We start from the raw sequence: 71,541 nt of genomic DNA, 5'->3' as shown, positions 1-71,541 counted from the left end.
CACATCATAACATCATGTCAAGTATGGATACTTCTGTTGAATGTGCAGTCCACAAAAGAAGACTACATATCCCAGAGAACAACAGGAGTAACAATAAGTCACGGGACCAGGACTCTATATAATCTCGTTCCCAGGCTGGAGTGCCCTCCTTCTTCTCTCGAACTTCTCGGAGAGTGGGAAGCGTTCCAGCCGTGTCGCCTAGAGTTCACAGTAGCCTCTCGGTTTTTCGGAGACTCTCTCTCTCTGTTTCGTTCGATTTTGTTAGCCTTAATTATATTATATTGTGTTATCTTGTATTTCGATATCATATTTAGTAAAATAAGTTTTTTCCTCCTTAGATTGTCACTGTTTTATCCCACTCCCCTTTTCCCCCTCCTTTCCGGGCCCCGGGGGGGGGCGTGGGGTGGCTTCCCCTGTCACGGCATAGGTAAATTCTAAGTTAACCGCGCTCCCCCCAGTGACAAGATTATTTTGGTGGAGATATGCGGCATAGAGCTTTTTAGCTTTTAGAACCACTCTCTCTTTGCCTCTTAAAGAGCTTTCGTTATCGGGAGTGTTTTCGGCGGCAGTGTTATCTTTCCGTTAGCGCTCACGCGAGAAATTCGCTGACCTTGAATGTACTTCAGACAAATTGTCAACATTAAGGGGCTGGCTGCAACATTCTACAGCATTGCTATCATAACTTTTGTTGTAGAAAACAAAGGGATTTTCTTTTCTTCCCTTAAGAGCTAAAGCTAGCTAGCTCTGACTTTTACAGAAGCCTGCCAGTATGAGATCCACTCTTCATCCCAGTTGCTCTGTTTAAGGGATTGAAAACACATTTATTGAGTCTTCTTAAATGTATTGGTCAACTATTAACACCATAATTTGTTGTTGTCGGAATTGGTGCAGATATTATAGCCTAATAAAGGTGGATACTGATCGGAGAACAGCCTGCCTTGGATGACTATTTACGAGTGTGGTTAGGTCAGAATTGTTGGCAAGGCTTCCCCTGTCACGGGCATAGGTAAATCTAAGTAACCCGTGACATAGAGAGAAACCCAAAACTGAGCTCAAGATTTGTGAACCAAATCCAGAACCACGCACAAGGAGAAGATCTCTTTCTTGATCATTCTCTCCATGCTATTTCTGATATAGGCCGGGATGCCATGAGCCTTTTTGGTCACCCGGGTACACTGCTGACTCATATTAGGATGAATGTCAACCAACACTTCCAGGTTCTTTTCTGTTGAACAGCTTTCCAGCCACTCTTCCCCAAGCCTATGGAGCTCCATGGGGTAGTTCAGACCCATGTGCAGCATGTAACACAGATCTCTGCCCTCAAGAGTGAATACACCATCCAAATGTTCTCCTATGACTCTTGTGGTGAGGTGGATGCCCTCGTGCTCTCTTGAATGTGAAGCTCTCACTTGGCATTGGCAGTAAATGAGGAAGTGACAACTTGCATTACATCAGCTCTAACTTAGAAGACATTTACAGTACTTTATTTCAAACATACAATACACACTTTGGGTGTATTTAATCATCAGCAACAGGCCTGACCCAAAATCTCTCTCTCTTTTTTTTTTAAGGAAGTAAATATCTTCTCAGCTGCTCATCAATAACATGGTTTTCTTATTAGGGTATCTTACAGCATGGTAGTGGCAGATGCTTCCACCTCCTTGCTATGTTGTATGCAAGAAGTCTCCCACTCTGTACCTGCTTCACCTCACTCCCTGAAGTCTCCTCACCTCTCTCAAGCTCTGAATTTTTAGGATTTTATTTTGTTTTAAATCAGCATATTTTTTTAAGGAGGAGAATTAAGAAAAGAGCCTTCTGTTAGATGCACTTGGCCAGGTTTGAAGAAGCTGTCAACCATAACTATCTTTTCCTACAGTCTCTGGAATTTCAGATATAAGAGATGCTTTTAATAGTTCCAAACAGAGTTTCAGTTGTTATTTATCCAAGCTAACATGTTTCATTTCCACTTTTATTTTACAGGAAAATAGGTTTGCCTTGCATTCCAGAACACAAAGTAATTTCCATACCACTCGTGTCTTAAGCACTTGCTTTTTGATCCCATCAGAATCACTCTTCACACAGCCATTTATATGGGGCAACACATGCATTTCTCTGACAAGCGTTCAGCAGATTACAGTAACCAGTTGTGAGCTTTCCTGAATGAGCTGTATGGGGAAGTGCAATCTGCAGACACCCCCATCTCATCAGCTCCCAGCCCCAGCAGTTCCTCTTGTGCACAAGCAGCCTGCTGAGCTGGCTGGGTACAATAAACAGCCTTGTAACTGCTCAGCAAGCCCAATTAAGAGGATGATAATGCATAATAAGGAACCTTTGAAACCATTTGACCTCCTAAGAAAAGTGCTGAGGTAATCCAAACTAAACACAGATGTTGAAATCTTGCCCCCCTTTTATTTTTATTTATTGTTTTTTAACCTTTTGTAAAGTTGGTATACCTTCAAGAGCGTGTACCAGGCCCAGGTGTCCAGAAATTCAACACATGGCACATGGAGATATTGCAATGCACAAAAAGTGACATAGTTCACAGCTACAGTTTCACTTTTACACTCTGTCCCCGTGGATTTGAATTTTCTCTGCATTGCAACCACCTCAACAACAGACTCCCATGGCTGTCAGCAGCCCATGTGCCTCTACCTTTCCCTGGTTGTCCCGCTGCAGAGAACCACCTCTCCCCACCCCCACCTCCAACCCTCCCCACCTCCTTGGCCCCCCAGGATCCAACTCTCCACTACAGGACTTTCCTGCTCTCTTCTGAGCCAAGGAACACTGCCTGAAATCACTTCCCCAAGCCAGAGAGTGTAGATAATGTTGGAAAATGCAAGTAATATTTGCCTTAATTTGTCACTCAGGAATTACTATGTTAATTGCTGGAACTCCTCTAATTACATGATTACTGTGAAGTATGAGATTTAAGTGAATATAAAACTAAGAAACAGGAAAATCCATTATCCATTTGTCAGCCATATCTGCTTTGCTGATATTCCTTGCTGAACATTCATGGTATTCTTCTATTCTGGTCTAAGGGAGTTTTTGTTGGAGAGAGGCTGGAGGATGAGTTCATTAAGAATAAGTTTCAGAAAAAAACTGTCATATAGTTGCAGGAAACATCAACTTCAGGCACTTTTGCGAACAGATATGTGATAGAGAGAACACAGACTGCTGGGTATCACCACTGGTTCATAAATCACTACAAGACACGATGGTCACCTGCAAACACATCATCCATCTCTCAAAGCCCAGCTTTGACACTTAACCTTGATGTTGACAGGAAGGAGAAGCTGAGCCTGGCCTGTGGAGGGGATGCTCCCAGCCGTGGTGGGTGGACATGAGCCTTCCTTTACATTTCTCTCCTTTCTCCTGGACTCTTTTCCATGGAGAAGGATGAAGAGTGTACCCCACTGAGCAGCTGAGGTCCCATCTGGTTGACAAGTGAGACTCCACTCACAGTAAGAGCTGCCTGCACCCAAGAGGCTTAGGTTAGATAATAAGAGGAAGTTTTTCACTCAGAGGGTGGTGACACAGTGGAACAGGTTGTCCAGAAAGGTCATGGATACCCCGCTGGAGGCATTCAAGGCCAGGCTGGATGTAGCTCTGGGCAGCCTGGTCTGGTGATTGGTGACCCTGCACATAGCAGGGGGGTTGAAACCAGATGATCACTGTGGTCCTTTTCAACCCAGGCCATTCTATGATTCTATGATCATGTGGATAAATATTAAAGGTAATTGAATACCTTCTTTTTAGACAATGGTAGACATGACTTTGCCAGGCATCTTGGGGAGCTCTTGCTGTGAGGTTAACAACAGCATGCATGCTGGAAACACATTTCCATAAAACTGTCTCAGGCAAGAAAAATTTGACAAATATAAAAAATCAGGGCATAGTCCGTTCTTTCTTTTACGCTTGGTTATTATTAATATTCTTCAGTCATCGGGATATCGCAATCTTTGGCAGTGATGGATGCAATTTAGCTACTCCCTAGAGATGGCTTTAGAGAATGCGTAATCAATTTTATAAATGAGCAGCTGGCCTGCACAGCAAGGTGCACTCTGCAATTCACCAAAATGAATAATGAATTGCATATACCCTGCATTAAGAAGATTGGCATTCCTCTTAGAAACTGTTTGGAGTAAGTCTTATTTCTTCCACGAGCTGCAAGACAAACTAGTGCCCAGCTTTGTGTACTGCAGATGCGCGTGGTGTTGGGGCAGTGTGGTGGCCATGCAGGCCTAGGGCAGCTCCTGGGCCACAGCCATGGCAAGGCACAGGGATAAGAAACAGAAGAGTATTTCAGTCTGCCTGGTTCCTGTGGAACAGTGGCAGATGTGAGGAACTCAGAGGCTAGTGTTATGTCCTTTGTGAGCCCAACAAATGGGTATTCTCAGCAAAGTGACAGTATTTATTTTAATATTGAACAGAAGTATTTCTTTTTAGGAGCAGGAAAAAAATCCCATGCCATGTCCATTTATCTCAAACTTAGTGGTCTCTGTGATCCAGGACAAAAGTCTTCAGAGGTCCAAGAGCATTTGGTTGACTTTCTGCTGGCCTTTCAGTCTATAACACAATTTCTCAGGTCTCTGATAGGAAATGATTTGTAATTCTCGTATTCCCATGGAGAATAACCCATCTGTTACATCATCTCCAGCAAAAGCTGCACCGTGACGGGCTTTCTGAGGTCAGGTAGCCTATGCTTCAGATGGGTAGGCATGCACTGTCCACACTTCTCATGATTTCTCATAAGGAAAAATAGGGCAGACAGAAAGGCATGGAGGAAAATGTGGACAGTGATAAGCAGAGCAATCACCCTCTGCACAGAAGCACATCTACACTCAGACATGTTTCCTCCCTGTGGCACATTCTCTGATAGGGAAGAATATCTCAGTGCCTCTTCCTCTTGGAAGTGGTGTCCATCCCACAAAGACTTTTCTACAGCCCCCAGCTGCCTCTGGGCAGTTTCTATCAGAGTTTGCATTTGGATCTCATAGTAAGATGCGGATGACAAGAAGGGAACAAAGATGGTAGCATTGCTCAGAGCTGTCTTGGTTAGGTTATTTGTGACAGTGTTGGCTTCATTCGTGACAGAATTATAGCAGTAGCTGCAGAGACTGTGGGCTACATTCAGCAGCAGCGTGAACTGCAGGAGAGCAAGTGTACCTGTGGGAGCAAATCCTAATACTTCTGTCCCTTGGACTCTGGGTGTGCTGCAGAAATTCAGCACACAGCCCTGAGCCTGCTGACTTTGCTGTAGGCCTGCTGAGTCCCTGCACTTTATAATGAGTTCAGCAAAATACCGATAATCCTCTCTGCACAGATTTAACTCACAGACACCTTTGTTTTGGCATTTCAAACACCTGACATTAATGAAATGCAAAATTAAATGCAGAACCCAACAGTTCTGTTGCATTGCAATTACTTTCATGGCTTCTGCCTTTTTACTACATGAGGATAAATGAAGCCAATGAAGAAGACACCAGGAGAACTGCATCTATTTGTAAATGGAGAAAAGCCACACAGAGATCTTGGCACTTCACACTGGTTTGGCACCAAGTCCACGAACAGGAACACCATGTGGGGTTGCACTGTCTTTTTTGGGTCTCACCACACTTGGGCAGCCACACAGAGGCGCAGTAAAGGATCCCCATTCTTGCCAAAATGTAGAATAACCTTAATGGGAAGAAGAGCCTTGTGCTAGCAACACACTGCAGCTTCAGCCTGAAGCCCACACAGCAGCTGCTGCAGTGGTGGTTCCTGAAGTGGTGGTGGCTGTCTCTGCAGTGTTGACCACCAGCTGGCAGCCATCCTCACTGACATGGACAAACATGGGCAAAAGTGACCACTTTTTTTTTAGCTCTGGACACCAGTTCTCCTCCTCTTGTTGCCCTAGATCTAAAGCCAAAGAATTCAGGAGCTGAGCAGCGTGCTGAACATTTACTCCCCCTACAAGACATTAGTTCTGCACAGAACTGGATCTCAGCTGCTTTGCTCTGGCTGCAGGAGAGACGCTCATCACAGGGGATGCCCCCTTTGCATCCGCATCCTGCTTCTTGACTGTTCATCCGTGCTTAATTTCCATTCACTTAACATTCTTATAAAAATTCGATGTCACAAAAACATCACTAAGTACTTTATTTTTAACTTTTTAAACAAGTTTATTCTGTGCCTACAGAGTAATTGGTCTTAAAATACATTTTTAAACAGAGCTGTAGACAAGAACCTCTCTGTTGCTAAAGCTTAAAGATTTTTCTATGCGTGGGAAGCTTTCTTTCCCTCAAAAATAATATCACAATCTCATTAGGAATGATTCTGTTCTTGCTGTGTTTTCTGCTGAGCCCCCAGAGAAATGCTCCATAATCTAGGATTGAAAAGAGCATTATGGCACTTACATGGCAGTGACACTCCATATGCAGCAAGCAGTTATTCGCATCCCCCCTTCTGAAAGCAAAGTTATTTTCCCAGGGGAGACCAATCTGTATTTCAGAAAACACATTTCCGTGTCTTATTCTTTCACTGTTGTCTCAAAGAACAGACAACACACTGCAGCATATCAAGTGGAAAAAGTGGAGGGCAACATGCTGTGCCACTCAGATCAGGTCGCATGGCAGAACTTGGCTGCAGCAGCACTACCAAGGGCACAGATCCCTAACAAAACCAGGACCTTGCCAAGTGAGAGAGGAGCCTGAGTCCTCGGAATAAAGGACAGGGTCATTCACCAGCTAGGGATGCCTGAGGACTCCTTTCCAGCTGGCTGGATGAGAAAAAGTGATTCTTGTGTGGCTTTTATATCATGTTAACAAGAAGGCTAGATTGCCAGTACAAGTCCTTAGCACTTAAGGACCACAGGGGTGCGAGTGAGTAAGAGGCATCAGGCAGGACCTGAACTGTGACGCCAGCCTCACTTCTGTAAATCTGGCAATATCTGTTTTTCCATTGTTCTACCTATTTGATCACAGTGTCAAAAATATAAGCGCTTGTTGAACTTACAGATTGTTGAAGAATCCTCTGGTTTTACTTGCCTTGAAGGATGACCCATGGCATACCCATGCCCATGGTAGCTTATTTCCATATTTGTACAAATTCTAAGATGCAAAAGAATAACCAGTCACTTCCAAATGCATGCATATCTTCTAAGTGCCTTTCTTTTATTTGAGTGAATCTTACAGCCTATGGATAGACAGCTTGTACGTGAACACAGCTCTAGTGAAAGGAGCAGGCTTGTGAGCCATGGGGTGTTTGAAGAGAGATGTACCCCAACCCATGACAGCTCATCCTGATGCAGGGACAGCAGGGCAGAGTAGGCTCTGTGCTTTTAGAGCCTGATGCTTTTGTTAATGCCTAGGTCTTATCCTCAGAAATTTCCCTGTATCCACAACAAAATCTTTTCCTCCTTAATCAGCAAGATGTCTCACCACTTGTAAGCAGCAATTACCTTCTTCTGTATGACAGAGCTTTTTGTTGGATAGCACGCGTACACTTTTTTTCCCCTAAGAATGCAGTCACCAATCCACATGGTGAGAGGAAATAAAACAGCAATTATTATTATTATTATTTCTTTCTGTCAGAAATAGGGCCAACCATCAAGCATGTATTAATTATGTGTTAGAAAAGATTATTCCACAATTCAGTGCAATTCTCACAGTCAGTCATCAAATAGAGGGTGAATACAAGACAGCGTAGATTTTTCTAGACCTAATAGCAAAAAAACAAAAAACAAAAAAAGGAGTTCAGCAGAGTTCTTGTTAGAACTACAATCACAGGACGCACACTTGACAAACTGCTTCCTAACTGTGCTGCCCAGGGGATTTACAGTTGGTTTCTGTCCAGACATTATTCAGTCAGACATCTTTCTTCTGTGGGCATGCTGTAGGCAAGCAGCGCTGGAGGGATGTGGAGGCCAGGGCTGCTTACAGCCATTACCTTCCTTATGACTCCTTCTTTCCTCCCTCCCAACCCCTCTCAACACAGGTTAAATTATCTAGTTATTCATTACATAGCAGGCAATACATCCAAGGCTTTTCAGTGTTGTCTTAAGAGCTTGGTGACTATTGCAGCTGAAAAGGAAGGCTGTTAAGTTTCATGGGGGTAAGTGGGTGATGTCATCATTATCAGAGTGCTGCCCCTGGAGTTCAGCCTTACAGGACCCTGCAAGAAGAGATCAGGGCATCATCACAGGAGGGGCAGGCAGTTCCTAGGATGCCAGTAGAGAAGAAATCTTATGCTCATACATACCCTCATACAGACCCTCTTTCCTGACCTTACTCCTCTGCTTAAAAAGTTCAACATATTTTGTAAATTAATGGTTGTTTATTTATTTAACAGAGAGCAAGTCTAGATGTGTCCATGTGGCATCAGATTGGTGTGTCACCCCTATCCCATGAATCCTCACTATCTCAACTGCCTCTGTGTTTGCCCTAGCACTGCAAAATGTATGTGAACACTCAGTAGGAAATCATCAGATGCAACACACTGTCTGTTCTTCTTTCCCAAAACGTAGATTCTTATTTTCTCAGAAAGGGATTTCACTTCTATCTAAAATGTTTGTTTATTTCTGCAGCATTTTTTCCTGAAGCTCCCCTTTCAGTCTCTGCTGCGGCACTTGAGCTCAGTGACAGCTTATTATTTCTGTTTGAGAGAAATCCCACTCACACAGAGCACTGCTGTCATCTTGCTCCATATTCAGTTTTTTTAAAAAAGCACGAAGCAAATTATTAATGGAGGTGAATAAGAGGAGACAGAGCTTCTCTAATACCCTCCTGTCCAAAATCCAACATTTAAATCAAACTTGGATGATTGGACTGTGCTTCAGTGACACTGAACATGGATGGGAAAGAAATGCTTTAAGAAACAACTTACAAATGATGTGACTGGAAATTGGAAAAAATGCAACTCAATGCAATGGTACAAATAGCACAAGAGTAAATAGTACAAGCAGAGAAGAAAAGGATTGTCTTTCCTGTAAACTCATACTTTCTGCCTTAATGAAGATGATAGGTATGAACAGTTCTGTTCCTAGCATTATTCAACAACAGTTCAATGCAACTGAACAAGCAGCACACACCAAAGTCAGGCAACCAATGGCAGAGCCACAGTCTCTTTTCTGCAGGTGATGCCAAACTGAGAGGTGCACTTGATGCACCAGAAGGCCATCCAGATGGACCTGGACAGACTGGGTAAAGGAGCTGACAAGAATCTCAAGAAGTTCACCACGGGGAACTGCCAAGACCTGCAGCTGGGGAGGAACAGCCCCAGGCAGCAGGGTATGCTGGGTTGCTAGGGTTTACCAGCTGGAGCTCTGTAGAAGAAGCCTGGGGTGTCTTGGTGGGCACTGAGTTGAACATGAGTTAGCAGTGTGCCTCTTTTGCTAAGAAGGCTAACCATTTCCTGAATTACATTAGGCAAAGTAGGTGAAGGGAGTTGATCCCTCCTCTCTCCTCAGCACTGGTGATTGAGGCTGTAGTATGGGGTCCAGTTTTGGGATTCCCAATACAAGAGAAAGTTAAGTGAAGTCTGAGAGAGATGGGGCTGCTCAGTTTGGATAAGGGAAGACTGAAGGGTATCCCATTAATATCCACTAATTGTTGAAGGGAGGAGACAGAGATGATGGGGCCAGCCTCTTTTCAGTGGTGTCCAAAACCAGGAAAAGAGGCTTTGAGCACAAACTTGAGCAGAGAAAGTTTCCTCTGAATACCAGGAAGCTCTGCTGGTGTTGGAGCACAGGCTTCACACAGATGTCTCCTTGGAGATCTCCAAAAGCTGCCTGGACATGGTCCTGGGCACCCTGCTCTGGGTGTCTCTGCTGGAGCAGGGGCTGGGCCAGATGGACCCAGAGGTCCTCACCAACCTCAGCCATTCTGTGATTCTGCAAGTCTTTAACTGAGATTGCCCCGGACAAGATGGCTCAGTCCTCTGCTAATGAAACACCTTTCCTGAGGGTGTGCAAAAGGCCTTGGGGGGGACAGCATGCAGAGCAGGTGACTTAGTCTGCAGTTAGCTCATGCCCAGCATTACCAAATGCAAGGCTATGCCAGCTCAAGGCAATGAGGCTGCTGCTTGTTCTCCAGAAGGCCACAGTTGGCTCACTGCCTTTAGTCTCCCACCCATCACCCGTTTGTCATTTGTAGGTACAGAGTTTACAGATGCAGTAAAGAGGCACTTCGAAGTGTAGTGAAACAGATGCAGAAAAGAATCCTTAGCCAGAATGAAGTATTACGGAAGATGTTCTCTGTGTCATTTCTTTTTTTTTTTTTTTTTTTTTTTTTTTTTTTATTTTTTTTTTTGTGAAGATCAAAGTTTTGTCTAAGAAAAGCACTTCATTTGAATTTCTTAGCTGAAGTTCAGAGATGTGTTAAAGAGGTGCAGGGGGAGGGAAGGAGCTTTTATCACTTTTGTGTCACCATTAAATCCCTACGGAGTAGTTCAAATGTGGACTGGTTCCCACCCTGGAACAAAGTTCACTCTCCAGCATTGCAGGCTAAAGGTGCAGCTCTTCCACAAAAAAATACCATCACAGTTTGAATAGCTTTGAATTTAGGACAGGGCAGTTTTTATAACAACTTAATGTAATGAGACATACAGGCAAGAAGGGGGCTTCAGAGTACAGCCCAGTGAGAATGTTGCTTTCTAATGGTGAGGAGAGGTGACTCACATCTATCATCATGTTTATTCCTCATCAACTGGTCATTCTCCTTGTGTTTGCACCTCTTATTATATGAACACATTATATAAAGCAGGGACAATTCTTCCTTCGTTTTTGTCTTTAGACCGATGTTGGAGCACTGTTGTTCCAATTGTGTGGTATTTGCATAAGCATATAATCACAAAAAGCATAAGCAAGGACTGAAAACAAAGCAAACAAAAATGCATAGACCTTTAAGTCTCACCATACAGAATTCACAGCCAGACTGAATGGTAGTTTAAAGTGCTGCATTACTGCAGTATGTGTGTTTGGTAAGTTCTACCACCTGGGTATTAAAAGAACATCTACTTTTTACAGAAAAGATTATGAATCATGCAAGAGTCTCATGAAAGTATGCTATAAATGTATGTAGCACTTCAAAAGTGCTGAGACAAATGAAATCCCCTCTGATCCACGTAACGCTGCACAGTTGCCCTTCCTGGCTACACCTAGAGGCCCTTCTGAAACACTCTGAGTAACAGCAGCACCTATGGCCAATACGCTGCCACAGATTGGATGACAAACATGAAATACTGTTTTTTCTTGGACTAATGTAGTAGCATGGTAGGGAAAACGTAATGGCCAAAATAAGCAAGGAAGACAGGGAAGAGAATGTGAGAAATTCCAGTTTTTTGCACTGTAAAACACAGGCTGCCCATAAAGTATTATATGATCCTGTTCATTCTGCTTCTGCCCAGTCCTTGTTTATGGTGACAACTGGCAGGCAGCTTAGAACACAGAAAAAAATATTCACGTGCATTGTCACATAATGCCACATCTGAAGGTACAAATTATCACACAGCAGCACTGATTTATCTGAAATGCCAATGTGCGTAACTTGAACCCTAGAAAGGCACACTGTCAGCTTCAAAACACAAAGTGACAATGAGTTTCTTCTACCTTAATCATATAATCCCAGTTTCTGCCAGGTTGGTTTTGTCTCCTGTTGCAATTCACACTAATTCAAGACAATAATTAGATCCACACCTCTTAATTGCTTTTTTTTTTTTCCCCTCCCCTATTTGGTGTTGCAAGGGCTAGTGTGTCTGATGGGAGGAAGGAGAAAGCAGAGAGACCAGAGAAAGCCTAACCTAAGAAATCTGTCACTCAGCTCTCCAGATCAAGCCACACTCCTGCCCATGTGGCCCTGTTCTGGACACGGTACCCATGTGCTCTGGGAGCCACAGAAGCTATTACAACTCCAGACTTTCTGCCCACTGTTAGAAAAAAAAAAAAAGAGGAGGGTTTATGTACAGAACCAGACAGCAAAGCAATACATATAATGTGATTTCCACTGTAACAAGTCCCTTTGTCTGCTTTCTCAGGGAGGAAAAGGGAGCATAACCCTGGAGATTATATCTGATTGTGAAGAAAGCAAGGAGCGGGTAGGAGGCAGAGGAGAGAAAAGAGAGAGGCAGAATAAAAACGGCAGCTCTAAGAGCCAAGGGAAAGAAAAGGAGAAGAAAATAAGCCCAGAAAGTCACATGGAGAAAAGAGAGAGAAAAAATGTTGTACAGTCACTGTTATACAGGCATAACTGAGCTACGGCCATGTTAACTGATTCACACAAGTACAACTCACAGTCCAGCTGCAATAGCACAGAACTCACCATCCTTGCAGGATCTTTTCTCCCCACCATCCTGAAAGAAGGTTTGTGTGAGATTTAGAGAGACAAGATAAAATTACTGCTGGGTTTGCACAATGAGCAATCAAGTAAGCAAGGATCTCGCATACACATGAAAAGAGGAGAGGGAGAAAAGGAGAAGCAATATGATGGAGCTTCCTATAATTGTCTCCTTCACTTTGGAGAGTGTACTTGGAATTTAATCAATAGAATGAATACTCCACTGGAGTTCAGATGGGAGCATGTGTGTACACAGCGGCATGTTTCAATGTGATCAACATGCTGATCTCTCCAAAGTCAGGAAACTCCAGGTACTCCAGGTAGAAAGCATTAAACTTACAGATGTCCTAACTGTAACAGGACATACAGCTGTATATTTGCAGTGTGGTATCAGTCACTGCTGAAGTGAATGTCTCCACTGATAAAGGCAGTTATCAGCTTGTGACACAGGGGCCCTCTGTCCCCTGCAGGTGCAGAGGCAGTGAGTGGCTTTGTTAGGGGAGGTTTCCAGTAAAGATGGTGGGATTCTTTGAGACGGGTGGAGACCACAGAGCATTTCAGCCTTGTGGGTCTTAGAGAAAATCTGATTAACCCAGGAAAAATGCCAAAAATCCCACAGAGTGGTAGCTGAAATTCCATAGGAAAAATTAATGAATCACGATGCAGCTTTGTGGGCAGCAGACAAGCTCTCAAAGTAACAGTGCTGTCAGATGTTCTCCACCACTGTTAAATAGCAGCAATGCGTTTACAAATGAATGCTGGTTTTGTCCTCGCTACAGAAGATAACTTTCAGTGCGCATGTTGCTACACTGCTTTTACACTAACTCCTCCCAGCTCAGCATTCTGCCTGGGGCCTTCTCCAGCCTCTTTTTCTTTATCGCTGCCCGTGTCCTTGCAGGGGAGGCTATGACTTCACAGCGTCTAGAGAAGGGGGACATCAGCCGTAGGTATTCCAGAAGGAAAAAAAGTATATTCCACATGTGAACAGAAGCAAGGACAGGCACATATATTAAAAACTGTCTAACACATAATACAATTGGGATGAAATAAATTGTATGCACTCTTGTTCAGTTCTTTAGGATGATTCTTAGAACATGAGAAAATGCTTCCAGAAAGCAAAGGCTTGAAATTAATTTTACAGTCAAGTACAATCTGATTGATCTAATAAAGGTCTACTTTATGTGAAGAAAGAACAAAGCAGCTGAATATTATTATTATTTTTCTTTTTCTGTGTATTTGACTGGAGGGAAAACATCCCTTGCTATTGTTAAATCATCCCCAGCGTTTATCCACAGAGCACAATGTGTTTTTTGGAGCGTACTTTGTTTCTCCTCATGACTGCAGGAGAAGGTAACTCTGCCTACCTTGAACACCTCTGTGCTCTCCTTTTGTTGCAAATAGCAACAAAACCATTGTGCTCAGCTAGTTATCTGCATTCTGTTTGACAAGGCTGCTTGTCAGCTACTCTCCGTGTTCTTTCCGGCCACATTCTCACATTCACGTGTTTCAACAGGAACGGAGCAGGTGAGCAGAGAAAAGAAAAATCTGTTAAGACGCCGGCTGCTTGAAAACAGGATAAACCAAAGCAAAGCAATCAGAGAACAATCTCTTGTTACCAACAAAGCATTCCAAAAAGTATGTTCCTCCTGCCCTGAAAGCTAAAGCAGTGCTCAGGATGGGCACAGGTTGCATCATAGCTGTGAGTGTGCAGTTTAATTTCAGTCAATGAACTTTGTTAAAGTTTTGGTGCTGACTGAGGAACACAGAACTTCCTCTGTGTGAGATTACTGTATCACTGCTGTGGAAAGTAATCTGAATGCCAGGGCTTAAACCTACACAGTAAGTGTAAATACATAATAAAAAAGCCTCTGCTATAGTATGAGCAGTATATAACAAAGTGAAACAACCTTTGTCACCAAGGGCAAGTAATGGTCCATTCTGCTATTGGCTTTGTTTTGGGCTGGGATAGAGGAGAAGAGATTAGGCAGAAATAGCAGTATCTCTCCTTGCAAGTTAGGACCTTACATGTTATGTATAACAGAACCAGCTTCTGTTTTCATTCCCCACACAAAGAAGTAATAATAATTATGAAACTGCACAAGTTCCCTTGTGAAACAGCTGCACAAGTGCCATTGCAACTACTCAAAAAAGGGCAGCATGGGCTGCTCTGGGTATGGATATCACAGGGCTTAGAAAAGGTCTGTGCTCCCATCAGGGTCTCAAATATACCCTCAAAATGAAATGCAAGACAGATTTGCTGCATTTCTCTTTTGGCAAAGCATAGCCCTCCCTTCTGAAGCATAAGTGTTATTTTTAGGCCGAAATACAACTTTCTAGAATGCGTTAGAAAAAAACAAATATATAATGTTTACACACATTTTATCTCATTCATTCCTAGTTAGCTGACCAACTGCTAAGGTGCATTTTACCTTACAGCCTTTTCAATGGCTGGTCAAGGGAACCAGGCTAACGTTTACAACTGTTTGGTTTTTTTTTATCAGTTTTATCACTGACTTTTTATCTCTTGTAAAAATAGTAATGAACAAAAATCTACAAAGCAGAGCAGAAGCTTTTGACTGAGAGTAACTCCAGCCTGGAAATTTAAATAGAGAATATAATTCAGGAAGACCCCATGTTTGACAGTTCGGATAGGATGAAATGGAGATCTGTTTAACAGTTAAACATACTTCTCTTGTTTGTTGAGTACTTTTGTTTCCCCTGTCAGTTCAGATGACACTACTAAGTGCCTACAATTTAGTCACAGTTCAAGTCCAAAACACACAGTCTTGTGGTAGTACTTGCTTTGGATTGTGCTAAGCTCTGAAATGAGTCAGTGCACCCAAGGTGGGAAAGAAGATAATAAGTGAAGGGAGAAATGGCAGTTTTTCAGTGTTGAGAAAACACCACAAAGACAAAGCCAAGGAAATCTGCGGCACTGCAGAAAGAGTAAAAGACACAGATAAAAAGCAGCAGCTGCACTTGAGAGGATGAAAACCAGGATATTTTAATTCTGATTCTGTCACAACTCGATGTAAGGGTTGGGGAAATGGCTTCTCCCATGATTCAGTTCTCTGCTTTTCAAAACCAGGATAGCAGCACCTCAGAAGTGCGCTGTGCTGCTGGATTGTGCATCCCACTGCTCTTCCTGATAGAAGCAAGCTAACGACTGATAAAAGCGCATGAGCTTTACACTGCAGCTTGCAGCTGACAAGTGGGATGCAATGACTGCAGTCTTCAAGTTCCCAGCAAGAAACAAACACCTCCCATGCAGCAGTGGACCTGATGTACATGAAGCAGTGATCTCCTCTGCTCCTTGTCCTGCACAGAGCACGCTTTTCTACCCAATGGAGTGGTGAAAGGTGCCAGACACCCTGGGCCAGGCAAGATGTTGGCAAGTGCAGTGAAGCTGCAGACAAGAAATGAGCTGTGACCACACTTTGGATTCACAATGCTGGTGACACAGACACTGCCTGAGGGCCCAGGCTTGGCTGCCTGCACATGGCACCATGTGGAGCGGGCACTTATGGGGACAAAATGAACTGCAGTAGCTGCTGGGGAGTTTGATTGATGAGGCAAATTTGCTGCTGACCCCAGCAGTCCCCAGCAGGCCAGAGTGCCACCTCTGCAGCTCCCTGCAGCCATGATCCTGACCGAGCTGTTCCCAGGCCAAGCGCCATGGCCAGACTTCATGAATAGTAAACAGTGTCCCAAACCTCTGGTGCTGTGCTGGGTATTTTGCTGAGCTTCTCCTTGAAAGCAAAAAACCAAAAGGCTTGTGTCCACAGCAAGCTGAGGCTGGGAAAAAATAAAAATCCCCATCCAGTGGTGACAGGAGGTTAAGGGGAAGCTTTGTTGTAGAACTGTGTGTCTCTCAGCCACATGCTGAAAACCACAGCAAATGTTACGGGAAAGGAGGCACCTTTCAGTCAAGTCTTAGAAAAAACAAAAAGAATTCTCTGCTCTTTTGGGTATTCACGTTGGAAAGATGGGGGATTTTTGAGGAGTTTTACTGGATAAACTGATTTCATATTTAATTCAAACTGTTCAACTACTTTAATTAAATTAGGACTTTTAATTTTTATTTTATTTTATTTTTTTATTTTTTTATTTTTTCCCCCAATAGTAATCAGTTTTTGTCCTTGGAGATTAAATTAACATGTTAGAGCCTCTGGAATTACTTTCTTTCTTTCTTTTTTTTTTTTTTTTTTTTTTTTTTCTTTGCTTTGTTTTGTGTTATTTTTCCTCAGGTAAAATTACTGCAAGGCAGCAGCATTAAGCAGCAACTTCAGTGTTACAAGGGGAATGAATTTATTTTCAAGCACCTTTTATGAAGCCATAATGGAGAAGAAAAAAAGTGGGGGGAGGGGAGGGAAGAAGGGAAAAGGGGGAAGTCAAGGTTCCTATATTTGTTTTGCTTTTAAAAACAGAACTCTGTAATCATTTCACTACACAGAGCTGCCTGAACTCAGGAAGTCACTTGAACTGCATGTCGTCTTAGAGAAGGGAAAACACAGTGTTGTGTCATTCTACTGCATAATCCAGGTGTGCCTGGATGTGCTTATGTGCCTATGTATGTGCATGCTGAGAAAGGGACAAGTAGGGAGGATATATTTGCAGCTCTCTGACATTTGTCAAAGTGTACACTATGATTCCATGTGGTTTATGCTGTAACTTGCTTTATAAGGTCTTCTCTCCTAATGAGTTTCTGTTATTAGTCTGGCGAAATGCAGTTGTCAAACATCATGAGCGCAACACTGACAGCTCCCCATTCTGCACGCTGCTCCAGGGGCAGCCCTGCTCATCTTCATTATCTCTGGAGAAATACACCATATCCACCCCAAACAAATACTCTCTCCTCTCTAAATACAGAATGCATTTTCTGGAAATTTATAAGTAAATTCTATATTAACAATTACTGTACTGTACTGTATGGTGTAAAGATATAAAGGTTAGAGGACACTGAAAGACAAATAAAATATCCTTGTTCCCACTCCCTCATGTCCTACTTTTTGCAAACACACAACATTCATGTCTGAGAGCTCTGAGACATAATAACTACCAAAGGGTTAATAAAATGCATTTAACTTTCCACTGCTTTTACAAGAGATGTAATATAGATATGTGCCATCCATCTCTCCCTTTCATTGCTTGTAGCAAAAGCAGAAGAATTTTACAAGAAGTTTCATTATAATGATTTCTTCCTTTCCTTGATGGTGCTCATCACAGGACCGATAAGGATACCTGCAGAATCTTATTTGTCCAGAACATAAATATAAAGTGCATTACTTGGACAAAATACAACATAATAAAATAAACAGGCTGAAAACAACTCAGTTAGTGTGTGGCTGAATCTGGTTTGATATTTTCCTTTAAAAATGTAATAACAATCTATTCAAATTCTTACCAAGAGGTCTAACCAGACCAGAGGCAAAAATAAATCTAGATTAAGTGAAAATAAAAACAAAAAATGTGCATATTCTTTCTTCATACGTGCTCTATTTCAACTAAATCATTATTTCATTTATCATTATCAATTATCACTGTTTACATGGGAAGACACTTCCACATCTAAGCAGTAAAAATGGGCAAAGGTACAATGAACAGAATGTTCCAGTCATATGCAATATAATAATAAAATGGGAAAACAGTGTGTATTTGTTTCTATAATTGCAGTTATACTTGATATATATAAATCACACACCTTCATGATCCATTACACAAATGCCTCTCGCTGGATCTAACATTTGGAGACACATAAACTCACTGGTGCATGATAACGCACTTGTACCTGACTGTGTTCTTCAGGTTCCACAAAGCGTTTCTTAATTGCCACAGACCGAAGAGAAATTATGTTGCAGCTTAATGTGCGGTTACTCTTTTCCTTAAGCTTCTTGATACTTCCTCCCAGCAGCCACCATCACAGCCTTTTGCTTTTCTCCAGGATGTTAGCAGAAGATGAAGAGTGGAGGTGAAAATCCATGTATGCAGAAAGGAAAAGGGAAACCTAAATACACTATTGAACTTCTGTATTGAGCAATAGATGAAAGAAGTATGTCTTTAGGAACCAGGGCTTAACCATCCTGTAACTATGTTCATCTCTGGGCAATATTTCATTACCATTTCAAATCTCAAATTTCCTCTTCTGAGAAAAGTATGAAAAAAAAAAGAGGATCAAAGCAAAAATAAGCCTCAAACAGAAGAAATTTCTTTTTCTCAAAGCTATTTAAAGTTCATATCTCACAGTGACACAATCTTCAGTCTGTTTTTGTTCTGGTTGATTATGCATTATCTTCATGTATAATGCTAACCGGCACTACCAGTACCATATGTTAAAATACTTCAGAGCCTGAGAATGAATGGGAGGGAGATGTGCTGGGTGAGGGTCAGGGAAGCGTTAGGGAAAAGGGCTTCACCAGAGCGTCACGGATGCAGAACAGGCTCCCCATGGCAGTGGGCATGGCCCCAGTGTCAAGAGTTCTGGGGGTGTTTGGACAGCACTCTCAGACACAGGGGTTGGATCTTTGGTGGTGCTGTGTGGATCCTGGAGCTTGAACTGTAGAGGAAAAATCAAGCTTTCATTTTCCTGTGTTCATTTTCTTGCACTCTTGTTTCAAGCAAATGTTAAATTCATGCCTTATCAATTATTTATTATGAACTACATTATTTTCAGTCCACATATGCAAAAGTTGGGACTTAAAAGCACTAGGAAGGGCCTCTGTGAGTTTGTGGCAGTAACTTACTCTATTAGCCTAACTGCAAAACAGATAGCAGGCATTTCCCTGTAAAACTTATTGTGCAGGAAACATCAACTGCCCATAAATGTTTTAATATTTAAAATGCCATTTTTTTCATATGTTGAACAATTTGAAAGAGCTATCTTAGTGTCTTTTCATTCCTGTTGATGCTCTGCCTTCATAAGCATTTATGATCTATGATGATCTGGTATGAGGCCTGCGGCCATTGCATGTTTTCTACTTGGAGATTTGTCGCTAATTTCCAGTGCCTGTTGTTTAATTGTGCTCAGTAGTAGGCTTGTTTGCTAGCTTTGCAGGCAATTTATTGGACAATTACATCAGATTTCCAAGGGGTTGCAAGAGCAATTTTTTTAAACCTCTTGCAATGTCATGCACATTGTGCATGATTATATTTTCACTGCAACATGGCTAACATTTGAAGTAAACTACACAATACAGAAATCAGAAGAATACCTGATTTTGCCCTCAATCTGCCCGAAGTTCAAGTTTCAGGATCCAGGTGGCAGTGGAATGGAGGAGCCCTTGTGTTAAAATGTAGAAGTGACGGTGCCACAGGATAAACAAGTATGAAACACATTTCAGAAACACAGCAATGAGAAGTCGTCTTATCTACATTCTAGTTGTAAGTTAAATATTTATGTCTACAGGTGATATGCACATTCACGTAGACTTAGACTTAGACATATATCCCAGCTGCAGCGTTTCAAACAGGAACATAAAATGGCACTGTATCCTGAGATTTTAGTGCAAAATGAAGTAGATACTGCCCTGAAAGTGCGCTGTGTTCATTTTTTTCTTAAAACAACAACAACAAAACTGTAGATATGCATTGCTGGGATAAAACTGAAGCTAATCGAAACATTGGAAATATTTTAAGGGCAATCATATACACAAACACACACTCATACCCACGTGCAAATATATATAGAAGAGTATATCAGGAATATTTATTTCACTGAAGTTGACACAAGTACACCTTTAAGTGAACAAGCCATCTGCTTCCCCTTCTCTCATCACAATGTCAACATTTGACTGTTCTCTCTTATGTACTATATGCATGGGTGCACACTGTGTGTTACTAACAGTGAGAGCAGATGCTGTGACTTACCTGCACTTGTTAAAACGTAATTGCATTTAGTTATTCTGAAATTATATTGTTAATACAGTCATGACAGAATTGCACCAGTTTGTAGACACACAAATCTCAGCACTTGTTCATCTTCTTAATGATTTCAGAAACAATAGGTCAGAGTTTATACTTCTTTCCAGATATTGCCACATACCACTGACTCAAACCCAACTTTCTGACATTTAGAGCTCTTGAGGATAAAGGTTTTTTGACTTACAAGTCGCCAAAATCACTGCTGGCTCTTTCTGAACAATGAGACTCAGCACTTCGTTCCTGCTGCCATTCAGAAATAAGGCAAGGTGCTGCTGTCCCACAAGAGACCTCTCTAGCTGAAGTGGTAGGAATTCTCCCCATTTGTAGCATGGCTAGATGGGCTCCATAAAAACCTCCTCATCCCCTCTGATAAAGGCTGGTTCAGGGAGTCTCAGACACATGGGTGCCATGGTTTGGACAGTGCAAATGAGCAGTTTCTCAGTCCTTGTGATTATCCATAAGGGCACACTTCCCCATAGTGATGTACATGAAGTTTCTGGTGGCTACATGTAGTCATAAAGGCCACCTTTGAGATTCTAAGTGCACAAACCATCTGCTTTCTGCTGATACCAGAGAAAAGAGGTATGCTAGGGGAAAAAGACAGAGTCCCAGCTGTCCTTAAAATGGTGTCACTAAAGTAAGGCTTAAAATAGTATGACTGTTGAAATTAAATATTTAACAAGACAAAATGCAATAAGAAACTGTAAAGCACAACATTGGACAGCGCTGGAGACTTCTGTCCCAAGTAACAAGATGCATCTGCTAATCTATCTGTCAAACTCCATGAAGCCTCTGCTTCGTCCTCCTCATCCCTCCTGCAACCTCTCCCCAGAGAAGTCACTACTGTGCTGCAGTCCCATATTGATGACAGAGCTGGCAGGCAAAGACTGACTATTTTTATGCAAAATGTTTCCTTTATGGGCATTTCCATCTGCCATTGCCCATCCACCCCCACTGCACTGACCTTGCCTATGTGTATTCCCACATCAGTTTGAACAAGTATCAGGTCTCCATCAAAACTTTGTCTGTTTGAAATAGGACCTGAAATATTGTGTTCTGGTTGTTTTTTGTTTTTCCTGCTGAAAGCACTTCTCACCATGTTCTCTATCACTTTGCACAAGTATTTCATCATTCAACCAAGTCAAAGTTTTTAAACCCATTGTCCAGATTTTTATGAGTGACTAAAGAAAACAGGTAACAAATTTAATAGCAAATAAATGATTTTGGAAATCTGCACCGAGTAATGATACTTTAAAAAAGAAAATAAATACATTTTTTATGATTTTAATTCATTGATTTCAGTGGGAATATTGCCCTTAAATGAGCCACAGAACTGGTAGAGGCATTGTTATTTTAATTGCTGGAAAATTACCAAGCTTTTTTATTCCCTTCTGTAGTCTCCTTATTTAGTTACTGAAATACAGCTTTTAATCTCCTTGTGCTTCTCCAAAGTTAGCTATAAATCACTTCCAGTCATGTTAGATGGATTCTCAGGGAAAAAAAGAAGTTAATACTGATTCCAATCATGATTTTAAAAATATAATATGCCCATAGTGAACTTAAACAAAGGCTGTAAAGCTATCGGTCGGGTACCAAACACCTTCATTAGTTTTCTAAGTAGCACAGAAAAGGAAGCAAATACTTGCACATATATGAACATACTTGCAACAAGTACATATTAAAGATTTTAAACTTAAATTTCACATCATCTTTCAGCAAATTCTGCCATTCTAAGTCATCTTCTGACATTATGCAGTGTCAGTCACTGCCTCATACATCCATTTTTCATACATGAAGAGGAGACGAGAGTTACTGATTTAGGGAAACTGACAAAGGCTCAGCAGATGTCCCGCTCTACAAGTTCACCACATCAAAATAAAAAGAGAAAGTAGTTTTACTGTAAATGAGGACTTGTGCCTTGTAAAAGCAATGGCCTTTTTCATTTGAGGACAGCAAATGTATTTGAATTTTACGAAGAAAGAGCAGCAAGGATTTTGAAGTATTAGATCTTCATCAAGACTTAGCCTGCTTGATATAGAAAGACTAATTGTTTCTGTTAATGAAGAATTCATATACCTTCATTCATATACCAAATAGGAATTTAGGTCCGTGGTTTTATATTTTAGCATGCAGGCGATCATCTGCGAGCACTGAAATCATGCAGCAAAAGCTATGGAAAGCTGGAAATGATCAGCACTGACATGCTTCTCTTTTTTTCCTCGAGGAAAAAAACATCCAAAATCCTTCTAACAAGCTGCACTGCAGTATGTTCCCTGATTGCTCCTGTTCTTCTGATTCTCTGGAGGGGATGGGACAAGCTAGTGCTCTCTAGCCTGCTACAAACTGTGTAGTAACAAGGCAAACAGAATGCTAATGCAAGCTAGCAGACTGTACGAACCTGACAATAACCTCAAAAAGCAGAAGGTGGATGAGTAGGAGCATAAAGGTCTGCCCTGGATGTGCAATGTCATGCATAAGAAAGAACAGAAAGGAAGAGTTGCTGAAAATACTAGCACACCAACTACAAACTCAAAAATATAGAGAAAGAACTTATAATTATTTGGAAAAAGAAAGTACTTCTTGAATATTTAATTCTGAAAACAGTACGTCCTGATGTTTAGTGTTATAATTTGTGCTTGACTTACTTATGGATACACAGAAATGCCTTCATTAATGAGGGGGTGTAAGGGTAGAGTACAGCCATGCTGAAAATAATGGAAGTACTGGCAGATAGCAAGTTGGACATTATCTGCAATGAGCCCTTGCAGCCCAGAAAGCCAATCACATCCTGGGCCGCATGAAAAGAAATGTGGCCAGAAGGGGTACGATTTCCAAAGCCCCTAGTTTAGTGTGTGCCTTATAACCCCCATTTCTATGTTTTTGTTTTTTTTTTTTCTTCTTTTCTCTCAGTTTAGTGTGACATTCCTGGTCCAACAGATAAGCCAGCAGGGATGAAGGCAAATATATACACAGAACTGGCTCTAAACAAGCACCATGGCATTTCACTGCTACATTTTAAGAGCAGCCTGTTTACAGCTTTGCTAACAAGAACATCCTTGATTGGGTGATCAGAAATTACTGCCTTAAAGGATTCACCTACTAGCAAAGAAGCTGAAATATTCAAACAGTGTTGTAAAATCTGAGTCGGTATTTCTGCAGATAACATCATCTCCCTGTAACATTAAAGCTGTACTAGAAAGCCATTTTGGGCTTTTCTGTTTTCAGTAAGAAAATTCCATGCATTCACAGCGAGGCTTTTGTATGCTGACAGAGGTGATCTCACACATTAGGAGGTCACAGTACTCAATACACAATAAAGCAGTACTTTATCTTGTAATTTTTATTCCTGCAGGATTTCCTGCTATACCTCAAAGGTATAACAACCCCCAGCTCCCAGATATTATTAATTAACACCACCTTGGTTGGAAAACTAAAATCGCTTTGCTTCTTTTCAACTGGAAGATCAGACACAGAATTACTTTGAGGATATAGTCCTTCCCACTCTAATAATGTAACTGACTAATATGAAATCTTTTCTATGGTTTTGGACTGGCAACCTCAAGTTTGGTTTCACAGCTGAGAAAAGGGCTTTTTTGTTTTAGTATTTTACATTGGTTTAAACATTGCTAAAAGAAACATTGGTCTGTAATCCCACTTACACTATCACTCTGTTTTACTACCCTGTAAGTCTTCACTTACTCTCAGAAGCTTTTTCCTATGCCTTGGGAGCACAAAGTAACTCTGGTAAAAATTAAAATCATGTTCTTTGCATTTTGGCCCCAAGACATCATTAAACCCTCATACTTATTCATTAATAATCATCATTAGTTGTTTTGTCTATCATTACTTATGATACATGCCTCAGAGCAAGGTAATTGTTTATCTACTGAGAGGCTTAACACTGAGAAAAATCACAATTACGTGGAATTTTAGGAAAACGGAGATCTGTAAGAATAGATTTGGCTTGTTAGTGTATGAAGAATAAATGCTTATTCTCCTCATATGCCAGAGTGACAATAGGTCTGAACTGTCTATGCACACCATATTGACCAAAGGACTGTCTAAGAACAATGTATTATCCTCTCTCTTTTCCATCCTGAATATCCCAAAAGCACAAAAAAACAGGAAGGACACATAAAAGTGACAAAGAAAAACTCAACTGTCTGACTTGGTTTCTTTCTCCCCCAGCAAGATATGTAGCAAGAAGAACTAAATTAACAGTATCAGTTCAGATGTGGTCAAAGCAAGACAGCTCTACCAGAACAAGAAGGTAAAAGGGAATCCTATGGCTGTGTATGTTTGTTTGATGAAAGAATAAATGTAACACTGATGCTGCTGCTTTAAAATATGTCATTTACAACAGTCTTAAATTCATTCACTAAAACACAACAGACCTTTTTAGGATAAACGTCCTTGCAATTTCAAAGCAAATCTAGAAGTCTTATGTAGGAGTATATATAGAAATTACCTCTGTGCTAATATATTTCTTTCTCAGCAAAATATCTCCCTCTCCCTCCCCCGAAAATAATTTGACAGATGATTAGCTTCCAACCCACGGAAAACATCTGGTCATTAATAATTTTGTTATGGTGTAGGTGAGGAAACGGACCTGCTGAAGAGCTCACACTGAGCCTTACATTCCATCAGTTCTGACAGGTACCAAATATTGTTTTGGTTAGCTTGGACAGGATGTAAATGAGAAGGCAGCAGAACTTCCAGCAACAACCTTAGGCACTTCAGGACTTCTATACACCGTTTTAACCCTTGATGTTAGATTTATACACCTGAAGGCTACATGGCAACAATCACCGTTTAGTTTGTCTCCTGTGTAAGACAGAGCCTTGTCCACTAATATTTGCCAGTGGGTCTATAACACACTGAGAAAAAAGCACCCATAACCAGTTTAAAATAGGAGTTAAAGAGCCAAACAAAGAAGAAACTTACTTTTGTTTGGTTTTGCCTTCATTTTGGAACAAATGTACTAAAGATACTAAATATTAAGTCTAATATTTAATATAATATTTAGAGTTTGAATTTCCTTTTTTCATGGATTTCCACAACATATTTCCACAAAATCTACCGAGTTTCTTATGAAGGAAGCAAACAATTACTGTTACACGACACTGAAAGCCTGGAGTAAATTTTCTCCCAAAACTGTTTTCATGATTATCCATCTGCCCTGCTACAAATGCTCAAACACAGGCAAAAGGAGGCAGCATGTCTTTGTCCATGATTAGGGAAGAGGCAGGGTAGAGATCAGTTGGAACAACCTTCATAATTTTTCCCTGCAGAGGAATGTGGAGCTGCTTCCTGGCCACTCACTTCCATGAACTTCCTGAGTTTGTAACTAGAGACCAAAGCCTGTGTTCCTCTTTTTCCTCTTTCCAGCAGCTGGCAGAACAAAAGAAGGAAAGCAGGGTCATTACAGAGGGAAACAGAAGCCATATTTTGTGGGTTGTGGTTCAACAGATGAAAGAAGAATGCATAAAATAAAGAGTTAAAACAACAACAACAACAACAACAACAACAACAAAACAACTTCAGATTTTAACTTTGCAGTGAAAATGTTTTATTTCATATTAAATAGCATTCATTTTACATTATGTAGTGTACCAGAAACACTTTTTTTTTTTTCACAAGAACTTCTATATTACTTAAACATTATTCAAAGTAGGTAATTTGTCTATCCCCTTTTATGATCTCCTTTGGACTTTTGACACATCCAGTTTACTAGTACACAAAGAGATGATACAAACCCTCAGTTGTAGCACGCTAATTTCCCTCTTCCTTGCTATTGAATGTTTGTTTTTATTTAATGTGGAAAAAAATATTTTCTTCTTTTAGCTAAAAGTTCTTACTAGAGAATGCCCAGAATGTTCTGTTCGAGCAAATTTTTGTTCTTTAACTTCTTATTGTTCTAGGAAAACATTACATTTTACAAGGTGTTTTCAAGGACCAGGCCAACTTGAACTGATTTTACCACTGAATCTGCACAGCAATCTGACTCAATTTCATTTACAAAACAAAATACGTAAATCATAACTAGCAGTTGAGGCACCAAGAAAGATCTATGAATAACCCATCAATATTCAAGCTGGGGGGGGGTGAGAAAAAAACCCTCAACACTCTTCCTAAGACAGTTGTTAATCAGCTGTTTAGAAACAGCAAGCAGAACTGAAGCGAATAATAATATAAGGAGGAAGAAAAGCCCAACAGCTACTTCTGTCTTAGCTCTTGACATTGCTGGTTAAATCTGGAATCAAAAGCTACAAGCAAAAGTGCTTCCAAATCTTGCCCCAGAATCTAAAGTAATCCTCTTTACAAAACACAGTTCTTAAAGGATTAAATGAGGGACAGCATACTGTGCAGTTCAGGAAAGAAACGTAACACAGGCTGGTTAAAACACCTGTCGTAGCATTTGCCATGAAAGGAGCAACCAATGGGCATTCTCGCCAGCACTGATTTATAAATGGGATATGGAAAATCATAATGCTTCTTGGATTAGTAGGAACTGCCCCAGTGAGTATACCTGTAGTGTATGTTCCTTGTCACATTTTTCAAAATCCTGCTGATGACAGCTTTGATGAACATAGAGTTCTACTGCAGAGAAAGAAACTTATGAAGAGCTGTGCTCACCACGCTTCCACCACTTTTCACCAACACCCTACCGCTCTTACTTCCTTGTACTCATGTTTAGTAATGCAACATCTAAAACCTCAGCATTAGTTCTATGGCCAGCAATTCTTTGTCCTGTTGCAGCCCACAAAGTTCAATGTAAAGTAACTCACACTATTCAGTACGCCTCTCAAAAACTAGCATTACTGCCTTACATACACCACTATTCGACTAACATTAGTATTTGTAAAGATGAGGCTATTATGGCAGCAACAGCCATCACTAAGTAGCTGAGTGCTAATTTAATCTTTTTTTTTCCAATCATCACTCATTTTCAATTATCAAACTGGGCTTTCCATGAGCTTAACTAGTAGTTAACTGGAAGCAAGTAATTTTAAGAGTGCTTGGATTTGGTTCCTTGCATATTATCCCCATGCTCCAACAGTGTAGGATTTAACAACTGTTAATATAGAAAAACAAATCCAAACCTTAACATTCTGTGTTTTAAGACTAACTTCAGCACAAGAGAAAACTTTTAAGGGACACAGAGTATTAATTAGAGAAATACATTTTAGAAATTACGGTCTTTTATCCTTTAAAATCCTCTATGTAGCATAACCCACTGCAACAAAAATATTTTAATAATATCTGCATTAGGAAAGCAATCCCTCCCCAACATATATATATATAAAAATAAATATATCTAGAAGAATGTGCGTGCAAGGAGAGGAAAGTAAAGGAGGCCTATTCAGTAGAACGGTATTTAAAGAACTCGAAAGAACCAGCTGCCCAGATCTTACAGATTCAACTTCTTAGAAACTCGGAATATCAAATGTTTTAGTTTCAAAGTTCATACAGTCTACAAGTTCATTCAGGACTTAGACTTAAAATTGGTAACAGCGTTTGTAAAAAAGCCCAGACAACAGTAACATAACAGCACTTCTGATGGCAAGAAGGAGTTTAATATGGAATAAAACTGAGATACTGTTCCGTTCTGTTTCCGGTGAAAGCAAGCTGTACTGTTGTCATGACAAAATGTCTTTATATCTGATGTAAACACAAGAAAAATTACAGTTACTCATTGGCAAATAGTTCAGTTATGTAAGACAGTCTATAAGCACGACTTCAGTAAGCTGCAACTGCACTGCAGTTGTAAGAATGCAAACACAAAGTGCTGTATTATCTTTTTAGACAAATTTAAAATAGAACAAGCTTTAGACATTCTAGTTACTAGCAGTATTACTCTGAAAACAAAAAAAAAAGGGTGCACATTTTAAGATTTTCATATTGAAAGCTAGAAACTATTGTAAACCTACCTAATCTGTTGAAAAATTCTTGCATCTTCTTTTAAAACTGAAACATAATATACAAGGTATTTTACATATCATTCTTTCACATTGTAATTAAGCAGGATTAACATTTATTTTGGCAGTAGAGTGTTCATTTCAGACCCTAGCCGGGAGCTCTTGTAACACCCTAAACAGAAGATGAAGAATCATCATCAGGTAGAAAGGAAGCAGTGGCAGCAGCTGCTTCAGGAAGCATGGGAGCAAGCACATGGCGACAAACAGGACATGTTCCTGACTGCAGAAAAAGAGAAAAAAGAACAGGTCATTTGCACAGTTTGAATTTGATTCTAGTGAACAGCTGACGTTTACGATTTACAATATGTTTAATATCTTGATGACAAACAGTACAGTCTCAAACTCAAATTGGATTGGACAGCTGACTGAAGCTAAGAGATACAATATCACTTCTGATGAAAGGTATATATATCTATATACACACATTTCACACACACGCATTATGTATATATATACATATATATATCACCAGGTACATACAACAGGAACCCTGCAAGGTGGACTTCTTCAAAGAGAAGTGGGAATCTGGTTTATATTTGACAATTTAAGGAAAAATAAAGCCAAAATCTAAATGGAAATGTTTCATCATAGTTCTCAGCAACAGCAGTTTACTACTGGTAGTAGAAAAAGGTAAGACAATATACAAAGATGTTAACATTAAAACTAAGAGCGTTAGGATACAAAAATAATGTAAAACAACCGAGCACTCATTCTAGAGGTGATCTTAACTCCCTGGTCTGAATCCATTAATCACACTCCTACAGTACTTAAGGAAGGGATACACTGCATCATAGGCGCAGCACTACTTCTAAAAACTACTTGAAAATCATCAAGTCCAAGTTCGCATTGTTCACAAATGTATTTACAGAGATACTAATTAATCAATTAGAGCTCTTTTAGTGTCACCTCAGTATGAGCCAGGATTGGATCCAAGGGAGGAAAAGGTTACTAAGAAAAATGAAACCTAATACAACATTTATCAAAGGAAGGTGCTGCAAATCAATCTACATGTATTCTTGCAGATGTGTATTTCTTCTGTGAATCTTATCACCGCAATAGGGCCTGACACATTCCAGCAAAACAGATAAGATACTTGGTTGTCCTCAGAGAAAACAAAGGCATTAACTTCACTTCATGTGGAAGGTACAGTAAAAAAAAAAAAAAAACCTTCTCTTCCCCTGCTGAAGTGTAAGTTACTTGTTCTTTTCATTCTTAACCAAAACAAATGATGTTTTTCTACACAAAATTCCTTATCCAAGAATGACATCAATACAATCTAATCTAAAACTCTGATAAATCCTTACACAAATAAATGCTCAACTATTCAGTTTATTTACCCATGTATATTTACATATGCATATCTAACAATAAATACCAAGTCATTGCACTTCAGGTGATTATGGATATAAACTACGCTCGCTTGACTTATATGGACCGTTTATGGGCGGTTCAGCCCGGTTCTGTGACTAGTGGGGCAGAGGGATTTCGCAAAATCCACACCTCTGGAAAAGGGTAACAGGGGACCCCAAAACAAGTAGAAACAGCAGCAACAATCTAAGGAGAAACACACTAATTTACTAAATATGGTATCAGAATGCAAGAAAACACACTACAATACAATGTAATTAGAATTGCATCTAATAAATAAAATATAATGTGAGAGTATCTGAAAGCTGTTGGCCTTACAATAGTGCTGAGGTGATGTGTGCACTTGGGATGCGTAATAGAAGAGATGAAGGAAAAAGGAACATCAGGAGACCTTGCTCCTCTCTGACTGCAAAGCCCCCTAGGGTATGTAGTTGTTCTCTTCTGGACAGGTATCCAGAACTGGAGTATTAACACTTTAACACCCAACGCATTACGTGATATGATGATGTGGAACAGCGATAGCCAAAAATAATAAAATCATAACAATTTAGAATTTGTTTCCACAATGCATTAAAATAATAACCAATTATTTATAGAAGATCTTTCCACATTTTCATAAGTTTGAAACTGTTCTTCCTGTAAGAATGCAAACACTAAAAAAAAAAAAAAAACCAAAAAAAACCCACCCAAGAAAACAGCCAAAAAAGCATACAGTTGCACTTACCTTCTGTAACCAAAGAGTGACACAAGGTTTGTGAAACAAATGATGGCAGGGTAGCTCTGTTATGACTTCATCTTTCACGTATTCACTGCAACATATAGTGCAGCACTGTTCTTGACCTACAGACATGAAGCAGAAAAAGCATTAGTACCTTTTAGTGTCAGTTAATCTTAGATGTAGAAAACTGATATACCAATAGTATCACTAATGATTATGAAATACAATCACACCTGTAAAGACTCATTTTCCAGAAGTTACATAAGTTATATTCAGTTCAGTTCAAAATGCAGAGGTTCTTGTGTGGTATTTAAACATACTGTAGAGCTAACAAGGCTGTATCTACACTATTATAAAAAACTGAATTTGTTCATGTAAACATAGCACAAATTAATTCTTAATTATTTTTTCCATACCATCATAGTCGTCTGTGACGATAATCTGGGGTAGACAATCTATGCTTTCTTTAGAAGCTGGTGGATGGGCCTGTTCAACATCAACTGCAAGAGACTCCAAATGTGCCAGAGCATTCTGAAAAAGGTGAGCAGAGATCAAGTTCACTTACTCACTAATACTACATTTCAAATAAAAACAAATATGCAAGGAACCCTGTCAGACCAACCATTACATCATTTTTATTTTTGTAATGAAAAAGCAAAAGCTGAAGGTCAAGACAGTATTGGATTGTTTTCAAGTCTTTCTCAACATATAAGCAGATGCACAACTTATTCTCTAATGAATGTTTGCTCATGTTGTAAAAAAGAGAGCAAGTCAAAAATACTACAAACCTTGCCAATATAAAACTGCCTTAAAACAAAAGCCCCATTAACACACTTTTTGGCTTAAAAACCTAGTATTACTCAAGTGAGAAATAAAAATTAAGTACCTAGGATACAATATCAAAGTATGTTTTCAGGAAAAAGCAGGATCCTCATAGATGTTTCTTATCTGTATAACAACTTTAGATTACTTCAAAGTGCAGATCATCCCATTTGAAACAAAAGTACAATTTTCACCACATAAAGCCATTATGACACCAATGCCAAAGCAGGCAGATTTGATGTTCATTTACATCATTTATTCAGCCACACTGCAATATTTTCTTTCTACTGAAAAACATTCCAAAAAAATCAAATATAGCCAGTCCAAATTCCAAGAAATGCACAAAATGTACCTTGTTCAACATTACAACACAACAAACCGAATAGCCACGAACACATAAGCACTGAGGTGATACCATGAATTAAGCATCCACAGCCTTCAAATACAATACTTACTCTTCTAATCAGGATGAAATATCAAATTTTCTGCTAAGAATTTTAAGAGAAATTGACATTTTTATAACATCTATCATTTACATCATTTACCTAGTAACAACAACAACAAAAAAAGCAACAAATTAGAGAAACACTGGATGACATGCAGACACCATCAGCAGCCCTTCCTCTGGATCTCTAAAGTCATCAGTCACAAATTGTAAATGTGTCTGCCTTTACCACAATGGCAAGATAGCTTGGATAGCCATTCCACCTAATAGCTTTACACCTACAGTCAAATGCTTGCAGTAGCATAAAACCAGCTTGAGCTCTCAGACAAATATTCAGAGCTGCCACCACTTGTTGTAAAACAACTACATTCCCCAAATTCCTCAGATCTAACAACTTAAAATTATTCAATTCTGCTACAACGGACAATACTTCCTACCTAACATTAGGTTAACTTTATTATTTCTAAAGGTATTTTGCTGCAGCTGTGGTGATCTGAGAACATTTTGTAGATAAAAGCACTGTTGTTGATTAGATTAACTACTACAGCTGGGACAGCTAAATGAGATCCAAGGCAGATGCAATATTGCTTACGTCAAGTCTCTGTGCCTATATTCAAAATTAGCACTACAAAACAGAAAATAATTTACAGAGGCCTTATTTGCTTTTTGAAAGCTACATGAAAGAAATATTACAGACAATAAGCCTAACAGTGACTCCGATGCTTAAACTACATCTTCAAAAACAAAGCAGACTGGAGGGAGTTCCATTCTGTAACTTGTGTAACTTTGCTTTCAAGGCTTCACAGGTAATTCTGATTTTCTTCCTCCTATTAAAAATGATTGCTTACCACTCCATGCTCCACAAACTATATGCTGAATACTGCCAAAGACAAAAGTGGAATAAGCTACAAGGATGTGAGCTTCTCACATCTGTGAATCAGCACTGGAAATATACATAAATGAAGTTAGTAACAATCAGTAGACTCCTGACTTGTTCTACACTGCTACTGAAATAAACCAAGCACAAGCAAGTGACAAATGACAATTAAAAAAAACCCACTAATGGGTTTTTTTCCCATTTCCATTTCAGTGTTCCACTGAATTTCCCCATGAGGAAAAACTGGCATTACTTTTGGAGAGACCTAAGTACATCTACAATACATGACTATGTCACACAGTTATCTAGATCAATCCATGCCTGTGACAGAGGGTCAGCAGGCCATTGGGCCACCTGGCTTCCAAAAATGGTAAAGGAAAAGGGATTGGAAGATGGGAGCTGAGCTCAGAGAAAAAAGAGCTGTGGCAACAACTTACTTTACTAACTATGATACTGGAATGCAAGATAACCCAGTATAATACAATCTAATTGAAACTGAGGTTAATAAATCAAATAAAATAATAGTTTCCGAAACCAAAAGGTCTACTCGAATGAAAGCGCACAGCTTGAAGGCACACCCACACCCACTGCCAGCCAGCAAGAGATTCTGTGTCAATCCACAGAACTGGAGTATTAACTCTTTAATTACCCATGCTTTACATGATGTTATGGTGTGGAATACCAATACCAAAATTACAAAACCGTGACATTCCACCCCTTATTCTACGTCATGCTTAATATATATATACATATATACCAACAAACAATAATTAAAATGCATTACACATCTCTACATACATATATATACACACAGAATTACTGACTGCACTCCCCCAACAGCAATTTCCCTTACATTGAACATCCCCATCTTTCTGCATCACCCACCAAGTGCACCCAGTGCACGCTCAATAGATCCTCTAGTACTGACTAACCATCTTCTGCCAGATGCTTCTCACAGTGCTTGAATGTTCCTCCACCCATTGCTTTCAACATGATTTTTAACAACCCGTTGTATCATTCAATTTTACCAGAAGCTGGTGCATGATAGGGGATATAATAAATCCACTCAATGCCATGATCTTTGGCCCAAGTATTTACAAGAGACTTTCTGAAATGAGTCCCATTACCTGATTCATTTCTTTCTGGAGTGCCACATCGCCACAGGAATTGTTTCTTGAGACCCAACATGGTATTCTGGGCAGTGGCATGGGGTACTGCAAATGTTTCAAGCCACCCAGAGGTTGCCTCCATCACAGTAAGTACATAACACTTATCACTGCAAGACTGTAGCAAGGTGATATAATCAATCTGCCACACCTCCCCATATTTATACTTTCACCATCACCCTTTCCCCCAGAAAGGCTTCAACTTCTTGGCTTGTTTAATTATGGCACACATTTCATAGTTATAAATAACCTGTACAACAGCATCCATAGTTAAGTCCACCCTTTGATCTCTAGCCCATTGCATCCCTTCCTTGATGGCCCAAGGTCTCATGGGCCCATTGAGATAGAAATAATTCACCCTTGTTCTGCCAGTCCAAGTCTATCTGAGCCACCTCAATTCTGGCAGCTCAGTCTGCCTGATGGTTATTTTGATGTTCTTCAGTAGCCTTGCTTTCAGGCACATGAGCATCTACATGGCACAACTATACAACCATCTTCATTATTTGGGCAGCAATGTTTCCCCACAGTTCAGCAGCCCAAATAGGTTTACCCCTCCATTGCCAGTTATTTTGTTCCCACTGCTGTCCCCACCTCCATAAGGCATTTGCCACCATCCACGAGTTAGTGTAAAGATAAAGCATTGGCCACCCCTCCCATTCAGCAGCATCTAAGGCCAGTTGGACAGCTTTTAACTCTGCAAATTGGCTTGATTCTCCTTTTCCTTCAGTGGCCTCTGCAACTTATCATGTGTAGCTCCATGTAGCAGCTATCCACCTGGGATTCTTCCCCACAATACAGAATGATCCATCTGTCAACAGGGCATATTTCTTTTCATTTTCTGGTAGTTCATTGTGTGGTGGGACCTTTTCAGCTCACGATACGTCTTCTGTTGGTGATGTTCCAAACTTTTTACCTTCAGACCAGTCCAAGGTCACCTCTAACATTCCTGGATGGCTGGGGTTCCCCATCTGTGCTTGTTCTGTAATCAGCGCAATCTACTTACTCCAAGTGGCATCAGTAGCATGATGGGTGGAGGGAACCTCTCCTTTGAACATCCAGTTCAGCACTGGCAGTCGAGGTGCCAGAAGGAGCTGTGTTTCAGTATTGACTACTTCAGAAGCAGCCCGAACCCCCTCATACGTGATTAAGATCTCCTTCTCAGTTGGAGTGCAGTACTCTTCAGACTCCTTGTACACTCAACTCCAGAATCCCAGGGGTCAGCCTCGGGTCTCTTTTGAGGCTCTTTGTCATGAACTCCAGCTGGGACCTTTCTCCCCTGCAGCAGTATAGAGGATGTTCTTTACATCCTGTCCCGTCTGTACTGGCCCCAAGGCCACGGCATGGGCTACCTCCTGTTTAATCTGTTCAAAAGCCTGCTGCTGTTCAGGACTCCACGTAAAATCATTCTTCTTCTGCATCACCTGATAAAGGGGGCTTACAGTGAGGCTGTAGTTTGAAGCATATATTTTCCAAAAGCCTACTATGCCCAGAAAAGATTTTGTCTCTCTCTTGCTAGTGGGTAGAGACATGGCAGTGATACTGTTGATCACATCCACCAGGATGTGACAATGCCCATCTTGCCACTTTATACCTAGGAACTGAATCTCCTGGGCAGGTCCTTTCACTTTGCTTTGCTTAATAGCAAAACCAGCTTGCAGAAGAATTTGGATTATTTCCTCTCCTTTCCCAAAAACTTCCTCTGCTGTATTGGCCCACACAGCAATATCATCAATGTATTACAGGTGCTCAGAAGCACTGCCCTGTTCCATGGCAAATGGTTGGGCTGCGGTTTCCACCCCTGTGGTTAACAGTTCCAGGTATACTGAATGCCTCTCCGGGTGAAGGCAAACAGTGGCCCACAGTCTGTGGCCAAAGGAATGGAAAAGAAGGCACTAGCAATGTCAGTGGTTGCACACCATTTGGCTGCTTTTGACTTCAGTTCATACTGAAGTTCTAACATATCTAACATATTTGGCATAGCAGCACTAAGTGGGGGTGTGACCTCATTCAGGCCATGGTAGTCTGCTGTCAGCCTTTACTCACTGGCCATGTGGGGCTGTTAAAAGGTAAGTGAGTTTTGCTGATCACTCCCTGACTCTCTAGTTGACAAATCAACTCATGAATGGAGAGCAAGGAATCCCTGTTGGTGCACTACTGCCGTCTGTGCACCGTTTCTGTGGAAATTGATACCTACTGCTCTTTTACTTGTAGCAACCCTGCAACAGATGGATCTTCTGACAGGCCAGGCAAAACAGACAGCTGCTTAACGTTGTCTGTATCTACAGCAGCTATTCCAAAGGCCCATCAGTACCGCTTAGGATCCCTGAAATGCCCCCTTCTGGGGTAACTGATACCAAGTATGCATGGAACCCCTGGGCAAGTCACAACAGGATGATTTTGCCAGTTTTACCAGAGAGGCTTATTTTGGCCTCCAACACAGTCAGTTCCTGAGAGCCCCCAGTTACATCAGAAATATGGACTGATTCTATCCCTTCATATCTTGAGGGCATCAGAGTGCACGGCATTCACCAGTGCCTTACACTTCTGTGGCTCTGATGTGCCAGGCAATCAAATCCACACAATCCAATAAATCCCTTTCCCCCCTCAGTTGAGGGCAAGGCCCCTCTACTCATTACCTGTGGCAACTGGAGCAACTGTACTGATGATTGATCTGTTGTGTAATTCTCTCACCCATTTAGTCATGCCACTTCCTCATGTCTTCTCCATGGTCATGTAGGTAACGCCACAAGGCAACACATGATGTAGTCTTACTATTGTTCCTTGCTTGAGCTGGAAAGCGTTTGCTTTTAGTAGCTGAGATTTTTGATGATACAGGTGAGGAGAAGGGTCCATCACCTTTAGTTAATTGGATTTTGATTAGTTTGATCAGTTCCTTCATTAGACTCCTTTGATTATCCTGATCTTCATCAAGTTTTTCTGATACTACTATGGGTTCACATGATTAATCAATAGAGACTATTGCTCTTGCACTTCATCCATTCCTTCTGTTACTTCTGAGATGGCTGAAATGGAGAAGTGAGTTGGAGGTAACTGTTGTTCATAGTTTTGCAGTGTAAGAACCAGTTCAAAAACTAGGGGTCTTCTCTGTTGTTCCTCGTACCTTTGAAACATTGCTGCTAGTGTAACGGCATACCTTTCTGGTGCTGTTTTGATGAGTTTCTGCCATATTATATCAGGTGTCATCCTTACTCTCTCAGTATTATAGTTTTGGCATGGATCGTCAGGGAAAAAACTGGGGTCATACAACATTTCCATTACAGTTATTTCCCTCAAATACTTAATACCTTTTTCAATTGTATCTCACTTTTTCATCACAGGCTTCAGACTGTCTTTGAAGGGATGCCTTTCCTTCACAGCTACGAAACTCTTGTTCCCAGATGGCAGCAGCTCCATACAAACATGTACTAATCCCTCTGTCAATAGATGAGTCTCCAACAACACCTCCTAGCTAGCGAGCTTCGTTACCATTTACAGACAAGCTACTGGCCCCAATGTCCCAAAAGCAAAGCAACCTGGTAACAAGAGATTCATTTAGGCACCATGTGAACTCCTTTCTTACGCCTTCGATTTCAGTCATCTTCAGGGATCGACAAACAGTAACAGAGATTTCCTCCTCATCACTCTCTTCTTCATGACACTTTTAGTTTTTCCTTTTGCCTTTCTCAGTGCTGAGGAGGGCCCCTCACCTGGATCTTCCTCTGTTTTCTCCTCTCCTTTTTATTTTTTAATTCTAGTCACAAGGACACCTGCTTCCATTTCTTGCCTTCCAAAGGGGCAACTGACATTGTTACTGGTGTCTCCTGTAACTGATCAGATTTGACTTTGGAATTCCCCCTTTGGCTTGAGCCTTAGCTTGGAAACTCTCCCTCTCCAGAATAGAATTATATAGAGCACGGTAAGCACAAGCCAAGCCCCAAATAAGTCATACCCCCTTAGATCTATCTAGGCTGCGCCATCCCTGACTCAAATACTGGCTTAGTTTCTCGGGATCCCACAGGTGTTCAAGAGTTAAATCCCATGACATTGCGGGCCCCCACACTTCTAAGATTTTTCCTAAACCTCTCCATATTCCCTGCCAGTCAGCATTCTCTGGTTTTGGAGGAGACTTCTTCCACATAACATAAATGGAGAAGAGTACATTCAGGGAGATTGATAACAAGCACAAGTACGAACACTAGCTCGGCATTCAAAAAACATGTTACAAACTGAGAAGAAAGCCTGGAAATTGGATCAAACATCGCATTGTTTGTAAAACTGGCTCTTCCATCTGGGATGTAATTCTATAAAATTAGCTATTCCATCTGGGATATAAGTGTCAAAATTCAAATTATTCAACACTGCATATAAGTACCAGGCATGTGTCTCCATCAGTGCCCTTATCTGGTTATATATGAACACAATTCCACAATTAGAAATCATGACATTATTAATGGGCCAGTAAGTTCCCAAGAACATAATAGCTTTTTAATCCCTCATACAGTGCTTCCTACAATAAAGTGCAGATTCATAGCTAGTGGCTGCTAAAAAGGAGGGGGAAAAAAACATAAAGAAAAAATAACACTCAGTGCAGTGTCCAGAGTTTGGCAGACTGCCCAGACTATAATCTAATCTATGAAGGTCAAAGTAGCAATACCTTGCAGTCTCCGGTTTAAAGAAAAAAAAGGATTTTTTCCTCTCCCTCCCCGGCTAACATTAAAAGCTTCAGAACGCCCATATTATTTAATTCCATTTAATCAAATTAACAATGTGAAAGTATTACCCTTAAAAGTTAGTTCCTAAGTTAAATTATCAAAGCAGGAAGAATGGTGACAAATATGAACTAAAATTATACTCTGTACTGCAGTACTTGGAAGGGAAGAAAGCAAATGGATTCATCAGCTGTTGTAAAACATCTTGCTATTTCAGGCAGCATAGATACTTAAGAATTTTTTACAGGGTACTCATTTTGTGTCAACAATACAGAAATAAACATCCAGATACTATCAGTTTGTTCCTGAATGGTAGGAATTGAGAACATTAACTCAACTACAAACTTAAGAAGTATCAATACAATGACACTAATGTATTCCCCTGTAAACTCTCAAAGACTTGAAAATTCTTTTGGAGCAGCTACTTATTACTATTCCAACTATGCCAGACTTCCGTGTCCACCATAAAGTTTCAGGTATCCAAATGCTAATTTCAAGCAGTATTACTATTTAAGAGAATGGCACTTCCTCTCATCCATCACCTACAGTGACCTGTACCACAGGTTCCAGAGAATAATTAATTACCTTTGTACTTGTCTTCCTGCTTGCCAAGCAAGTTCAGTGATGCTCAGTTCCTGATGACACTAACATAATTACAGCAGCTTCTCTATCAGCCATGTATACAGTCACCTAGGACTGCATTTACAGGCCAGCTTGAATGACTTTTACACATTTCTTCTGACAGAAATCAACAATGCTCTTGTGTAGAAGTGAAGGGAAAAAATAAATAAATAATAATAAAAAAAATCTTAAGATCTGTAATAACCTCAAATCTCCTCTTAGCGGATTAATACATAGATAAAAATGGATGGAATTTGTCTTCCCTCTCCACATAATTCCTATTTCTTCACTGCAAAGGAGGAGGTCAACTTGCTTCTGCAGCTCTGTCTTGTTTGATGTAGTGAGAACTGGCAGGTACTGAAGAGGCATAGATTTTTCCCTATACAGCTTTACGATATTGCTTTTAGAATAAAGATATCAAAGAACCTCCTACATAGCAAGCAGCAGTTTTGATGCATCTCCAGCTAAGTTGAACTAACAAGTTCCTCCAAAACTGGAGAAAACCCTGTGATACTCTATCTACAAAAAAAATTTGGACCTCCCTTATGGTTTAAGTGATGCACACTAGTAATCTAACCAAGTAAGATTACTGACTTCAGGTACAGCCTTTTGACCTCCTTGGAAAACCACCAGTATGCTCATTCACAAAATTATTGATTTTATCACTATCTGTAGGAATAAAAAGCTGTATGATTGTTCCACTGACTGTCAGCTTTAAGAAGCATTTTCATATGTTGTCAGTACTGTGCCTGCAAGCATACAATAACACAGTTTGCCCTGTTCACCCCTCTTAACTAAGAGCTAGGTTGTCAAGCTCCTTATTGCTATCTCCTAAATTTCACACACAAAACGTTCAAATTAATTGTTTCAACACAATATTATATGTCTACACATCATTTAACTCTTGTTTTTGGGAGAGAATATTCTGCAGAGAAGACTTCTGGCAGAGCAGAAGTTGTCACGTTGCATGAAACAGAAGTTCAGCTAGTTAGCTCTGTATTCATTCTGACAGTGACCAACATCATGTAACTAAAACAAACAAAAAACCAAGCACCCAATGATCATAACCATGGTGGTTTATCCACCATGTAGTCAAGATGAACAAATCCAAGGAAGTCTAGTTCTGAGGAATACAAATAAGAGACTTTTACCATTTACCAGTACTCATTAAAAAAAAAAAAAAAAAAAAAAAAAAAAAGATAATCTACATACACAGATCTAGGCATGAATTTTCTTTAGGTATGTACAAGTACAAAATTTGGCAACATTTAAGCGATGTGTTTATAGCTGCAGAAATGCCAATATTCTCAATTTTCCTTTAAGACAAAATAAATACATATTCTAAAGCTAGTTCAAAAACCAGCACTGATCAGTGACTTCTTGCTCTATGCCATTTAGAAGAATTTTAACATTTATTTTTCAAACTTGCTAATCTAAAAGTTCAAGACAGACCAAGAAAGGATTTTTTTTTTCCTAGTCCTTGTTGAATCTTCACTCATAAGTTGACTAAGAAAAGCTCTTGTCACAGCACTATGGGTATAACACCATCATGGTTAAAACATCTGTACCATTCTCGTATATTTTTCCAATATAGGTAAAATATTTCCTAATGAAACATTTTCATATCTAATATTAACAAATAAAAGAGTACTCTCTGAGTTGAAAAAAAGAGTAAAACTAAGTGATCTGAATATTTGTATATTAAAATAACACAGTGTACTTTGATTTTAATTCATACGAAAATCAACTGCTACCTCCATAGCTAGTGCTAAGCGCTCCTCTAGTGCCATATATGTGAAAAACTGAGGATCCACGTATGAAATGACTTGAGCAACTCCTAGTCCGTCACCAAGCTCATCCAGCAACCTGAAAAACATGATTTTGAAATGCAGACATACATTCAGTTGTTTCACATTAATAATACTCTCACTAGGCAGTTGCTGTAGCAGCCCTGACATCTGATGGCCTCAGGATGACCACCCTGTCATTCCCTCCCTGCTTCATTGGGCAGAGGGAAGCAAATGCTCCCGGGCTGAGACGAAGACAGGGAGATCAAACGCCAGTTACTTTCCACAGACAAAATTGACTCAACTTGGAGAATGTTAATTCAATTTAATATTAACAGAATTAGATGGTAAGACAAACTTCCTCTCTTCCCAGGCTCCTGCTGGGCTCTGCCAGAACACACTACTAACACCTATGCCTAGTTAGTGATACAGGTGTCAGAAGATTCTGAAATGAGCTTTCATTGTAGACCACTTCAAAGTAAATGGTCAGACAGTTCAGCAAATAAATCCCATGTGTATTCTATTGGGATCTTTTTAAAATCATCCAGTTGTATTTCCATCATAAGTCAATGTTTCACAACTTAACAATTAGGGGTCAAATTTTAAAATGGCATCAGCAAAACTGTTACGCTCTACATATGAACAGAAAGAACATACTATTAGAGAAACATTCTTCTTTCTATTCTGGTTAGTTAAGTAGCTTGACAAAGCTGATCTCCAAAACTGAAAAATCAGTTTATATCCATACACCACAATTTCCTTGTTAGCTTGCTGCAGTAACTACTTGCTTGTCCATTCCTGTAACACAATATACTTTATTTCAACTTGGACTTCCACATGTAGGTCCCTACTGAACACACTGTCTCTTTATGAACGCACATCTATGTGGCACATTTTTAATACTACTAGTAATAAGAGAAAAAGCTTAAAGAGTTTCACTGAGAAGCATTCAGTCTAGCTTACTTGCAATTTAAAACAAACACAATATGTTACTCTAGGATTATGTTGTGCAAGTGGCTCTAATAACTTTCTTCCTGCCATTTGCAAGGCTTTTCTGATAAATACATCACACTATTGTTCAGCAATCTAAGGACAAAAAAAAAAATACAAGTGAAGTATTCAAAAGTACAATAACATTAGGTAACCACATAGCATTTCTAAGAGAAATAAGGTACGTGTTACAACGTCTAACTCCAGCAGCAAAGAAAGAATTAAAAAGTTGTACTGACTTCAAGGTTGACTACATTCATACTGCCTTTTTTGTTTATAGTACTCCAGCTATATTTACTGTCTTGAAAATCAACTGAAAAATTAAACACATCTCTCAAATGTGCCCTAGAGTGTTCTCAGAACACAGCCTCATTTAACAGATGTACATCTGCCTTCTAGAATAAAAGGAAACCCCTAACTTGCTGTGCCTTAAAGCACAGAACTCAGATTATCAGTCTGCATGTACCTACTGATACCTGTGTTTAGGCATCTTACGTTATAAAAGTAACCAGTCACAAAAACTCTAAAATGAACACAGGAAACCATCAGAGACATACACACCTCCACTCCACATCCAGGTCCTCACTCATACTGGAGTCATCCTCAAGGTTGTTGTTGCCGTCCAACATAAAGAATCCAGGATGCACAAAGTCACTAGACGGATCATCTTCCTCATCACTGCTACTTTCTATTTCTTCATGATACTGTAACCAAGGAATTTCTCCTTCCTCCAAAAACGTTTGCACCCTTCAAATTAATAGAAGAAAAACATTTGTTCCCTTCAAGTAAATAAACAAATGGGCAAATCTAGGAAGCTAGCACAGCTTCTAAGCATTTGCAAGTGAGAGGATACAAATACTATATCAAGGGCTGTACCCATGTCTTTCCTAGAGTCCTGGACTAGAAATTTAACTTTTGCAAGAAAAAGACTTTTGTTAAAAAAAAGTAAAACAGTAAATTCTCATCAAGCAAACGTTTCAAGTTCACTTTAATCACTTAGAGAAAATAAGAAGAAATAAAGAGCAGCTGTTTCATTCACTGAAATATGAAAAGCAATGTCAAACAACAGATTTGCAAGGAGTACTATGCAGTATCAGAAGAGGCATGTAAAGAGACATGCGCTATGTAATTAGCTTGCCTAATCTGCCTTTTTTGAGTCAGTACACCCTGCCTGTTATCCCTATTGATGCTAATCTCTTATTATTAGTGTCAATGCCCTCTTATTATTTCTATACCTTTCAGAAAATAGCCAGCACTGTTTGTATGACACATCATTTTTCCGTATTTTAAATGTGTACATGAAATTAATCATGTAGTTGTCCATAAACAATTATTTCTAAGACAGTAACTATTTTTAGTATTTATTTTATTCTGTGTAGTATCATGCAGCTACTGTGATAATGCTGTCAGAATTTACAGGAAGAAATTACACAATGAAAATAAAGACATACCCTCCGTGGAAACAAGGGTCTACATTCACTTCTATACCACTGCTGCTGCTTAGCACTTCTGCTTCATGTTCCTCCTTGCCTGGGACAGTCTCCCAGCTCTCATCACTTGAGGACTGGTCTTTTTCTGCAGCAGCAAAATAGATAGGCCCAGCTGTGGGCCATTCTCCATCACTACACTCTGAGCTGTAATGTAAACAAGGCAGGATGTGGATTTAAACACCACTTTATGAGAAAGAAAATATGCATACAAACATTCTGCATCTTCCTGCTTTTTGTATGAAGATTTCTTACCAGCACAGAAAAGCTTTTAGGGACAATTTTGTGCTACCTATACATATATTATAGATATATGTGTAGGGTTCATTCAAATCTTTCTCTTAAAAGAAAAAAAAACTGTCTGCCCTACTTAGAGATAGTATTTCCTTCTTCTCTATACATTCACAGAGCACATACAAAATCTCAGAAATAAAAGCCCACAGCCCTCAACGCACCTTCTCCTAACAGCATCTTGATACATAGAAAACCAATGTTTGCTTAGCAAGTGAGCAGAAACATTAGCCTCACATCTTAGTCATACAAAACATTAGGTAGAGGTTCTGGCAATCTCTAAGCCATTCACAACAGTCCCTCCTCTGCTCTCTTTTTTAAACTGTACAAAGTTACAATTGGTAGATTACTGAAAATCATTTAAGCCACCGGCTTTAATAGATGACAGACAAGGTTTTTTTCAAAAAAACAATTCCTCCTACGTTGTACCAACTAATGTTTAACACTCTACCACTTTCCCACCTCACAACTCTTTAGGATAAAGTTAGACAAGTATATTGTAAGACTAACCCAGAGCCTTGGAACTATTCCTTCAGTGTTCCCTATTTCACAATCCAGTAATGATCATCAAGATTACAGTAGTTTTATTTACGGAGTACAGTAATAGGAGTGCTGTTCTGAAAGTATTGCCTCCTATTTTATTATGCTGGTCCGTGACAGCAGAGGCTAATGGTGGTGGTATGTCAGTAGGAGGTTAAACCCTCCCAGCAATATCACACTGTATTTTGTTGTTGTGCGACAGATGGCAGCAGAGGGGTGGCCTGACAAAATAGTGTCTGACATGGGAGTGCATATAAAGTGAGGAACTGTCAGTGAATTTCTCCACGCATAGAAAAATGGCACTCATTGTCATTCATCAATGCTTGCTGAACATTTATGGAGATGAAACAATGGACAAGAGCACGGTGAGGTGGTGGGTAGTGTATTTCAGCACTGCACTGCTGTACGATCATGTTCCAAAACTGAGCTACCATGTTCCACGTGCTAACTAATTACGTGGATTTGTACATTACTTACACATCCAATTCAACCTGATACAGATAAAAAAACGGAACTTTACCTGTCCTCATCTCTGTGGGACACTGATAAGTGTCTGCTGCAGTCTTCAAACGCATCCCAGAAACTACTATCATCTAGCATATCTTTTTGTTCTTGTGCTGACCTATTTCTCCTTAGGTCTACTTTTGTGCTGCTTTGAGGACCACTGTACCATTTGGAATCAAATAACATACTGGAGCTCAATTTTTCTGCATCATTTTTGAAGGAAAACTCAGCACAGCCTTGCTTGATTTCATCAATTTCACCTTCCTTCCTAGAACTTCTTTCTTCTTCATTATTACTTGAAAGCTTCTCTCTGTCCAAATGGTTTGTGGAGTTTAGTTTTCTTACTTTAGGTCTCACTATTAGTTCAGGTGAATCTCCTTGTTCAGTCTCCCCACCATTGATACTTAATTCATTACAGGTTGCTACACAGGTCCTGTTTTCAATATTCACTGTGTTTACCATTTGCGTTTCACAGCTGGCACCACTCTGGTTACTTTTCAGTATGGCTTGATCTTCAGCAGATTTTTTATACGTCCCATTGTTTGGATGCATAAAGTCTGAGTCTGTACTAAGATGTCTTGTTAAGGGCACTGGTTCTATTTCTTTACAACATTCTCTAGAGACTCTGTCATTGAGAGTAGTTAATTGAGACCGTAAATGCGTAAGAGATTCTACATCCTTTTCTAATTCAGATACTAGGTTATCTAGTGTTTCCTGAAGTACGCCTGCTTCTTCTCTCACCAAGCAAAGTTGGTCTTGACCATCATCATCTTCTCCATCACTGCTATCTGGCTCATAAGAGTCTATGTTTACAAAAGCAATTCCATTGCAACCATTCAAATCATCACACTCTCCAGAAGCATATTTTGCAAGGTCCTCAGAATTTTTGTCAGGGCTTATAATGTCCCCTGAAATCTGGCTGCCTTCTACACTGTAAGAAAATGGTGAAGGGATTGCCTCAGAAGTTTTCCTGAACACAGCTCGGCAAATGGGTTTCCCAGTTCCATCATTTTCTAACAGAGGCTCATCCAATAAACCGGGAGTAACTTGAACCAATGGTCCAGAACCTTCATAGAAAATGGTAAGAAAATACAATTGAATAATTTAAAACAATGGGTAATCTCATTTACAAAACCTGCTCATGAAAAAAAGAGTAGTTCATTGCAAATATAATGCAATTTGTTATGGATAAACATTTAACAGAGATATAGTCGTTCTTAATTAGTACAATTCACAGAAATGAGAATGTAAATAAGGTTAAAGAAATAAATTTAGAAGATTCAGGTTCACCTCTGCCTTTGACAGCACAAACCAAGTACTAAAGAAGAAGCAAGTTCATAAGTAGTACCTTTACTTTGTTCAATTAAAAGAAGATTTTATGATGAGAAAAGAAAACCAGAAATACAGTAGAAGCTTTAAAAAGCTGCAACATATCTTCCCATATGTTAAAATTGGACTACTTGTTTGTTAACTAGCTGAATTGTGCCTCCTGCCATACTCAAATAAAGCCACTTATTGCTATCATAAATTATGTACTAACAACAATATATTTTGTACATGCAGCTGTGAATGCTACTCTACATAAGGAGAAAATAATAGCAGGAATGAACATAGAATTTACAGCTTGTAGTCACCATAACCATGGATTCCACTTTGTTATATTAGACACCTCTTGCATAAAGATACAATAAATACTGAACTCAGCAAGAGTTAAAGAAGGTAAAAATATACATTCTGGCACTACCACAAAATTAATGCTTAGTTTGAGTTGTCTGTAAGTTCCATGCTATTTCCGAACACACAAATAGCTTGCATAACTTGATGCAAGTACTCACAAATTTTCAGTTGGTATTAAGGAACATAGAAACTTCATTAGAAGAGGAAAAAGAAAACAAAAACAAAACAAGACACAGACAGTTAAACACATTTTAAACACAGGCAGATTTAGGAAATCATAAAATAGGTTTTCCAAGGTTTAAAGAAATAAAAAAGAAGGATTAGCAGTTCACTAATCACTGAAGAAAAAAAAAACAAAATGGGAAATTGTTCAAGTTGTACCAACAGAAGACAACTTTTAAGATCTTATACAAGCTTAAAATAATTTACACTGTAACTACACTGACATCAAAGATACATTATTTGGTCAATGATTTGTCCAATATTTCATAGCCTCGTTCTGATAGAAGGTCAGAACAAATTTTCTTCCAAACATGACTTTCAACAAAGGTCTTTCAAGAAAGAGAAAATAATGTGATTCTGTCTCCTAATTACACAACTGGTTAGTACGCATTAACTTATTCGTACCTTCTTCAGGCAAAACCAAAATCTAAGAATACTTCAGTTTCCTTTAAGTTTCATTATGTGGAATCATCCAAAGTGTAGCTTACACATATGTATTACATGTGTGGATACCCTCCTCCCTTATCTACATATCTCTATCTTCCTTCCCTCCCCAACCCCTAAAAACTAGTTTGCAGTAAAACAGAATATACAGAGATATGTACATACATAAAGAAATCTGTTCCTGAACATCACTCAATTCTAATCCTTCATATTCTCCATTGTCTTGGTGTTGACTTCCATCTTGACTATTCATAGATGGTCTGAAACTGACATAAGCATGCCTTCTTCCGTATCTTCTACCCGTAATAGTCCGATACCCTCCTGTTGGTTTTGGCCATGCAGGTTTGCCAGCTTCTTGACCCATTGTTGCATGAGATTCTAGAGGAAGAAAATAAAAAACAAGGAAAAAGCAAACAAGAAGAAGACTATTAGACAACAATACATCTACAGTTTTAATCTTCTCCGAAACTTTATTTTTTATCTTAAAGGAAGGAATTTCCCATTTATTGTCTACAAAGCTTTGAAATTCACAAACATGCAACTGTTAAGAACTTCAGGTGCTCTGTGCATATGTGAAAGCACATAACAGTTACAATTTTGATCTTCACTAATTATAAACAAGGCCAATCTTGCCCTCACCTTAACAAGTCTGTGATAAAGACCTTACAAAAACAACTGAAACTAAGTCAGATGCCACAAGACCTCCTTTCTTCTTCAAAAGCAACTTATTTCTGTACATCATACTTGCGTCATTTCACACAAGACACCGACAAAAACTGTAACAGAAAAGCCTTCATGCCATATAGAGCTATAGCCATACTGGTCACTATTGCTGCAGTAGTACGCAATGTTGACAAATCATAACACTTACCAAGAAAACATGGATTAAGAGCTACACAGGAATTTGAAAAACAGTGTGGGAAAGCTGCCAAAAATGCAATGAAGAGAGTTTCTAATGCAGTAGTAGTATCATCTATAAATAATCCAACACAAAAGCTCACGTCCAAAGGTTTGTACAAATACAAATGTAAGACCAGATTTCAGATGTTCAATGGCTTTCCCATCTCCCTCTATGTCACTTTCAATCTGCACTACACATAGAGGTTACATATTAGCTTTCCCACTCTTGAAAGTCACTAAACTGTAATAAATACACATTAAATGCAAAGAGAATAAGCTCTGCAACTATTAACATAGTTTCTGATCAAATGAGGTAACAACATTTTACTGTGTCCAAGACTTTAAGCAGTGTTTATTGCTCTTTTTTAGATGGGCATCATTTTTGAAGTTGTCATTTTGCTGGGTCTGACATACAGGAAGCTACCATTAGCGCTATCTACTTAATATGAACAAAAAAATGAAATGTAAGAAAAGAAACAAGTATTTGAAGGGTAGTACTATACTTATAAAAGTTATATAATTCCTCAGAAGCTTCAATTTATTGTGTCCATCCTCATGGCTTGCCTGGGCTGCACTGAGTGAAGAGGAAAAAATCCAGGGCCAAGAATAGGTGGAATCATTGAATCACTCAGGCTGGAAAAGAGCTCAAAGATCATCAAATCCAACCATGACCTAACCATACTACGCTAACTCTTAACAACCCAATGCTAAATCACGTTCCTGAGCACAACAACCAAATGGTTTTTAAATACACCAGGGATGTATTACTAAACTCAACCACCTCCCTGGGGAGCCTATTCCAGTGCTTAACAACCCTTTCTGTAAAGAAGTGTTTCCTGATATCCTTCCCAAACTTACCCTGGCACAACTTGAGGCCATTCCCCCTTGTCCTGTCACCAGTCAGAAGAGACCAGCCCTGCTCTCACTGTAAGCACCTTTCAGATATTGAAAAAGAGCAATAAGGTCTCCCATTCCCCAGACTAAGAAGCCCCAGTTCCTTCAACCTCTCTTCATAGGGTATATTCTCCAAGCCCTTCACAAGCCTTGTTGTCCTTTTCTGGACCTGCTCCAGCACTTCAATGTCCTTTCCGTACTGAGGTGCCCAAAACTAAACACAGTACTCGAAGGTAGGCTGTTTCAAAAGTAACGCCTCTCATATATTTCCCCGGAAACAACAACAGATACAAAGAACACAATAACACTATTTGACAGAGGAAAGTCTCAGCTACAAGCTACTCTTATTTTTCAGCATAGTCGCCTCCATTAGCTGTGCATTTTCATCAGGAGTGAACCAGCCTGCATGCTGCACTAGCAAAAAATCTGAAACGTGGAGGTGACCACTATAGCTGCCATCACTGATGAAACACATCATAGTTGACAATTTGGAGTATTTTGATAATTGGGAAAACAGTTATGGGTGGGGTAAATGAAAGAAAATCACATACACCAACAAGTCTCTCACAAAAGTCTGAAGTATTTGAGTTTTATTCCTAGGTGAATTTACAGCAATAATAAAGATATTTGCAGTGCTTAAAACTGGAAAGCAAATAGTTGCAATTCAATTACTTAGAACTGCAATGTTAGAATTAAGTATAACATAAGGAGTTAATCTAATCTTGTCAGCTCCACTTTTTGTGATCTTTAGCCAATTCTAAAGAAGCATTTACTACAGTGATGCTGCTATAACTTAAAACATTAGATCTACAGCTCTGAATCTCCTCTGGAATGTATAATCCTACTTATCTCTCCTTTCCACTCTTCTCCAAGCACATGAAGTGTCTCTACAACTATGGCCCAGTTCCACAAGCACTGTGGAACCTCTGTAGAAAAATAAAATAAAAAATGAGCAGGAAAAGATCCTCATTTACCTGTGTAGTTTGATTACATGCAATCTTTTTCTTTTTCAATTGCATGTATTTGCACACAGCTGTTCATATCATACTGAACAACAGAAGCTAGAATGGTAAATTCATCATTAACTATGCTATTCCTGCAATTCTTTTCAAATACTGCCACTAGAAATGTGAAAACAACCCTTTATCATCTTTGCCAACACAATCTCTGCAACTAATGCAACAATTAAAAAAGTGGGAAGGGAGGAACTGACAATTAATTTTCCTAATTAGTCAACCAGTTAATATCCTTACTAAGTCAATCAGCAAGTCATGTTTATTCAAGCAAGCTCTGAATTGTTCAGTTTCCACAGATTACAACATGATTGGTAAGCAAAGTGCCAGAGGGAGATGACAGCAAGCAGTCACATCCAGACAATATGCAGAGCAAAACCCAACAGTTAGGTTAATAAATCAGCACAGCAAGACAGAAGTCAGCCCTCAAACACGCTAATAAAACTTGTTGAAATAAAATGTAAAAACACAACCTAACTGCTTAATTCTTAATTCATCAGTATTCTTCACAAACAGATGTCCACTCAGGACAGTCAAACTCTCCTGAATACAAGCGTTTGGATTTGTTTTTTGTTTTAAATTGATGTTCACAGCTGGTAAGGCCTTTAACGTTGCATGCAATGCCTTTTCTGTTCCAAATAATGCTTTCACATTAGGAGGATTTATCTTGTATTCAATTATTCTTAAAAGATGCAGTTATTCTGCCCTGGGAGAAGTTTATTAGATCAAACTAGTGAAAACTTCTACCTTTTACTGAATGTTTGGATTTCACATTTGAATTAAGGGAAGAGATGACTTCTCCCTAGATAACGAATATGAGTAGGCATTGCACGTTTATTCACCTGCTGGCCTGATACGGGTTGTCAGGCATCTAAATGCTTGTAGAGATCAGTCTACAAGCAGCACTTTGATCAACAAAGAACAACTGACTGAAGACATGATTACTGTGTTAGGCTAAAGATGGCTACAGCCACACCTCCATTGTATGAGAAAGATACCTGAATTTCTCAAAGGTTCATTAGCACCAGTCAAGAAGCAGAAAATTATTTCAGGTTACCAGAGCTGGATTTAAAAGCAAAACCCAGGAGAGCAGTTCCTAAATTGCACAGTGAAAAAACAGACAGGTGGGCTCCCCAAGGTATTGTATTTAGCTAATAAAAGCAAAGCAGCAGACTATTTTGCATTAGTGACTGCTGCACCCAGGACCCTACTCTCTAGAGTCAGCCGACTACAGGCTGCAGCATAGAAAGCCTGAGCATCTGGACTCAATCCATCTGACTTCCCGAGCAAATTTGGGTCATATCCCTTCATATCCCCAATCTCTAAACAAGGAAAAAAAAAAGAAAAGAAAAAAAACAACTACACAAAACACTCCTTTTTCCAGAAATAACACTGTCGAAGGTTATCTGTAGATGTATATATTACATAATGACCGAGGTAGGAAAAGACCTGCAACACCATCCAGTCTAACCATTCACCTACCACCAATATTCCTCCACTAAACCACGCTGTCTCTCAGTAGATCCAAGTGTTTCTTGAACACCTGGAAAGACAGTGATTCCACCACTTCCCTGGGCTGACCATTCCAGCACCTAACCAGAAGAAACCTTTCTTAGCATCCAACCTGAATCACCCCTGGTGCAAGTTAAGGCCATTCCCTCTAGTCTAATCACAAGTTACATCAGAGAAGAGGCTGATTCCAGTTTTGCCACAGTCTCATTTCAGGGAGTTGTAGAGAGCAATAATGTCTTCCCAGTCCTCCTCCAGACTAAACAATGCCAGCCCTCCAGCAGTTCCTCCTAAGACTTGCGCTCCATTCCCCCCCACCAACTTCATTGCCCTCCTCTGGGTACACTCAGAGCCTCATTGGACAGCATCATGTTGTTCAGAGTCTTATTCACAAATGCACTATTAAAAATTATGAAAGAAATCAAGGCCTACTTAAGCAGCCTTAATAAAATCCTGCCTTTCTCCAAATGCTGTAATATGGAATGCCCTTCTGTTTCTGCATCTAGTAATTTCTGTAGTTTGAAAAGAAGACAATTGAGTTTTCTAACTTGGTCCACATACACTTAAACAGAAAAACAACAAACGTGAATACACCACATGATCTGCTTTGACTGTCCTCATACGTAATCCTGGCCCATCATCAATGTGATAACCTATAAATTAAATTAACTCTAATTTATGAAGTTGACAATTTGGAGTATTTTGTTCTCCAGCAGTGTATAAAAACCAGCCAAGTAAACCTCTGAACCTCCTGAAAAGTCTGTTCACTAACAAATGGAAAGAGCAACCAAGAATCCATATATGCTAAATTTCAGCCTGAACCCTATAATCACCGAATTTGACAAGTTCACCTAATTGCACTTGCATCTCACCTACAGCCTTCATCAATTCAACATTTTGTTATTTCCATTAATCTCCATTTGCTCCAGCTGTCTGCTTTTCAAAGCACGTGACAGGACTGACCAAAAGAAAGTGATTTTTTATTTTATTTTTTTCTAATTCAGACTGTATTATGATTGCAGTGATAGTCTTCAGTGATGACTGCACAGATATGCAACAAGAAAAATATGGGGATAAATTCTGACCAGATATGAGTTTCATTCTTCCATCTAGCTGATATAAAAACAAATTTGTGCTCAGACAAATTTAAATATAAATTGATAAAGATTTTCAACTACTGAGGAGGAGCCTGTCTTCCCACTAGCCATTAGCATTTACCTTTCCATTACTGACATTAATGAGCAATGGTATGAAAATATGTACATACTGTTTGTAAAAAGCTGTACAGAGATGTAATTGTTGCAGATATTTATGCAATATTTCAGATGAAAATGGAGGGCTTACTTGACAGAAGCTGCATGTTCAGAGCATAAAGCACATTTGTAAACTGTTGACCATGAAATAGTGCACAAAGCTTTCTGCAGCAGTGTCTTTTTTTAGTAGAAAGTTTTGGCTCACTTAAGAACTCATTAAGAAAGATATTAAGTCTCTCCAAATACATTCATTAAGACAAAAAAACAAAGAAGGCTTCTTTAACAAAGCGAGCCAGGGAGGAAACTACATCATGAACAAATTGTAGCTACTGTTCTGTTTTAACCAAAAATGTGTAGACCTGCTACCCTGACAGGAAAATCATAGATAATGGTCAATAATATCATGGTCATGGAGAGGGGAGTAACAAACAAACAAAACAAAAACCAACAAAAAAACCCAACTTTTCACTACCCTTTCTCTTCCCACTCTTAAGAAATTTTGTCATGAAATATTTGTTGCTGTGACAGCTCCCAGAAGTGACTGTTACAACTAACCAAGACAAAATAGACCATATCTCCTTGAAGACCTACAACTAAATCCATGTTGAGCAGAAAAAAACCCAATGTGATGCTTCTGCATCAATTCACAGCCATTAATAATAAAATTGACAAAGCTGCTAATCGTTCCTCATCCTTTGCATCACAACACATTAATTCAACTATGTTATCCATTAATAAAAAGTTCCGAGAATAAAAGCTTGTTTTCAGCTATCTTAAATATCTAAAACCAAACTTTAGCATCAGCTAGCTTTACCTTGAAGAGGTAGAATAAAGATCTTTTCCTTAGCAGTTATTTCTGATAGCTGTTAGCCCAAGTAAGCCATTTTATTCCAAAAGCTATTAGCCATATGCCCCTGAACTTATGCCTGCTTCTACATCCAAATCTGCCTAGATGGAGATTCCAGTTATTCAATTTGGATTTAAACAACAGTTTCAGTTTTACAAGCAGCAGTGCTCTGGACAAGAGAGATTTAATCATTTCAGTTCACAGAAGAAAGTCACAGAATAAAAATGACAGAAATTTAAAACAACATGCTATTGTCACAATCCCCACCTCTCCTCCCACTATAGCCAGATTAGCACTGAAATTCTTGAGATAAGTTATTTTTCTCACAAACTCCAAACAGAAAAAACTCAAAATTTTATTTTCAAAACAAATAATGTTCAGAGAGAATTTAGCTTCTTTGATTGGAATTTATCCACACCTTGGAAAACCATACCAGAAATAGAAATTAAACATTTTACTAAAGAACCTGATGCATTTACCTAGGAGTTCCTCCTTCAGAGTCTTTGGTTTAGCAGTGACTTTACACTGCTCATTAAGATATCTGAGAACAGAACAGTGTTATTTCCACAAGCGATATATACATAGTTGAGCTGATACTAACAAATGGAATACGCTTCAGAGATTTATTTTTCAGGCATTAGTTACTGTCTTTTCATTAACCTTCCAGGTCATTTTGCACTCTCCTTTGAGCACAGAAATTCCACTAAGTCAATGTTTTTTACTTAGCATAACTCCTTATCTTTGCCTGCGGCTGAAACTAGCCCATAGTCCCAGTTCAATAAGCCGTCAGTGACTTTCTACTGAATTCATACTAAATTAAAACAAACATTTTTTTGTTTACCTCTTGGATTGCATAAACTGATTATTCTGTTAATGACTGAAACATCAGCTGGCTATATCTTCAAACAGACTGACCAATTTAGGTTTCTGGAATCTCAGTAGTGCAAAGGATCCCTTTTGCAAACACAACCAGTTTTTTCCCCACCGTGGGGCTGACTTTGGAAGCACAGTACAGGCAATTAAAGATACCTCAATGTCTTTGTGAGGATAAAATGATGCTTACTGTTGCCTCCTTCACCTTAATGACAAAATAATTCTGCATTCAGACCACTTAGAGAGTCAAGAAAAACACTAACTCCATCAGATTTACACACTGTGAACTCCAAGAACACTGCTGAGCACTTCACAGTTACTATGTCACATCAAACTAAGCTCTTGAAAGTACTTTGGCACAGTTGAAGCCATCATGTTTATAACTACTGCACTATCAGTCTGACCCTATCAATTTTGTTAGAATCAGTGCCAGTAAAATAGTAATATTAGCTGGCTATATGACCCTATGCATACACAGTACCAGAATCAGGTTCTGACAATTCAGAGATATTTCACTCCATCTCTACTCTGCGCTGTCCTCATGCATACATCCTGCCCAGATCAAGGCTTTTTGCAGCATTCTGACTCCAGCAGGAAGAGGGTAAAGAGACCAGGACAATAGTGCTTCCTCTTCTCCTTGCAATAACAGCAACTGGAAACCACAGCCATTTGGTGGAAGAAAAGTAAGAGACTGTTTTTGGGGAAGACATAGGAAAAAACAGAAGGAACAGGAGGCCTCCAAAACACGCTGCCTATCAGAGAGCAAACACCCATGTACTGCTTTGTTACACTGTCTGAAGCTTGGTGATAATGGATGAAGCATATTACTAACCATTTGCATTTAGGCACAAAGCAACATTCTAGAAGATGGAAATTCTAAAATGCTGTTGCAGAGGAAAAGCTTTTGATTTCAACAGAAGAACTTCAGTTTGAGGAAGGTTTTATGTTCCTATTTTTATTACCAATAAATACAATTAGCATTAGATAGCACAATATCATACAAATGCTCATAGTGTTAGACTGTGGTAACACAGTGGACATCCTTTGGAATTGCCTAAAAGAAGGTAATAAATGTGTAATATATATAATAAAGATTACAAGATCAGATAACTACTAGCAAACAAAGGTATCTTCCTCCACCAGTTTTAAAATGAAAGACTTCTAAATAAAGACCAGTGTAAAATGTTCTGATACTAATCTGTATCTCTACCCAAATACCAAACGAGGGGATGAACACCACTGACAGCAGCTTCCTTTCACTTCAGCATTGAACAGTTTCTACTTCAGATTTCTCTTTGCAGTTTTGTGAGCATTTTGTGCCATAGTTGCAAAAATGGAGTTTTTGAAATATTCCAGTCCAGTTAAACTTCGGAATGTAAATGGTTCAATTTCTGCATTAGTCAATACACACATTCCCACAATGCATGGGTCTGAATAGCTACAAACCCCTGTGATGTCAGAACTCCTCTCTGTCCCTAAACACTACCCTAAAGCTGAGGACCTTGCACAGATCCTAACCATCACTGATGCTCTCCCTGCCAGCAGGGTGTACGGAATCCCCATACAGATGCCTGTTGCCCACTCACTTCAACCAAATGGACAGGGTCAGGCAGGATTACACTGCTGTTGCTTCAGCTGTCAAGCTGTGGATTGGATTGAGCTAACTAACTCAGCTTAAACAAAACCCATTCTTTGAGAGTCTGATTTTTTTAATGCTCAGGTGACAGTTCTATCAGCATAACTGAGGTGGCAAAACTAAGCCAGAAGAAAGCAGCTATAACCAGGGATCACTGTGTCAATCCAGCTGCCAAGGTCCCTTGCATTCCTCAGCCAGGGACTCTGTCTTCACTGAACCCTGAAGTGCAACAGTTCCATCAGATGTTTCACCATCCTCCTAATACTTAACCAGTACGAGTTCATAATCTACATGGTGTTGAGTTTAACTGCACTGCCTCACTCAGATTTTATGCCAGAACTAGAAATAGTTCAAATGACTTTACCTTGACTTAGCCCTGATTTTGGTAGGACATGCAAATCTGCCCTACTGACTGCCAGCACAGGCTTACCATAATAATTGCTTTTCCAGTTTTTATCCTGAGGAATAGCTTCTGCAGAAATTCTACACTAAAATTCAACTCAAGAGACAGGAAAGATTAAGCAACTGAAGCACTGAGAGCTTTCAAAGATAAGGACAGCATATGTATTGTATGCCCTAACCAATTAAGAACAAGCCTCACCCTCGCTAGAAAAGAGCATTATAGCTTGGAAAAACAAGAAGCCTGACTTTGGCAGCAGCCCCTGCAGTGACTGAGCTCTGTGTTTTAACTGAAAGGTTGCTGGGTTGCAACACCTCTCGCTGCATCCCCCAGGAGGGATGGGGGGAAAGAAATATGACCATAAATAAATAAATAAATAGTTAAAAGCTCATCAATTAAGATAAGCAGTTGCTTAATTAAAGTAAACTTAAAATAGCAAACACTGAATAGAAGTAAAAGTATAAAGCAATTATTCCCTACTTCCCATCAACAAGCAATGTTCAGACACATCCCAGGAAGAGCCTCAACACTTTATGATGCAGACTTTAGGAGAACACATGCCTTCAAAACCACAGCCCCCCTGCCCAGCTTTTATTGCTGACCCAGACATCACATGCTGCAGGACATCCCTCTGGCTGGTGTGGGCCAGCTGACCTGGCCATGCCCCCTACTAAAATCTTGCTTCCTGCTACCTGCTAGTTCTTGGTGAGCTGCAAAAAGCCCCAGAGCAGTTCTAGCACCAACTACCAAAACATGCTGCAAAAATCAAGGCTGCTCCAGGCACAGGTGCAGAGCCCGATGCTGTAGGGGCTGCCTGGGGAGGGGGAGCCAGACCCAGCACAAGGCATCTTGCCAACACAGCTCACCTCCGGGCTACAGCACTCAGCTGAGCTCACCCAACTCTTCTCCCTTCCCCAACACTATGACTTTTCACACTCCAAATGTGTATAGAATGAAAGGCAAAGACATAAAGAACTAGTTTCTCTCATGCTTTTTTAAAAAATTACCGAGTTTTGGTGTTTTTTAATTTTTAAATAAGCCAGGAACTGACAGTCTGACTCCTGCGCTCAAAGTTAACCCAAAAAAACCCTCCCTTTATCTGTCCTCTCTCTTCCCTTTGCTATGACCTTCATGTCCTTTTTTCAGCTTCAGCTCCCATTACAAACTTTCTACAGAAGCATGCATTTCTTCTGAGCTGAAAGGCCATAAACAGAAGCCAGTACTAAGCAAAATGCCAAAACCTTCATACAGTTTAAGCAGGCTAGGTTTGGTTTTACTTTTATCAGTGCAGATGGCTTCAATGTACCTTAATTAGTCAGAACAGTCACTTCCTTTCTTTCTGATAAACCCAGCAAACACAAGATGACAGCAGAATCCCAGAGTGGAAGTTCAAGTACTAGATGCTCTCAGAAAAGACAGAATTCAGATCATGTCCAAAGATGTATTTTTCTATTGTCATCTCTAATAGAGACAGTTAAGAAAGATGGAATTCAACCCCAAACTGAACAAACCTATCCTACCTATCAATCATGAAAGTCACTCTCAGAAGTGCCTCCCTTTTCCCTGAGTGGAACAGTGAAAATTCACTGTTTTAAACATTTTTCTTTTCTTTCCACAAACATCCCTTCTTGGATGTAAGAGTAACAAAATCCTCTGATCCAGGAAATATCCAAAGGTAGTTCTCAAGATAAAATCTGAAAGTATAGAGATGGAATGTGAAGGGGTTCTCATGTACTAAGAAAATGAGAATTCTCAAGAAGAGAATAGTAGTTAAGTAGGAATAAACAACTTAGCAATTTACCAAATGTCACAGGTTATCTGAAAAATCTACCTGTGCCCGTGACAGGGGGACAGCTGGCCCACAGGGTCGCTATCCCAAAAGGAAAGGGAAATTATAAAACAGAGGCAGTGATCTAAGGAGGCACACTTATTTACTAAATACTATATTGAAATACAGGATAACACAATATAATACAATATAATTGAAATTAAGGCTAACGAATCAAGCAAAATAGGAGAGAGAGTGAGTCCCAAAACCAAGACGCCTACTGTAACTATAGGCAAAATGGTTGGAAGGCTCCCACACGCTCCCCCCTGGCTCCGAGGATTCAGGAGAAGTAAGTCCAGCCCCAAAGTGAGATTATATAGTGTCCTTGTCCCATGACTTATCCCTGACCATGATGTTCTCTGGGATATGTAGTCTTCTTCTGTGAGCTGCACATTCGGTAAAATTATCCATGCTTTACATGATGTTATGATGTGGAATACTGATAGCAAAATTACAAAACCATGACACCAAATCAGTAGTAATTGCTAGTGTGCAGCTATGTAAAGTACTGCACAAGGTTATAGAGGTCCCCACATTGCAAGAGTCAATACTTCCACCATGCTGTAGCTAACAGCAACATACCAAGTAGTATTAGAGTGAAGGCTACAGGATGTGCATAGTAAATACCTCTATCCTAATCAACGTCAAAACTGGATCTAGCATTCTGGAAATAGCTTTTAGCACCATACTTAAGGATGAAATGGCACCATGACTTCACTGACATTCAGAAACAACATGTGGAAATTATCTAAGGGAAATGTTTCTACCCGTAGCAATGCTATACAACTTAAGGCTGCCAGATAGAAGTTTCAAATGTGAGAGCTTTTGGACAGCAGGGTTGGGAAGGGAAAAGTCAGACTTAAGGCCTTCCCAAGGTGCCTCCCACATTCACCCACCACAGTTTCAGACATGTGCTCTTCTCCCAGGACCTGGGATCACAAACACACAGAAATGGGTTTCACATCATTCTTAACTATGCTGGGATGAGAAAAGGATTGCTCCTTTTTTTTTCCTCCAGTCCCTGGTGGGTAGAGTAAGAGAAGATGTACAGTGTTAACTTCCAAGTACTCGCTTACTTTCACAAAACTCAGATGATGAATCACCATTTACCTACTGATCACCTTCTCATTTTTCTGCTTTTGCTCATCTTCTTATTTTTCTTTTTCTTAAAAACTCCTAGAACATTTCAAATGTAATCTTCTATGACGTGACTCTGGGTGTAGTACAAGTGCTACTTGTATTTTGCCAAGTGCTATTGATTTTCCTGTCATTTTCTTTTAAAACACAACTACCCTTTACTTGAAATCTCTTCTGGGAAGCAAATATCATTCATCACCAGATCTGTGTAGCAAATATAAACACAGGTCAAGTTTAAAGAAGGAAAAGGCNCCCATCTTAGAGATACACTAAAGATGTATTAGTCAGGACTAAGTTTTCAGGGGTAAAAAATACTCTTGTTGATTCCTGACTATAAGAACTGCTTAAAATTATTACTGGACAACTTCCCTGAAGCTGTTACTGAGCTACAAATATCTTGTTCAAACACATCATGGACATTCATTTGTTTACAATGCAATATCAGCTATAGAGAAATTGAAATAGAATGCTTATCTAGTCATCTGATAACGTTTTAATATCACTTGATACGAAATTATGGAAATTTGTCTTGATCATTTCAGATTTATCTAACACTAGGCTGATGGGGAAGGACATTTCAGTGTAACTGATTACCACTAATCTCCTGAGCCATCATCCACAATCCACCAGCAGGATCAGAGCAATTTTTTTGTATTTCACTTTTCTGTGTTATCAAAGTATCGTTTCATATTCATTCAGTTATCACCCTGGGTTTTCTTCTTGCACAGCATCTAGGAGAAAAGTGCTGCAGATGTGAGAGCAACACCCAGAAAACCATAGGGGAATTTAGAGTGTGGACAACTGCAAACTTTTCATATCATGTTTTAATAACTAAGTACTTATCAAAGAACAGATGTATGTGCCAACTGGAATTCTTTCTGCTTCCAGTCACATACTTAGCTACCTGAAATGCTCTGCATGAGTCTAGTACCAAAACATCACACATTAAATAAACCAAATTTGAAAAGCTGTTTTATGATTAATACTATTGGCAGCCCAGTCTTTAAATATCTTCCACTAAGAGACACATAACCAACTAGTAATTCACATGGTTGTATGCTCTGTCACTCCTGCAGAGTATTCTACCCATTACCATAAGCTTGCTAATAATTACCCATTTCCAGCGTAAGTTATAACCAGCTCCACAAGTACCACAACAACAGCCAACCAGACACAGCCTTTAAGGCAACAAATGTTCCTGCAAGGACTATATTTTCTACTTTAAGAAGTGCCCTTGTACTGAATAAGTACAGCATTACCTCCAAACACTTCAGTATGTTCCTGTGATTAACAGCATTAAGCATGTTTCATCCAAACAAGCCTGTAATAAAAATCACAGAAGCTGAAAATTCACACTGCCCAAAGTACCACTCAAGTAAGCGTGTTTTAAGGGCATGCAAAGCATCTCTCCTCCACCGCTGCTCTGACCAGAAAGCTGGAGTTACTGTTCCATCTTCCCATGATTTGAGTTTGTGCCACATTCAAAGTCATCCCTGTATCATGAAATGATATTCAAGTGAGAGAAATTCTAAAAATGCATTTGTCAACCAAAATTAATGCAAAGTAGGCTTCAGGGACCCATACGAACACATTACCAAATATACAGGGCTGCTCCCAAAGCAATGCTTCCAATGTTCCTGATGTTGGTGGTACAGCAGTAGAGTTTGAACCTTCACACCAACATTCCATTCTATTTTGTTACCATCTGACAGATGGCAGAGGGGGGTGCAATCTGACATAAGGGCATCTGCCATCAACAAGCATACAAAGCAAAGGTGTGTCAATGAATTCCTCCACGTGGAGTAAGTTTCATCCACAGACACACACAGTTGTTTCCAGAACAGTTACAGTGAACAAAAAATGGATGTGGACAGAGAAAGCTGGACTGCGCGGACAACAGTTTCCTAACAACGATGCTGCATGTGAAACAGTGGCTCACCTCCGCTGGTGCAGAATCTACAAGCATGGCATACAGAGCCCTGTTCATGACTGGTGAAAACATACAGCTAATGGTAGTGACTATGCTGAAAAACAGTTTTCTACATGATAATTTCCTCAATCAAAGAGTGTTATTGTGCTCTTTGTATCTATTGTAGTTTCCATGGACATAAATACTTCCACAGCACTGATTTCAGATCAGCCTCACAGAAACACAACTGCTGAAGCTTCTTTACAACACCACAGTGGACACCATCAGATTTCTATGGCACTTGCCATGAAAATTCAGGGAAATCATTAACATAACAGTGAACAAATGAGTTAGAACAAGTTTACTCCACGTACTTTATTCAGAAACACTACCATAAACATTTATCAAAATGCAAATGTTATGGTTGGAACTTCACTGCATCCACAACACTCAGTCCCTCAAAGGCCAAACAAATACTGCTTACACTCCCAGAGATGGTCTTACACATTGCCCTCAGCACAATGGTGTTCTTAACCCTGCCTCTGCTGAGCAGCCACACTTGTTTTTACTATAAAATAAGCCTTCTGAGACCTAAGAGATCAAGAATCATAACATACACAAGCCAGCAATTACTACAGATCACCGTGGATACTGCTATGCAAAAATGGCAGCTAAAATAGTTTAACTTTTGCTACAAAAATCCACCTCAGAATTTGGTGAATTAATCTAGTACATCACATGTACTAGAACTTACTTTCTGTGCTAAACTGTTTTAACAAAAGTGAACATTTTCATGAGAGCAGTTAAGGCAGTAGTTTATAAATCTCTTATTCTGGGATCTTCAGCTGTCAGAAACCTGTGCACACTGTCAACGCTGCACTGCAATTTGCTGTACTGGTGATGGAAACAAGCAACTGTCACATTTCATACTACTGCTCTGATGATGCTTTTTAATACCACTTCTGAGACATTTTTTCGAGACATTTTCTTTCTTTAGGTGGGGAGGAAGGACAGGAAATCAGTTCCATGCAAGTACAACCCAACAACAAATAAACTTACTATCTGCATCTGCTCAGACAAATTTAAACATACTTTTCCAAAATTAACTTCACATCTATAAAGTATGCATTCATGATTTGTGTATTAAAACAGTCTGACAGTCTCTGTATTGTTACAGGAGTCTTTCTTCCTACACACAATCTGAAAGGACTAAAAGTGTATGTTTAAAAAAGGCTTTTCTAAAGCCCTTGAATACGAATACAGGCGAGTGTAAATCAAGAACCACACTGAAAGACGTGTCTGACAGTAAAGGAGTATGGGAAAGGGGCCCACGTGCCACAAACGCATCCTTTGATGTTTCTGCTATACATGAACACCAGCGATAAGTACTGCAACACCTGCTCTATCCGTTTTTGATCACGAGAGATGTCGTGCTATGTAACAGATGCTCCTTATTCATACGCGACGTGGTTTCAGCACCCGTACCGCAGCTGACCCCGGGGGCACCCAGCCGCACCGCGCCCAGCTCCGCGGGACAACCTCAGCCGGGACGGCTTCGGAGATCGCTCCGTCGGCACCACCAGAGCACACACACACATCCACCAGGAGCTCCATACCACGGACCGGCCCATTCCGAGCAGCGCAACCACACGTTCCCGTACTGCTGTGTGTACGGAACTGCTCGGAGGCGCGGCCCTTCCGGAGCACGGCAGACCCCCCTCCCCTCGGCGGGGCGTGCCGGCAGCTCGCAGCCCAACCGGGTTGGCCCCGCCCGGCGGCTCTCGGCCGGTCCCGGTAGCAGCAGGGCTCGGCCCGCACTGCCCGTTACCGAGAGCCATCGGAGCCCTGCGCACATCCCCGCCAGCAGCCTCAGGACTCCGCCTCGCCGCGGCCCCTCGGCTCCCACCCGCTGCCCCTCGGCCTTCCCCCAGCCCACAGGCCGCTCGCTCCCGAAGGAGCCCCTAGCGGCCCCCCAGGCACGCCGGCAGCCCTGGGATCTTTACAAGGCACAGAGCTGCCCTGCTGGGCTCCTCCTCCTCCTCCGCGAAGCCGCGGTCCCCGCCGGAACCTGCGGCCCGAGCCGGCTCCGCACTCACCCCTTCCGGGCCCGGCTGCACGCCTCCCAGCGGCCACCACAGCCTGCCCGCCGCCCTCAGCACAGCCAATCCTTTCTCTCCGTGCTGGCGAACGGCAGCCAATATCTGGCCGGGGGGAAGAGGAAAAGACCAATTCCGGCAGAGGGGACAGAGTTACAGGCGCGTCCCTGCCTCCCTCGGAGGGCTGGGCGGGGCGACCGGCTACTGCGGCATCACAAGGGGGAGGAAGGGCCCGCCCCCTGCGGGGAGGTCGGCCCCTCAGGCCGGGGTCCCGTGCTGGGTGTGTCGTGGGGCTGTGACGTGCAGAAAGGAGGTTGGAATGTCCTGTCTGTCCTACTGGTGCTCCACCTGGTTTCAGCTATTATTTATGCAAATTTAGATATATATATTTGAATTATTTGGGGTCTCTGTGAATGTGTCCCATGTTCCAGCTGCTGCCCAACAGCAGCTATCACCAGTCACCCATTTCATTACAGCCCTTCCACTGCGTATTTTACCTCATCTGCTCAGTTCTTGTTCTTTCCGTGTTTCCATGTTAAGCAAGACAAGAATCAGGATGTGCTTTGCCAGTATGTACATTCCTGCTGAAAGCTATGAAGCCATGTAAAACAGAATGCTGATGAGTTCATGCTCAGTGTCCTAACAATGTTTGCTTTTCCCTCTACGTTGCTTCTGATTTTTGCAAAACTTGTGGAATTATTATTGCAGTGTTCCTTCCTTTTGTTAATTTTTTACTAAAATCAAATAAAAATTGGTGCAAATAAGAAAGTATGCTGGTGGATACACAGGCAGATTGTTGGACAGACAAACCAAACAGGTATTTTGCAGTAAAGAACCACAAGACTGCCTCTACAAACAGTAGAGCTTAAATCCCTCAGCAGCAGAGGGTATAGAACTTAAAGTTATGTTTGTGTTGTAAATTATCCCCTTGCAGAGCCCAGCATAGATGAGCACACAGGGAGCAGGAGAAAAGTAATCACGTGGGTTATAATTATCCTCTGTAAGTACTCCTCTTGGTACATTAACCCAGCAATCCATGGAAATACAGCAAGAGTTTTGGCAGGAACTGTCCATCTAATTGGAAGGACACTCCTCTCATGCAAACATCATGAGCTTGTGCCAGAGAAGCAAGAGTGAACTCTTCCTGAAAACTTTGTTTGATGATGGGTGATTATATTTCAGTGAAGAATTAATCCAGAAATTCATGAAGCCTTACAGTTTCTAATGAATTTTAAATGGTTGGGTGAGACGTCTCCACAATGCTGAATCACCCATATTGTATTTAAAAGACAAAATAAACAGATAAATAAAAAGATTTGCTATGTGAGCTGTGTTTAGTACATCTTAAGTGAGAGGCATGTAGAATTTTGTGCATTTTTAAATATTGATAGTCTTCAAACTGAGATTTTTTTTCCTCAGGAAGCTGTGTTGTAGCTGATGCTGTGCCCAGTATGAGACCAAAAAACACCACACATCCAGGAACATCATCCTTTTCACAACTCCAAATTATTAGGTTTCATAGCAAGAGAGGAATGCTATGGTTATCCATCAAGTTCATCCTTTTTCCTAGAGATATTTGAATAAAAATATGACAGAATAGTAAAAGTCAGACATGAAAAACAACAGGATGATATGTTCTTGTAACAAAATTCTATTGCACATTGTAAGGGTGTGTGGAGGGAGCGCACCTGGTCCTTGATGGGTATCTGGGCACAGGCCTTATTTAGTGCCAAAAAGGATGATGAGAAAGGAAGGAAGCCATAAATAAAAACACACAAGGACATGGACCTGACAGTGGACAAAGTAGGCAGTATTGGGACCCAAACGTGATAAGCCACATGAACTGATGAGGGTCTGGAGAGAATATGAAGGTTTATTCCAGCTGTGTTGTCTGGCTGGGACCCTGATCTGTTGGGAAACTAACTGGAAAAAGGGGTACTGCTAAAAAGGAGCATTATTTAAAATAATATGATTTGTAACTGAAATGGTCGCAACAATTGATGAAGTTTGTCAGCTCATAGAACAGACCCTTGGATTAGCTCTTAAATGCATACAAAAAACATTTTGTTTACTCATTTGAAGAGTTTTTGCTTTTGGTCACTGGATTAAGTCAACCAGCAGAACTGGAAAATGCCTAACAGTTTTTCTAGAACGGTTAGCTTTTGCTCTTCAGAATAGGATGCAAAATATTTCGGATACCAAATCCCAGAGAAGCTGAAGTAATTCAGTCATTGTTTACTGGAGCTGACTGAAGTATGGCAGGCATGTACTAATCGAAGTACAACTCCAAATTTTGGTACAAATTCCAGTTTGTCAGGGCTGCAAGTGTGCACCTCCCTTCTGGTGCTTGGTTAATAAAGTCAAGGCTTTTAGTGTCCAAGGTGGGCTCCTTCGCTGATATGGGCAAACAAAGCTGGAAGCAAGGACCAGTCCCTCCTCTCCCCTGGGTAAGCCTTCCACCATGGCTGCACAAGTTGGCTTTTTCTGTCCAACCCTGCAGCTGTGCAGGATCTGCAGCTTAGGCCAGTCCTGTACCTCTGCCACTCTACCCTGGCCAAGAGCTCTCTAGAGATAAATGAGTTTTAATCTGTTAGGAGCAAAATGAGTAAAGAGGTATGCTATGTTATCATTGTTGATATCATGGAAATGACTAAATAAAAAAATAAATCCTGGCCTAGTCAAGGAGAAAGAGCAAACATTCTGGAAAGCTCCCTATCTCCTCAAAAGCTCAATAAAAGTGTCTTCTGAATTTGAACAGTGCAAGGATTTTAGCTGCTCTGCGAAGATAAAGATTACCATGCCCAAGCTCTGAGAAGATAAGGATTACCTCTCCTGAGTGGAGGTAATGGAAAATGTGCCTACGTCTCAGAACTGCAGCCCACAGACTGGCATTTTAGCTTGAATCATTATGGAAGGGGAGTCAGTCTTACTGTATTGGTGATCTGTCAGATGTATTAATAAATATCAAACCAAATTGTGCTCCAAGGAAGGGAGATGCCAGTTCAAAATTAGGCAGTGTTGATACATTTTTACTTCTGACTGTATTTTTGGCAAAGACATTATGATCCTGAAAATTGTGTCACTGACAGTGAAGTCTGCACTTGATATTTTTCCAAATGATTCTTTCAGCCTTTTTATTGACACTCTTGAACACACAGTTGCTCAAGATACGTCTTTCTCTCTCTTGAAATAATGAAAAAATTGATCAGACAAAAGGCAGATCTAATGGGTTAAGGCACTTATACATATAGTAGGTGCTGTGGATGAAGGCCAGATCTTAAACCAGGAAAGACCTGTATGAGTCATACAGTTGGGCAAGCATGTGTTTCAAACTCTTAAAGTGCAATTGTTTTTCAGAAAGTACTGTGATTATAAAGTCTCTAATTCTGCTACCCTAGAGAACTTATGATGACTGCCTAACAGCAGTGGTCTTGCTGCACAGATTAAAGCACAGAGTCTTCCTTACTTAGCACCACAGAACAGAATTGTGTCAGATACTCTGGCTGAAGTTATGAATTCTGCAGTTGTTTTGGAAATAGAAACAAACCTCATGGTTTTTCATTGGCATTTTTATGCCTTTTATTAAAGGCATATATTAAAGGCAAATGCTTTTGTAAAGTAAACTAATTTAGGAAGAAGGTAAAATCTGACTTGCTTCATTAAAAAGTGAAGTGATCCAAAAATTGATGTTGTTGACTTAGTAGAAAATTTAAATATTCAAATTCCATGTCTCAATATGTCATACCTGCAGCTTGATTTCCCAATACATCCAACTGTTTGTCTGTTTCCTTCAATTTTAAATTTCAGTATGTTTCAACGGCAGTGAGTCGTACAGACTGCACTGAGAAAAGAGCAGCATAGTCCACCATGTCAGAAAACTGCCATGTTAGTTCAACGTCATTTTCTTTCATCCACAGGAGACCAGACCTGCCAGTACTCTTTTCATAGAACAACTGATTTTGAAATGATACAAGCATCCTAATTAACAGAGGGGTTGAAAATTCAGAATATATAGTTTCCAAAATAAATAGGGTGGTATAATTCATTTGCAGGAGATTGATTTTTTGCCAACAAAAATCTGTTTGAGAGTTATTATAGGAATTATCTTGCTACTTATCTTCATTCTGTTTCAGTAACAGCACCTGTAATATTTTATTGATGTAACTAGCAAACCAGATGGCAATTTTACTAAATCTTGGAGAAAAAAAATAATTGATTTTTATACAGTCATTGTGTATGACAACTAGGAAATTTTAAACTGAACATACATATTGATCCAATCAAGGCATCTTGTTATGTATGTTGATGATCTGCTATCCTGTAGACTGATAGATACTTCCCTGTCTTCCAGGAACTACTGTCTGTCACCATATCTTTTATTTGTAAAACTTAAGGAAACTGTTGGCAGAATCTGAAAGTTCTGTGCAACTCCTACAAGCCTCACAGATTCTACTGTAAAAACCAAGCTAATTTTATTTATTCTATTACATGTTTAAAGCTAATTTTCTTGGCAAAGAAAGAGGACCACATACAAGCATGATTTTATTTTATTTATTTATTTTTTTTTTAATTGAGCTCTTAATCTTCCCTGGCCAGTTGGATTGCTTATTCAAATAGAGCCAGTTAATAAGGATACAAAACAAAATTATCTCACTTAAAACAATTGCTGTAACATGCAAAATTAATGCTGAACTTTTCTCATTTTACTGCCTCCCAACTCTTTCAAACTAAACATGCATGTTTTCCAGTGACAATATTTTAATATATCATCTAGAGATTAGGTAGGGAAGAATGTTTTCGTTGCAGCAATATCTCATCTAATTTCAGTGGAGAAAAGTCTACCAGCAAGCTTTCTACCTTTATAAGCATGTAAGTTAGGTATTTTCCACCTACCAAGTATATGGAAAATTTATCAGTCAGCTCTGATTAAGAAGCTGCACCACTGGGCAGATTTGAAGAGACAGCAGTCAGTCCTGTGTGTTCCAGAGATAACATAAAAAATGAGATCCAGTACAGTGGTCCATGCATAGATCAGGATAGAAAATAAATATGGTGGCAGTAGCCTTACCCATCTGCCCTCAGAAAAAGGATTTATAGAAAAACTAACCAACAAAACACACAGAATCTGGCTTTTGTGTTTTCCCGTATCTTACTGCTTATTTAAAAAAAAAAAATAATAATAATGGGAAATATTGCAACATGTAGCATTGTTACATGTGGAAAATTTGCATATTTTTGAAGCTCACTGATCACACTGAATGTAGAAAAAAATGAAGTCAAAATAATAAAATGTCAGGAGATACCTCATCATAGATCGTCACAGTTAATTTTGGTGTGCTGTTCACTTGAGCAGAAGTTGCAGAAAAATCTGTTGTGTTCCACTCTGCCTGTCTGTAGGTCCTTTCAGTAATACTTAATACAGGCCAAAAAAAAAAAAAAAAAGGGGGTGGTGGAGAGGGGAAGGGTCAGGGGATGCTGGAAGGTGGGGTATATGGAGGAAAGTAAATAAAGATTCAGAATGGTTTGCAAACCAAAGCATATTCACAATGTTTAGAATTATATTATCCAAAATTAAAATATTTGTTGTAGAGAGTGTTTTTTACAGCTAGTTAGCTGAGATGGGTCGTAAACACAGTGCAGCTAGACAAGCAGCCGTATCACCTGCAAGGGCAGTTAGAATAACAAGATGCCCTGGGATGGTGAGAAACTAGCCATGGTTTTGGGAACTCAGCAAGGGAGTAGCTTTCAGTTGATAACAACAAGCTGTTAAGATACTCGGGGATGGTATGTAATTGGGAACCAGTGATGAGCTCCACTTTTGCAATATGTATGAGCTAATTATCCGTATTATAAATGTACACGCAGCCAAGGAATAAACAAGAATAGCTGATCATATGGCTATGACAGGTGTGGTCGTCTGCTTTTCTCCTGCCGTTCTGCAACAATTTGTACTAGTTTCTTTTTGTTATCTTTTTTTCTTGAATGAAGACATTTCTGTATAGATTTTCATTGTGAAAATGTGACCTTTTAATGTGTGAACATATGCAGACCTGGAGCACTTCCTTAGTCTGTATAAATACTTACACTTCATAGCATCATGCTGATATTTATTATCTGTGATGATCCACTGCATGTTTTCTATTTTCTTAGGGGGGAAAAAAAAGGCCACATTGATGTCCTGATGAGCTTATGCTGAGTGAAGGTCGGAGCAATTCTTAATGTAGAAGATGGGGGATGCCATCTTGTAAGTGCGGCCCTGGCAGGCGGAGAGCGAGGCCTCCCTTGTCATTTCTGGAGAGAGCTCGGGGCCCTGACAGGTGGGTCAAGAAAGAAGGGTCAGAACTATGTGCTTTGTGAGGCAGGTGGGACTTTCTGTAAAGCAGTCACTGCTGGGAGTAGGAATGGCCCGATAGACAGTAATTTCATGGCACCACAGTGATGCCGCTGCCTTTTGTCCAGGGAGGAGAGGAGCGCTGTTGGATGGTTAACTCAAACGCTGCGTCTCAGCATAAAGAAGATTACACGTGCAGATTACAGCTGCCAGCATGCCACACAGATATCTAGCAAACAGTTTATCTCAAAACAGCTACCAAATAACTGTTTGGATAATTCTGTTACCATTATACAGGTCTCGTCTGCCACAAGAGGAGCAAAAGATGGAGAAGAAATCCACTGAGTGCCAGATTGCACGGGTGTTTGCGCTGCTGAGCTAGCGAGAGCAGCAACAATAGTGTGTGATGTCACTTCTTATCTCCAGTGCCTTTGTGGTAATCCACAGCTGCAGTTGCTGTGGGATCTGAACATATGGTTAGAACTCATAAAGGCAACAGTCCATAAGGTCAGCAGACACATGTCTGAAAGGCCAAAGAGTTAATGTGCTAAGAGGTCTGTAAAGCAGGAAGCTGAAAACAAAACAAGTATCACTGTTTCCAAGAAGGGAAAAAGGCTACATTTGAAAGGCTGGGGAGAAATGTACTTCAAAAAATATTTTTACAGACTTTTTATTTTTATTTTTAATGAAATGCAGAACAAAGTTTGTGTGCAGTTCCTTAGCTGGGTAAACTTCATTGAAACAACAGAACACCACTTCAGTCTTGCTAACAGGTGAGGGAGAGCTAGAAACAGTTTGTGTATCAGTCATATGATTGACTGTTAGCCCAGTGAATAGTATCTAGGTGTTTCTTACTCACTGACTTCTGCATTTGTCAAAATGCTTGTCTTTATGGGATGTGAGCATATACATCGTGAAAACATCAATATTCAGAAGTCCTAAAGCTGCTGTATTAAATACAAATGTACACCAGCATTAGGTATTCAAGACATTTTTAACTTTACCATACTATATCAAATTCAAGATATATTTTTAAACTAGAGATAGGTCATTAAACCCAGGGGTTGTTAAGTAATATTGCAGTTTGATCAGAGTTCCCTCTGTCAGATACAGAATCCACTCAATTAGCAGGTAGTGTGGATAGCAGGCAAAATTTATTGGGTATGGTAATTTATTCTGCTCCTGGTGTGCTGACTTCATCTTGGACTTAATACCATGCAATGATGTAGATAAAATATAGAAAACATGTATTATGTATAATATAAAAATGTAAGGAGAATTCTGAGGAGGCAGCTGCTTCTTTATATGTTTTTGGCTTGGTTCAGCCATGGAGGCCAGGTTACCAAACTGTTTATTTTCACAGTATCAGCACATATTTCTGGTCTGCTGCAGCATGCAACATTGTGAAGTCTCAGACCTGTTTGTTTTTACTTTCCTTTTAATTCCCTTGTGTTGCCTTTTTGTCTAAGTCCTTTGTCGTCTTCTTACTCACAGAACACCATGCACATGCCTTGTGATCTCACCCAAGATGATTTGCTCCATAACTTTCTCTGGTACCAAAGTCAAGCTGAAGGGCCTGTTGTTCCCTGGATCCTCCTTATGGCCCTTCTTGTAGATGGGAGTCACATCAGCAAGCCTCCAATCCTCTGGGACCTCTCCAGATAACCAGGAGCGCTGGTAGATGGCAGAGAGCAGCTCAGCAATCACCCCTGCCAGCTCCCTCAGCACCTGAGGGTGGAGCCCGTCCAGTCCCATGGACTTGTGACAGTCCAGATGGAGGAGGAGCTCTATGTTTTCACATGAATCACCAGGGGTGTATTCTGCATATATAAACCGTAACTTTTCCTTCCTTCCCTCCTTCCCTCCTTCCCTCCTTCCCTCCTTCCCTCCTTCCCTCCTTCCTTCCCTCCTTCCCTCCTTCCCTCCTTCCCTCCTTCCCTCCTTCCCTCCTTCCCTCCCTCCCTCCTTCCTTCCCTCCTTCCCTCCCTCCCTCCTTCCCTCCTTCCCTCCTTCCCTCCTTCCCTCCCTCCTTCCCTCCCT

General features: G+C 40.0%; 1 protein-coding gene across 6 annotated transcripts; it reads right to left on the bottom strand.

Annotated features, from left to right (window-relative positions):
• Positions 1-25,773: 25,773 nt before the first annotated feature.
• On the bottom strand, positions 25,774-63,393 carry PJA2 (praja ring finger ubiquitin ligase 2). Of its 6 annotated transcripts, XR_004305535.1 has the most exons (10): positions 63,171-63,393; positions 47,041-47,253; positions 44,549-45,599; positions 43,162-43,344; positions 42,272-42,457; positions 40,685-40,799; positions 30,710-30,824; positions 30,300-30,415; positions 28,160-28,427; positions 25,774-27,890 (listed from the first exon to the last, which is right to left on the bottom strand). XR_004305535.1 is itself a non-coding variant. In XM_015849448.2 (9 exons), exons 2-9 carry the CDS (start codon positions 47,237-47,239, stop codon positions 28,320-28,322), a joined length of 2,073 nt encoding a protein of 690 aa, XP_015704934.1. In that variant the 5' UTR covers positions 47,240-47,253; positions 63,171-63,393; the 3' UTR covers positions 25,774-28,319. The 6 variants fall into 6 exon arrangements, 5 of the variants coding, with proteins under 5 accessions (XP_015704934.1, XP_015704939.1, XP_015704935.1 ...); XM_015849448.2 differs by having other exon boundaries at positions 25,774-28,427; XM_015849453.2 differs by having other exon boundaries at positions 25,774-28,427; positions 40,688-40,799.
• Between the last annotated feature and the right edge of the window lie 8,148 nt (positions 63,394-71,541).

The sequence above is a fragment of the Coturnix japonica genome, chromosome Z, assembly GCF_001577835.2.
Source record: "Coturnix japonica isolate 7356 chromosome Z, Coturnix japonica 2.1, whole genome shotgun sequence".
In the NCBI taxonomy this organism is placed as follows: Eukaryota; Metazoa; Chordata; class Aves; order Galliformes; family Phasianidae; genus Coturnix; species Coturnix japonica.
Note: the sequence above shows the minus strand (reverse complement) of the source record. Positions and strands in the feature narration are given on the sequence as shown.

Coding starts and splice junctions, on each gene's coding strand:
- PJA2 (XM_015849448.2), bottom strand. CDS start 47,239: ATGGGTCAAGAAGCTGGCAAACCTGCATGGCCAAAACCAACAGGAGGG. Junction 45,600..47,040: donor TCAGGAACAGATTTCTTTAT/GTATGTACATAT, acceptor TTTTCTATGAAG/GTTCTGGACCATTGGTTCAA. Junction 28,428..30,299: donor TCACTCTTTGGTTACAGAAG/GTAAGTGCAACT, acceptor CTTTTTCTGCAG/TCAGGAACATGTCCTGTTTG.